The following is a 63,761-nucleotide window of genomic DNA, read 5'->3' as shown; positions in this document are numbered from 1 at the left end:
ATGAGTGCAATTGTGTGGTAGTATCATGACCTTTGGCAAGTCAATTTCTCTTAGCTAGTATTCTCACCTGAGGAAAAAAAAAGGAAAAGTAGAATTGAGGCAAGCGTGCATGCTCAGTCCCTCAGTCATGTCCAACTCTTTACAACCCAGTGGACTGTAGCCTGTCAGGCTCCTCTGTCCATGAAGAATACTGGAGTGGGTTGCCATGCCCTACTCTAGGGGATTTTCCCCACCTAGGTATTGAACCCCGTCTCATGTCTCCTGCATTGGCAGGCAGGTTCTTTACCACTAGCACTACCTGGGAAGCCCTTTCTGAGCCACAAGCTTTTGTTTCAGACTGTACAGCTATAGATCTCAGCAATAGAATCCGTATTCAGCATTCTATGTACCCCCTTGGTGAACCTTATCTGAGCTGGGATGAGAACAGAGTGGCTTTCTCTAGCAGCTGGGGATACATTCTAGTTGCGGCATGGCTTATAGGCTGTATCATGGTTCGTATCAGTCCTGTCCAACTCTTTGCAACACCACATGGACTGTTTTGTCTGTCCATGGGATTTTCCAGGCAAGAATACTGGAGTGGATTGCCATTTCCTACTCCAGGGGATCTTCCCGACCCAGGTGTTGAACCTGAGTCTCCTGTGTCTCCTGTATTAGCAAGCAGATTCTTTACCACTGAGCCACTGGGAAGCCCTCTCCTGGGAAGCCCAAGAAGCATAATTCTTGGGGCCTTTCTAGTACTAAACTAGGATTCTAGCTAACTTTGCTAACTTGCATAATTAGAAAAATAACTATACACAGAAGTTAGGCTTTTGTTAAGAAAAATACTGATTTAAATTGTATTGGTATTATAAGTTGTTTTGTTGTTTACCACCTGTATAAACATCCAAGAGAAAACATTCACAAAAATCTCAAAATGATTACATAAGATTCTTAAGTTGACCTATTTAACTGAATTGTCCAGGTAAAGTAAATATGGCATCCCTCATTGTCTGACTCTAATTGGTTTCTGAAATCTGGTTGGATAGTGAAATTTTGGATAGAAATATCTTTTATTCCATTTTTACATAATGGGAAAATATTCCAGTCCATCAAAAACCCCACTTTCCCCAAATATTATTAAATACTTGACCACCTGTGAAAAAATCTGCCAAGGATTTCTGCATAATTTAAAGCAAAGGCCAGTATACTCTTTCTGTAAAGGGTCACACAGTAAATATTTTCAATTTTGTGGGTTATACAGCCTCTGTCATACTTAACTCTGTCACTGTTGCATAAAAGATGCCATAGAAGCACTTGGCTTGTCAGTGCTCCAATAAAACTTTATTTACAAAAATGAGTACCAGGATAGATTTGGCCTATGGGTCATAGTGTGCAAACCTCTGATATAAAGCATTTTAAAACATCAAATGCCTAATAAACATTAAACTCATTAGTGGGACATTTGTGTGTAAGATGCAACAATGTGGAGTTGGATAAAAATTATGTTTGTTTTTTATTCCCCCTCAGCAGTGTTGGATAAAATTTATGGTCTTTTTTCCCCTCATGGCACCAAATGTACGCTATAATGTAAAACAGCAAACAATGAAATAATAGGTTAAAGATACTTGATGAATAGAAATACTTAGCAAAATAAAAAAGCAATTTAAAAAATAGTTTGGTGGTACAATAAAGATGGCCTCCCAACAATTCTTCTCAGGCCTGTACACACATCACAGATGGAGTTTATTTTCCCTCCTCTTGAATTTGAACAATACAGTGTAATGAAACAGTGATCCTAGACTGGTTCCAGACCTAGGTCTTGGGAGACCTAGAAGGTTCTGCTTTCCTCTCTTGGACACCAGGTACCATATAATAAACCAAATTACCCTGCTAAGGAAGGAGACTTAGCCAGATCCTAGCTGTTTGAGCCTCTCACCTGAGGTGCTAGACCCGTGGGCCAGTTGACTTTTAAGTCACAGCCTTGTTCCCAGGTGAATACAGCTGAATGAGCGACCCTAGCCAGTGCAACATCGTGATCCAAAGGGACGCAAATGGAAACTACTTTCATTTTGAGGGAATAAGCAAATATATCCCAGGCCATTTGGACCCCAGAAATTTCAATGAGGTATCAGAACTCTCAATTGTCAGAGTCTAAACCACCCTCCCCATCATCTCCAAATTGTATGTGTTCTTTCCAATTCGTTTTAGTTTTCTTCTGTTGTTTTATCAAACTTAGTGGTTTGAAACAAACTCTTTTATTTGTTCTGAACTTCAGGCAGGGTTCAGCTGGGTGATTTTTTTTGGTCCATGTGGTAATACCTGGGGTCTCTCACTAAGTTTCAACCAGATTGTTGCTGAAGCTGGACTATGCATGATAACTTTATATGTCTAGTGACTTGGTGGGTTCACTTGAGGGGCTAAGACCTCTTCCCCCACTATCTATGTGGCTCCCTATGTGATACCTGTTTTTCCTCATGGCAACTGTATTCCAAGAGTAAGTGTTCCAAGCAACAAAGGCAGAAACAGCAGATCTATGGCCACACAACTTACACAGAGTCTCTTCCACTGCATTTTGTTATCTAAAATATATCAGAGAGTCAGCCCAAATGTGAGGGATTCCACCTCTGAATGAGATAGTGTCAAGGTCCATAGCATCTATGAGAGACAATTTACTACACAAGGCATCTAAGGTATGTGCTATTTCTTGATCATCAGGTCCTGTCAGCACAATATCATAAATAGAGTAGACAAAAGTGATGTCCCATAAGGTGATAAAATCATCATGGTTCCTGCACACTAAATTATGAGAGGGAGTAAAAGAATTATCAAAGCCTTACATAGATAAATTCTCCCTCATTCTCTCACTTCCAAATGAAACTGAATAGTTTCAGTTGTTCCATGCATATTAGGATGAGTAAAAGACATTTGTTAGAGTGATATCTGCATATGAGGTGCTAGGAATTGCATCTAATTCCTAGGAATTGCTAGGAATCAACATTTTAGACAACCCATTCATCTTCTACACAGGCCAAATGGCAGATTAAATGGGAGTGTGGTCAGAATCACCACCCTGCATTTTTTGAGTCTTTGCTGTTGGCACTAATCATTAGAATTTCCCCAGGAATATAGTATTGCTTTTGCTTTACTCTTTCTGTAGAAAAAGGCAGTTCCAAAGCTTCCAACTGGGCTTCCTATTTTAATAGCCATGAGTTAAGGAGCCGATGATAAGATATTGTAAATCTCCATTAAGGTGATGAAGTTTAGGTCTCTCTTCATCATATCTATCAATTTTTCATTATCATATAGATTGCCCATCCATTTCACTGTAGGGACACCATGATCAATTATCTATAGCTAAAGATGCCTCTTAGTCAAATGACTATGATTACTGCCCAGGCCCTCCTACCTATCACCATAACCACAACTACCTCATCCCTGATGGTTAAGTGTGGTCATTTGATCTCTACATTTTTGGATTCTACTATGTCTGTTAGGGAATTGGGGATCCCATTAAACGGCATAATCTCCTAATTTCATCAAAGCACATGCAATGGAATAAGAATGATTAGCTCTCTCTTTTTTTAAAGACTTAATTTTACCTGTGGCGGATTCATTTTGATATTTGGCAAAACTAATACAGTTATGTAAAGTTTAAAAATAAAATAAAATTAAAAAAAAATTTTTCTTAGAGCATTTTTGGGTCCACAGTTAAAATTAAGAGGAAGGAACAGAGATATACTATATATTTTTCTGCCCCACACATGCATAGGCTTCTCTGTCAGCAACACCTCTCACCAGAGGGAACATTTGTGATGACTGATGAACCTCAACTAATACATCATGATGACCCAAAGTCCATAGCTTAAATTAGGTTTTACTCTTGGTGTTGTGCATCCTATGGGTTTTGACAAATATATGGCATGTACTCACCTTTATAGTACCATACAGAGTATTTTCACTGCCCTAAAAATCCCTTGTGCTCTGCCTATCATTTCCTACCCCCAAAACCCTTAACAACCACTGATCTTTTCACTGTTCCCACAGTTTGGACTTTAATATATTTGGAATCATACAATATGTGGCCTTTTCAGATTGGTTTCTTTCACTTGGTAATATCCATCTAAGTTTCCTCTGCATTTTTTTCATGGTTTGATAGCTCATTTCTTTTTAATGATGAATAATATCCCATTGTCTGGATGTACCATAGATTATTTATACATTCACCTACTGAAGAACATCTCAATTGCTTCCAAATTTGGGCAGTTAGGAATAAAGCTACTCTAAACATCCATGTGCAGGTTTTTATGTGGACATATATTTTGAAATCCTTTGGGTAAATACTAAGGAGTGAGACTGCTGGATCTGATTATCAGTTTTCACCCAGATACCGTCCACAGAAGTTGGCATCTTCAGACATGAACTTTCTTAATAAACAGAAGCAATTTAAATCTACTGGTATAAAGATGCTGTGTGGTAACAGAGAGTACAGACATTGTTTTATTGTTCTATCACTTCAAAATCTATCTACTAATATAATTAGAAATTAGGAGAGTTAGTTAACTATCTCAAGAACTCAAAAAATAATGGACCTCCAGGTGTCAAATATGAAGAAAAATACTCATAAGAAGATAGTATGTGGTCTTTGGAGGCAGAAGATTAGTAACTCAGGGATACAAATATGAAATTGGCATAGTTAGTATCTTATGGTTAGTATATGCTTTAAGAATCGCTTAAGAAAACTAAAAGATTAACTTTGTTTTTTTAAAATTAGTTTATTTTTGGCTTGTCTGGGTGGGCATTTTTATGGATGGGCATTTTTTAAAACAGATCTTTTCCCTGCTAGCTTATTGAAATCAACATGATCCTTTTATACAGAAAAGAAAATTACTTGGACAAAATTTTTTCAAGGAAATGAAAATGATATTAATTTGTTTGTCAGAATATCATACATTTACTTATTAAACCAGTTACTGTACACGTTTTCAAACATCGACTCGCACTTTTTAGAAATGCCTTGGAAAAAGCATCAGACACCACTTTCGACCTGTGGTGTTGGAGAGTCCCTTGGACAATAAGGAGATCAAATCTATCAATCCTAAAGGAAATCAACCCTGAATATTTATTGGAAGGACTGATACTGAAGCTGAACCTCCAATACTTTGGCCACCTGATTTGAAGAGCCAACTCATTGGAAAAGACCCTGATGCTGGGAAAGATTGAAGGCAGGAGGAAAAGGGGATAACAGAGGACAAGATGGTTGGATGACATCACCAACTCAATGGACATGAGTTTGAACAAACTCTGGGAGATGGTGAAGGATACGGAAGCCTGGTGTGCTGCAGACCATGGGGTCGTAAAGAGTCAAACATGACTGAGTGACTGAACAACAACAATGCTATTTTCTGGAGAACATTTATCAGTTGCAAGATTTTTGGTGGGAAGTAGTTGGATACCTAGCTAATGATGGCTTGAAGAATCAGAGCTTACTTTACACAGTAAGAAGTCTGGAGTTTGGCACTCCGTGGTTGGCTCAGCTGTCACCAGTGTCCTCAGTGACATAGGCTCTTTCTACCTTTCAGCTCTGCTACATTTCACTTTTTGGCTGCCCTCTTCACCTAATGACCACAGAGACTTTCCCAGCCTCTGTCCCTTACAGGAAAGAAGGGTAGGCTTTTTGAAGACATTTCCCTTTTTCAGGGAGGAAAATCTTTCCTGTGAATAATCCCAACACCACCTCTTCCTTCTCCCTCATCTCTCTCCTGCTAGGAGACTACTACTTAGATTATTAGCTGGGACCAGGTTACACAGTGCCCCAGTACGAGGGAGCCTTGGGCAAAGAAGCATCAGATATTTCTGACTTCTGTTCTGCCAGCAAGAAAGAGAAGGAGGCTGACTATTGGAAAGGCAACTAATAGTGTCCAAGCAGTAACCACACACCAGAGGAAGGCCATAATTAATATGGATTAATATTTACTAAACTCTTACTCTGACCTAGACACAGTTTTAATCATTACATGTACAATTTAAATTTTACTGATGTAGAAACTGAGGCATGGAGATGTTTAATAGCTTACCGAAGGAAATGCAATCCACTCCAGTATCCTTGTTTAGAGAATACTACAATCCATGGGGTCACAAAAAATCAGACACAGCTGAGCGACTAACACACAAGGCCATTCAGCCAGTAGAAAGCAAAGCTGGGATTTCAATTAGGAAGCCTAACTTCAAAGCCCAATCACTTAACCATGTAACCACTGCTTCTACATAATTAATACAGTACAGGATTAAAGATAAATGCCAATAAAAATTTATAATTGAAAACAGAAGTGGTAGAAAATTTCAACATATCCTTAGACTCTGGGATTTTAATATTTTGGCTTGATCCACTGCTTAATAAGCAATCTACAGTGTGTCACTTACCACTGTAGTTGATATTATGATAACTCATCCTCAGGGAGATAAAACATGTATGTGATATAATAACATTTAAGATAAATTATGACACTGGAAAAATTCTTTTTTCTTTGTTAAGAAGATAAAGTGCTTCCTGAAAAGTTTCTTGTAAAACATTTGTCAGGTTTTCATAACCATTGTTTTAAAAATGCTCTTAATATTTTTATAATATGAGAATTTGATCTTAGCTAAAAATGTATCATTCATTGCACATTTTCTCCTTAAAATTATTGTGCTTTAATAACCAATTATAGGATCATATTAAAGAACTTATTGATTTTTTCCTTTTTCCTAGTTATATGACTCTAAAGAATCCCTACTCAAAAGACCCCCATTACTTTTTAATAGAAAAAAATTAAAACAGCTATGTAATAAAATATATATACTAATAATTCTTTTTAAAAAAATTACTCCCTAGCATTTTAGGAGAACATAAAAAAGGAGAGAAGAAAATAGTCATAATGGAGACCTAAAAAGGATTGATAAGTAATAAGGAATAAAGGGAGCTTCCCTGGTGGGTCAGACAGTAAAGAATCTGCCCGCAATGTGGGAGACCCAGGTTCGATCCGTGGGTTAGGAAGGTCTCTTGGAGAAGGAAATGGCAATCCACTCCAGTATTCTTGCCTGGAAAATTCCAAGGACAGAGGAGCCTGGTAGGCTATAGTCCCTGGGGTTGCAAAGAGTCAGACATGACTGAGCAACTAACACTTCACTTCAAGGAATAAAGAAAGGAGATCTCAGTTTAAGCAGGGCCTTCACTGGAATTTTCAAGCAAGCTGCAGCCCAAACTCTTGAACTCTTATGATGGGAGGTTGTTCAAGAAAACTTGGCTCAAGGTAGGTTGCTAGGAATTGTGGGATGGGGGATGAACTCTGAGACCTTAGCTTTGCCCAGCTAGTTAAAGAGAAAAGAGCAACTTTAGGAAATAGAAATGACATGTCACAGGAAAAGTAATGGTAAAAGAATAAGTGCTTTGACTGAATTTAGAGAAGATGGAGAGATGATTTGGAGTGGCTTTTGAAACTATCCAGAAAGACAAGTGCCTGAGCCAGAATGGTGTTTAAAAGCTCTCATTGGCCTGAATCCCTCATGGGGAGAAGACTATGTATGTCTGTGGTTAAAGAGGAGCCCTTCTAATCCTCTGCCGTGCCTGGTCTCTGAATGGTGCCAAGGATTCAGAGGAGCAGGGCAATGGCTCTGTATGAGGCCAGGCAGGGATTTTTGTTGTAGCTGATAGGTTGGTTTTCCTTTAGAAAGTAAGGAAAAGAGAGAAAGGACAAGAGATGAAGATCCCTCAGAATAGAAAGAAGCTAAGGCAACTTGGGCACCAGGCTGCTTCATGGTTGTAAAAAATTATTTTTAAAATGCTGATGCCTTCCTTCAGTGATGTAAAAGCTTTATTTTTTTTCTGTGACATAAATACCTCCTTAGCTTCCCCTATGAACTCTTCAATAAAATTTAAATTGCTCACAAACACAGTATGTACATAGTTCTTTGGAAACTCAAGAACACTACATTTGAACAATGTGAAGAACAGAAGCAACATGTATGGATCTAGGAAAAAGGAGTTTCAAGATCAAGTGTCCAAGCAGTTGCAGAAGTCTTAGTCTTCCACAAGCCATTGAATTGACAGAGATAAAAGCAAGTTACATGTAGGTCTCTTAAGAGCAAGAGAATTCCAGCCGACAATAACTGATAATTATATTGATAATAATAACTATAGCTACCATTTATAGCACACTTATGGATAAGACATAAAGAATCACAGCCTTATGTTACAAACATGGAGTATATTTTTATGTCATTTAAATACAGGTAACTACAGATCTTGGGTTGTTTACACGTCATTGTTTCCCAGTTCATCTCTTCTGTTGTCAGTCAGCATCATGCTAGGCACTTTTGGGCAAAGAAGTATTCCTTGATACCTCTCTTGATAAGCATACCAACTGAAAGGCTTTTATTTCAACTTCATAGTAAAATACTCAACGGAGAGGGGAAAGGCTAAAAGAACACAGCCAAAACTGTTGTCTGAGCTCTGTCCTTTTCAACTGCATTCAGCAAGAACTTTGCTGGCCCCTGCTTATACCTTTGCCTACTCACAAAAAGTCTTAACAGTCAGATCATGTCACTCCTCCACATTCACCGTTTCCTATTTCATGGGTAAAGTCTAGTCTTTCCCACAAGCTCAGCTGAATGAAAACAAATAGATTGCCAGGTATTTCTCCAGCAAAAATGGGTTGATTTGGGATTGACAGAGAACTGCAATTTGGGATCTGTAATGATGATGAATAACGTGCCAGTCCCTCACAGTTGGGTAAGGAGAGACTTTGTAGAGAAGAAAAGGAATTTGGGAAGGCTAGAATAAACCCAGAATCCGTGGCTTTTTGTTGGCTGAGTCCTTGGCAAGAAAGGAGCAGTCTTCTTTTTCCTGCTGGGCTCAGCTGTTGTCTCAGGGCGTGAGAGCCACCCCCCAGCCCCAACCCACCACCTCCCCGGCCCAACCCCAACCATTTCTGGTCTCCCAACTTTATTTAACTGAGATTTCTATTTATTAAATTTTACAGCTGCAAGCTTTATGTGATCTGTGTTCTAGACACAGTTCCCTCCAGTTCATAGTGTCTCCCACTGCTCTCTTCAGGGTGCATTTCACTCCAAGCACTCCCCTGCCTCAGGGTCTTCCTTCTTACCCTTCTATCAGCCTGCACAACTTGTCTCTCATGTGGTCAAATGGTTCCTTCCCCCACTCCTGACAGTCTTACCTGTGAGGCCTTGCCCAACCACATGATACGAAATAGCAAACCTCTCTCATTGGCCTCCTCCCCATTACTTGACTTCTTACTGTTCATATCATTTTCACTAGATATCCCATCATATGTGTTTCCTTAGTCTCTCTCTCTCTCTCCACTACTGTTAACTCTCTGAGGACAGACTTGGTCCGTTTCATTTCACATCCAACATTTAGAATAGTGCCTGACATCTAGCAGAAACATAGTTTCAAATTTCCAAAAGATTTACTGAGGTACATTTGATACAATTTTATTTTTGAGTGAGTAAATGAATGAATGAATAAATAAGTGAAAAAAGAAAAAATTAAGGAAGCAGTTCCTTGTTTAAATAAGGTATATCCTTAGAAATTACTTGCTTGAGGCTACATGCAGAGATCAATAAAACAATCTTATTATGGCTCACATAATGATTAAAAAGAAAACAGATGGAATTTGAGGCAAGAGCTTTAATAATAGATGATTGTGGCTTTTGAAAGCCTAAAACCTGAAAGAGTTAAAGCTTAGGCAGGCAGTCCAAGGCACTTAAGGAGGAGGTGAACATTCTCACTCATGCTTTCCTTAAGCCTTGTACAACAATGTATCTCACCCAAGAACTGGCCTTTCCTTAGGTCTGGAACTAATGATCACACAGTACAATGTCTTACAGAAATGCTTTTCTTAGACTCTACGTTAATGCTTATAATTGTAACAAATCTTGCCTGGGAACCTATTTCTCAAGACTTGTACCCCTGGTTACACAGCAGCAATATTATCTTGCCCAGAGACCTTGCCTGGAACCCATTCTCCCTGGTTAATCTTGTGCCAGTTATCTCAGGACGATGCCTTGGGAAAAGGTCTGGTGGAATTCTTACAACCTTGAGGTATTCTTTTTATCTATTTCATCAGCTAGTTGGAAAGTATATAAGGTCCTACTTAACTAGTGAGGTGGCTACTCTCCTGCCCCCTTCTGATGTCTGTGTCAGAAGCTTTTTCTGTCACTTTCACTTTAAATAAAATCTACACAAAGCTCTGAGTTACTGAGTTAAATTTTCTCCTTTGAAGACCATGAATCTGGTGGCACCGTTCACTGCTTACCACATAAGCTATCATCTTGGGGGCTTTCCCAGTATCTTCAAGACAAGGTAAGAATACTCAGAGCTGAGACTCTTTTGCTCTTTTGCTGTAAAGTCTCTACTAACTCAGAAGCATATGGACCAAACTTCTTTTGCTGGTCAGCTTTTTCTGGTCTCTGACCATTTCACAACTGCTTGGGGGAATTAAAGCTACTAACCTAGTGTGCAGACTGTAGGCTTTCAGGGGACTTGCAATCCATGCTGTTATTGTGTTTTTCTAGCCAAACCCCCATTCCAAATTTTACGGGACACTGCAGGCAGGAATGCATTAGGGGGCTATCTGGAGCTCTAGCTCCAGGCACATCTCTCAGACTGGAAATCACCATCCTGACCCCAGAGACCCAGAGGCAAGTTCTTATCATGGCCATGCCTCCAGACTATATGGATGGAGGCATTGCTGGTAAGCATGAGATTCCTGAGGACACAGTTTGAGGAACCCCAGATTTGGGCAGATTGGAAATGGAGCAGGCTTCTTCCCTTAGTAGTGCTAGCTCTTAGAGGACCAGAGAAAGCCCTCCGGTGGCTCTCGTCTCAATTCCTTAGATATTCTTTTTGTACAGTCTGCTGGTCAGGAATAGAAATGTTGACCTTGACACACCATGAACATGAAAGATTAATTTTTTCCCTCTAGGGCCAGCTCTCCATCACCTCCTTTGTTATCACATAGACTGGTGTGATGACACTCAGAAGGGACATCTTGGGTTTTGGATCATCCCTTCATGACTTACCACTTCTACTGCGGAATATGCTCAGGAATGTGCTCAGGAATATGCTCAGGAATATGCTCAGGAATGTGCACAGGCATACAGAAGAAGGATGTTTCCCCCTAGCAGTCTTAGCTTGGGAGACATTCTGGAAGGTTACTCTGCTCCACCCCAGGTGGCACCAGAGAAAAAGGGGAAATGAAGCCAAAGTCTTAATGGTGAGGGACTGGACATCAGTCTGGGATGCCAGCAGGTCTACACCTGGTGCACCGCTACCCCTCTTTGGCGGTAGAACGAGGAGGGACGGCAGTAGGCCACCTGCGTCGGTAAGAGAAGGGTTAAATCTGGCCAGGGAAGGAAGCTTAGGTGGAATGCCTGTCCCTGCCCCCATCTAGAGCAGGGAGGGATGCCTCCAGTAGAAAAAAGCCACAGCACTCTGTGCTGCTTTTTTCTCTCTTACGGATGGGAGCTAGCAGTCCCAGAGCCACCCCCTTTGAATTGTATATTGAAACACTAGGATATGTTTGATCCCCAGAGCCTAAAAAGGCCCTTACATACAGGCTGTCTTTGCTTTAAGAGAGAACCTTACCTTCCCAGAGAGACCATCCCTGCTGGGACAACACCTTATCAGTCAGTCCACCCCTGTCATCAGAGCAAATTTGAACACACTCTGGTTTAACTTTTAGCTATGAAACTATGACTACAAAAAGGAGAGATGACATTTCTGACACTAAATAGCCATAATATTCTTTAGACTCTGGAGAAAACTGGTTAAAATGAAATCTTTTTGAAATTGCAAGATTATTTCTTTTTGCATGTGCAGTTAGGAAAAAGCTGACTTGTTAAAATACTTTTTTTGGAGTTCCATTCCTGCCTGAGAAACAAAAACATGCCTGGGAAAAACCCTGAAGCTAACTCTTAACATGTCCTTGAGATTCACAGCCCACTCTGTCTGAGATTCCAGCCATGAGCAAATCAGTAGAATTTCAAGCCAAGGGGGCAGGGGGAGGAGGCGGGGAATAGGGCAAAGAAACATTTTAAATTTCAAGCATCTATTGAGATAATCATATGGCTTTTATTTTTCAATTTGTTAATGTGGTGTATTACATTGATTGATTTGCAGATATTGATGAATCCTTGCACCCCTTAATAAGTCGTGCTGGGAAAACTGGTCAACCACTTGTAAAAGAACGAAACTAGAAGACTTTCTAAAGTCTTCTTACCATACATAAAAATAAACATAAACCATACATACATAAACCATACAAAAATACATAAACCATACATAAAAATAAACTCAAAATGGATTAAAGATCTAAACGTTAAGACCAGAAACTATAAAACTCCTAGAGGAGAACATAGGCAAAACACTGTCCGACATATATCACAGCAGGATCCTCTATGACCCATCTCCCAGAATACTGGAAATAAAAGCAAAAATAAACAAATGGGACCTAATTAAAATTAAAGGCTTCTGCACAACAAAGGAAACTATAAGCAAGGTGAAAAGACAGCCTTCAGAATGGGAGAAAATAATAGCAAATGAAGCAACTGACAAACAACTAATCTCAAAAATATACAAGCAACTCCTACAGCTCAATTCCAGAAAAACAAACAACCCAATCAAAAAAAATGGGCCAAAGAACTAAATAGACATCTCTCCAAAGAAGACATACAGATGGCTAACAAACACATGAAAAAATGCTCAACATCACTCATTATCAGAGAAATGCAAATCAAAGCTACAATGAGACCATTTCACACCAGTCAGAATGGCTGCGATCCAAAAGTCTACAAGCAATAAATGCTGGAGAGGGTGTGGAGAAAAGGGAACCCTCCTACACTGTTGTTGGGAATGCAAACTAGTACAGCCACTATTGAGAACAATGTGGAGATTCCTTAAAAAACTGGAAATAGAACTGCCTTACAACCCTGCAATCCCACTTCTCGGGCATTACACAAAGGAAACCAGAATTGAAAGAGACACGTGTACCCCAATGTTCATCGCAGCACTGTTTATAATAGCCAGGACATGGAAGCAACCTAGATGCCCATCAGCAGACGAATGGATAAGAAAGCTGTGGTTCATATACACAATGGAGTATTACTCAGCCATTAAAAAGAATACATTTGAATCAGTTCTAATGAGGTGGATGAAACTGGAGCCAATTATAGAGTGAAGTAAGCCAGAAAGAAAAACACCCATACAGTATACTAACGCATATATATGGAATTTAGAAAGATGGTAATGATAACCATGTATGTGAGACAGCAAAAGAGACACAGATGTACAGAACAGTCTTTTGGACTCTGTGGGAGAGGGAGAGGGTGGGATGATTTGGGAGAATGGCATTGAAACATGTATAATATCATATAAGAAACGAATCACCAGTGCAGGTTCTATGTAGGATACAGGATGCTTGGGGCTAGTGCACTGGGATGATCCAGAGGGATGGTACGGGAAGGGAGGTGGGAGGGGGGTTCAGGATGGGGAACACGTGTATACCCGTGGCGGATTCATGTTAATGTATGGCAAAACCAATACAATATTGTAAAGTAATTAGCCTCCAATTAAAAAAAATAAATTTAAATTAAAAAAATAAATAAATTTCAAGCAGAAAACTGTGAGGTCTCTGTCCAGATGTATATGTATCTCAGTGTGTGTCTTCATCTTTGGGCAATGTTGCTGAAGGTTAATTGGCCTAAAGAGAAGTAAGCATTTACAAATCAAATAATTCTAGATTCAAGAAAATTAGACTAAATGAATTTCAGGCTTGTGTGAACTGGGACATATTTACTAATTGAATTGGTACCTGATATTAATGTTTATTTATTGACTTTGTGAAAATACTTTTGTAAATGACATAGCTTTGGGTGATTTATGTTTACCAATCTACAGAATGATGATATAAAGTACAGTTCATGGTTGCTGAAGGAAAGTAGGACGTATGTTTTCGATAAAAAGTTCTAACAAATAGAATTACATTCTGTTAAGGGAAAAGGAAGTAAATCTGAACTTATAGGTAGCTGTTCTCTGAGTGGGCAAATACAAAATATAAAAAGGTTTGTGACAAATAAAAAAGGTTTGTGGCAGGTAGAGGTGAGTTTTGTGCATGATCCAAATTTCTTAAGTCATTAAACTGCCTTTTATTGATACTTTGAATAACTATTGTTTCACCGTGAATGTAAAGTGGTACCAAACTAGAATTTGTTTTTCTCTCCCCTTTAAAAAAACAAAGTCTTCTTGGAATATGGCTTTTGATAACAGACTATACAAATTTCTTTGTCTTAAGTGATTCATACTTGCTTTTAAAATCTTTTGTTACTTTGATGAAATGAATGTTATTTCATAATGATCTATGGAGACTATGGCACACATAGACAAAGCTCATACTGCTTCTACAAAGTTAACCCTTCATCAGGGAACTTAAAATGGATAAACAATGGCTATAAACCAAACAGTCAGGACTATGGGAAGTTTAAGCTCCCTGACAAACCCCCACTTTTAAGCCTTTCCTGGCTTCAGGGTTAATATCTCACAAGAGAGAAAAAAAATGGTTAAAATGTATTTTCTGCAATTTCCAGTGATTGGGACACCCACTTTTCTGGACAGGTCACACAGACATTGGCATAAAAAACTTCACGAGCTTCTTAGAGACTATCATTTTCACAGACATCCTTAGTCGTCAGGCAAAGACGGCAGAACAAAGGGATCGGTTACATGGGATTGAATAAACTGCTAAATATGATTACAATTTTCGTAACTTTTTGTCTGACATATTACTGGCTTCTAATCTTTGTTTACAGATACAAAGAAACTCTTCTCCTCAAGTTACTAATGGTTTAAAACAATTTAGTGATTTACACCAGTGAGTAAAATTATAACTTTTTTCTCTCTGCCTCATCTCTCCAGAAATTGGAGGTTTATCAGGTATAAACCTCAAAATACACTGAGGAGCTCTAAAAGAAAAATCCACCCAACTGATGTCAGGCCTGTGGCATCTATTATGTTTCACTGAATATTAAGTTCTAGTTTTGTTAATTAAGGTCTGTATATACTAAGATTCACTTCTGAGACAGTTCCTTGTGGTTATGTTATATTGGTAAGAGGTTTAATTAAGTTATTACAAAAGGCACTCTGAGTTTTTTTCTAAAGCTTATCTCAGTAACCCCTCTTTGAATAAAGATCAGATGCTCAGAGAAGGCACTGGCGACCCACTCCAGTACTCTTGCCTGGAAACTCCCGTGGATGGAGGAGCCTGGTGGGCTGCAGTTCATGGGGTCGCTAAGAGTCGGACATGACTGAGCGACTTCACTTTCACTTTTCCCTTTCATGCATTGGAGAAGGAAATGGCAACCCACTCCAGTGTTCTTGCCTGGAGAATCCTAGGCCGTCTATGGGGTCGCACAGAGTCTGACACGACTGATGTGACTTAGCAGAAGCAGCAGCAGCAGATGCTCCAGAATCTACAACCAGGGGATTAACAACAGGCCAGAGTCATTTAACAAACTAAGTCAGATGACCTGGAGATGTCACTGGGCTATACCTAATGGAAGTTCTTGACTTAAGCTCTTACTTATGATTTTACTATTCAGTTCAGTTCAGTCGCTCAGTCATGTCTGACTCTTTGCAACCCCATGAACCACAGCATGCCAGGCCTCCCTGTCCATCACCAACTCCTGGAGTCCACCCAAACCCATGTCCACTGAGTCAATGATGCCATCCAACCATCTCATCTTCTGTCATCCCCTTCTCTTCATGCCCTCAATCTTTCCCAGCATCAGGGTCTTTTCCAATGAGTCAGCTCTTTGCATCAGGTGGCCAAAGTATCAGAGTTGCAGCTTCAACATCAGTCCTTCCAATGAACACCTAGGATTGATCTCCTTTAGGATGGACTGGTTGGATCTCCTTGCAGTCCAAGGGACTCTCAAGAGTCCTCTCCAACACCACAGTTCAAAAACATCAATTCTTCTGCACTCAGCTTTCTTTATAATCCAACTCTCATCCATATATGACCACTGGAAAAACCATAGCCTTGAATATTACTACTAACTATATTGTTTGCTATACTGCTTGTTGCAAAAGTGTTGTCCCTTACATTATCAAGTGTGTGACTGAGCCATTGATATAATGATGGTGTACTGTTCCGTATGAAATTCATAATTATAATGGTGTGACTCTGTGTATGAGAAGAAACAACAAGAGGGAATATTTTCCTGGACCAACAGACTAGTGAGATAGGTGTGGTCCAGAGAGTTTTGCTACTCACAGGGCCTAGTCGAGTAACAGCATACTGAGTGACCTATCAGTGAAATCTTCAACAGACCTGGGAATGAGCCTTCCCAGCACTGTGGGACAAGATGGTCAGGAAATGCCCTCCGAACCACGGGCAAACTCATGGCCATAAAGGGGCCCTGTGACTGGAAACTGGCACTTGCCATCTGCCTCTACAAAGATTAAATCATGGACACTACAGCCACTGACCTTCAACATCCCCTGAATGGAATTCAGGGTGAAAATCAGAAATTAGACACTCACTCTGTGCTCTGAAAAAAATGGACAAAACAGGCCTTCCGATAGTTAGATATTTTCAGGTAAAGATTTCTTGAGCCCAAATTCTTGCAGCTTCTCATACCTAGAAAAGCACTGAAATTGTCATGGTGACAACTACTTTGGCTAATATGTTAATAATAAGAGGCTAAAGCCTACTTGCACAAACTTAGACAACTGGCTACTTGGCTATAAGTCTCCCTAAAACAGCTGTCTACATTGGGGTTCAGACTCTTTCTTCTAAAACAAAATGGTAAGATTTACTTTGTTTGTACTTAGTAGTTGTTTCTTTACAAAGAGAAAACAATGGTGTTACCACAAAAATCCATAGTTAATGCAATATGTTTTTCCTGAGTTCTGAAGAAAACACAGGCCTTTCCCATAAGAATATATATATATATATATATATATATATATATATATATATATATAAAGACTACACAGACTACCTCTTTCTAGTGTAAGGAGTGTAATCACAAAGTGTGGCCCAAGGACCAGCAGCCTCAGCATCACCTGGGAGCTGAATAAAAGTGCAGACTATAGACCTTACCTTGACCTCCAGAGTTGGAATCTGCATTTGAACAGGTAATTCTCAGGAGTATTTAAATTTGAAAAGCTCTATGCCAAGTATCTTTTGGTCTACTCTAGAAGGTCTGTGCAGGCTAATTTTGTTTGCTGAGAGTTTTGCCTGGGGATTCAGAGCCGCAGGTACCTATACTCCAAAAACAGAAGGCAGAGCCCTAATCCCCATTTGCAGATCTGGTTAAAGTTGATTCCTGTTCTTTGTCTGTCTGGGGGGGTTAAATGGAGTAGCCGGAGCAGCATAAGGAGAGAAGGAAAACAGAAAATTTTACTGCCCCCTGTTGGTGGGAATGGGGGAAGTCAAGGAATCTGGCAGAGCCCGGGGCTTCTCAGAGGTATTGAGGACAGAATTAGACCAGGAAGAAAACAAAAAGGGAAACTAGGGAAGAACGGGAGAAGGCAATGGCACCCCACTCCGGTGCTCTTGCCTGGTGAATCCCATGGACGGAGGAGTCTGGTGGCCTGCAGTCCATGGGGTCGCGAAGAGTCGGACACGACTGAGTGACTTCACTTTCACTTTTCACTTGCATGCATTGGAGAAGGCAATGGCACCCCACTCTGGTGCTCTTGCCTGGAGAATCCCATGGACGGAGGAGCCTGGTGGCCTGCAGTCCATGGGGTCGCACAGAGTCGGACACGACTGAAGCGACTTAGCAGCAGCAGCAGCAGCAGGGAAGAACAGAGTCAAGATTTTATACTTCTACTTCTGCTTTTTGTTCTGAGTCTCTCTGGTTATTTTTCATCTTTTAAAATAATTTCCCCTACATCTTTGCTTTCTCTTTTTTCTTCTCTGAAAAAATGGTAGTAATATCTTATACATAGCATGATACTATACACTATCTGAAACTCCAGTACTTTGGCCACCTCATGTGAAGAGTTGACTCATTGGAAAAGACTCTGATGCTGGGAGGGATTGGGGGCAGGAGGAGAAGGGGACGACAGAGGATGAGATGGCTGGATGGCATCACTGACTCGATGGACGTGAGTCTGAGTGAACTCCGGGAGTTGGTGATGGACAGGGAGGCCTGGCAAGCTGCGATTCATGGAGTTGCAACGAGTCGGACACGACTGAGCCACTGAACTGAATTGAACTGATACACTATCTGGTACATAATAGATAGAACAATATTTTATGGAAAGCAACTTTATAGAATTTTTTGCAAATGAAAAATATTCCATACCTTTCTCACATTTTCTTTATTATGCTGTGTGCGCAGTCACTCAGTCGTGACCAACTCTTCGTGAACCTATGGATTATAGCCTGCCACACTCCTCTGTCCATGAGATTCTCTAGGCAAGAATACTGGAGTGGGTTGCCATGTACTCCTCCAGGGGATCTCCCCAACCCAGGGATCGAACCCACGTCTATTAGTCTTTTGCATTGGCAGGCAGATTCTTTATCACTAGCTTGGATTATCATTAAAAGTAATTCTTGTTTCCATTCATTTGGGCAAATTTTGGAGGGTTTTCTTGTGCACAAAATCATCTTCATTATTGCCACCATGAGGGTGGAGTTATTGTTGTTCAGTTTCTCAGCTGTGTCCGACTCTTTGTGACCCCATAGACTGCAGCACACCAGGCTTTCCAGTCCTTCACCATCTCCAGAGTTTATTCAAACTCATGTCCATTGAGTTGGTGATGCCATCCAATCATCTCATCCTCTGTCGCCCCCTTTTCCTCCTGCCTTCAATCTTTCCCAGCATCAGGATCTTTTCCAATATCCTTTTCCAAGATCCAAGATGCAAAAGCCAGCTTTTTGCATCAGATAGCCAAAGTATTGTAGCTTCAGCTTAAGCATCAGTCCTTCCAATGAGTATTCACAATTGACTTCCTTTAGGATTGACTGGTTTGATCTCCTTGCTGTCCATAGTTCAAAAGCATCAATTCTTTAGTGCTCAGCCTTCTCTATAGCCCAACTCTCACATCTGTGCATTACTACTGAGAAAACCATACCTTTGACTATACAGACCTTGTCAGCAAAGGATTTCTCTGCTTTTTAATAATCTGTCTAGGTTTGTCATAACTTTTCTTCCAAAGAGCAAGCATCTTATAATTCCATGGCTGCAGTCACTATCCACCATGATTTTGGAGCCCAAGGAAATAAAGTCTGCCACTGTTTCTATTGTTTCCCCATTTATTTGCCATGAAATGATGGGACCAGATGCCATGATCTTAGTTTTTTGTTGCAAAATCCCAGAGGTGAAAGACTGCATGGGGAGAATTCAAGAAATGAGAAATGAAGTGTAAGCTCTCTGTGCTTTGGCAAAGTGGTGACTCAATAAACACAAATGACTTCCCAGACCCTATTTGCACCATCCACTGCACTCCTTTGCCTTGAAAATGAGTGTAACTGTAAAGAAAATAGGGTAAGGCATGCGTCCAATGTGCCATCTTAGTCCTTAGCAAGGTCTATGTTTTATTCAAACTCTGCTCAATACTATGGAGCAACTTAATTGGGAAAATAACTTGAAAAAGAATAGATACATGCACATATGCACGATCGAATCACTTTGTTGTACACTTGGAACTAACAAAATATTGTTCATCAACTATACTCCAATATGAAGTAAAAAGTTAAAACAAATTTAGTCTACAACTGTTTTTACCTTGTGTTTTGATTTAGTTCAAAAACACTGCAAAACTGAAGTGGCCCATAAGCTTTGTAGCCAAGACACACAGAGGATGATATTTTCCTCTTCTCAGTGGGATTGCTGACAAGCTGAAACAAAAGCCTGAGAGAAAATTATTCAAAGTTTTTGGGGACTCCTCAAGATGTCAGATCTCCTGATTCTCTGACCCCAACTGCATGTTTAACTCACTTTGATTATGGGTATCTACCTGCAGATTCCATGAAAAAACAGAGAGGCCTTCTGGGATCAGCCTGAACTGTAGATTTAGATAATGAACAAAAATGTGCTTTAGATTCTTCAGTTACTGAAACTGACTAACTCTTATTTTCTTGAAAACAGATAAAAACAGTAGAATCTTAAAATTTATATAACATTGAAATAAATGCTTGAACACTGCATTCCCATTTTTCTTCACTTCAGGTTTGTTTCAGTTCTCAGATATCATAAAATCTATAGGAGCAGATTTTTTTTGAATGAAAGGATAATGTGGGGTTTTGTTGTTGTTGACAAGGTCTCACACTTTATAGGACGTGGACACTGCTCAGGAATGACTTTAAGTCACTTAGTCAAGTCAGGATTTGACAGCTTTTTCGTTTTGTCTCCTGTAGGGTCAGCGTGGTCAGAAGAGAAGGTAGGAAGAAGAGATACTCAGCCAGCCCAGCCCCTGGTCTGGTTTCTGAGAGCAGAAAGTGTTCTTAGGTAGGTCAGAAGAGAGGCGATGGGAAAGGGCTTTCAGGAGTGAATATGACTCCCAAGACACAGTTAAAAAAAAAAAAAGGCGGGGGCGTGGTGGGCCAGGGACTAGGAATCTGAAGAGGCAGGTGATGAGAGTGGAATCCTGCCAAGCAGCCAGACCTAGGGATTAGGTTCTAGAACCAAGGAATCAAAAAGCAGATAGACAAGAATGGATGTCATACTTGGACTCTCAGCCCAAGGTGAGCAAAATCTGCCTGTGTTTTTCAGGTTTTAAACCAGATGAAGTTGGATACAACTGTTCACTTAATGATTGTTCTTTATAAAGCATTGCATGTACTCTGTAGCCAACATTCTCCACCCCTACATTCTAAAGGAGCCTTTGTAACTATTGACAAGAACGAGTAAGTAGAGAAAGAGCTGGATGTCGGCCCTCAGCTCCCCCCTTAGCCACTGAAAAACTTACATAAGTGTGCACAGTGGTAAGAAGAAACTTCCCTGATTGTGGCAAAAAAGCTATTGTCATGATGTGGCTTACGCATTTAATTTTTTAGTATATTGCTTTGCTGATGGGAATAATGTTTTTCTTGAAAGCATAAGAGATTAGTAAAAGAAAATTAAATGCCAAGGAAAGCTGAAAATAAAGTGCATTGTTGCAATCAATGAGTCACAGTTCCAGGGAAAGCCTTTGAAGTTGCCACACCTGGTAGCTTCCACTCAGACACAGCATGAGTGAGAGGAAAAAAACATGGCTGTGAATCAGCCCCAGAAGACAAGACAGCTCAACTGACCTCTGAGCTATAGCATGAGCAACTCTGGTAGCCACGTGGTGACTAGTGACATTCGTTCTCCAGCACCCCCGAGAGAGCACCAAAACCCAAGCAACTTCTTTTAAGAGGAATCAAGAGGGAAGCAGTTCCAGAGCAGAAGAGCAGTATCTCTTCTAGAAGAGATACTTTTCAAATTGGGGAGATTATTTTCACACTATAATCCAGAGCTGCTTCTTATTCTGCTTTACTTTACTTCTCTGACTCTGTTCATTTATTCAACAAATATTTATTGGGTATTTACTGAATTAGGTACTAAGGAGGTAGTGAGAAAAACAGGCAGGGTCCCTCTGTCATAAGCCCCTCCGCGGGAAGCAGGCAGCCGGTAACACAATATGAATGTGACACTGTAGCCATGATCATGCTTCAAAGGGGACGTACCTGATGCACTGACAGAGTGAAAGAGAGGATTCTAGGTGGTAGAGAGCTCAGCTCAGGCTCCCAGGACAGTAAAGGAATCTGTAGGAAAAGCAGGCGAGAAGCAGTGGGAGGGAAGTTTACAAACAGAAGGACAGTAAAAGACAAATTCCCTTCAATATCCCTCAACATTTCAGCTCTTAACACTTCATTTCTAGTTTCTTGAGAACATAGAGACATGGTTCAGTAGAAAATGGAACCTGGAACCTAGAGTCAGTTGGTCTCATTCTAACCCTGTAATAATACTCACACAGCTTTGAACAAGTTACTTAGATTTTCTGAATCTCAGTTTTGTTACCAATGAGATAGAAATGATAAAACCCAGCACACGATAAAAGTTAGCTCCCTTCCCCATTGGCTAATTTTCATAATCTGTCTGAGACCCAATGTCTTCGTTGAAAAATAGTAGTAAAAATTATACCTGTTCTAGGGAATTGAAATTTAAGTGGGTTCGCTTGTAAACTCTAAAGGATTATATAATTATCAGGTAACATTAATCACTTATAAAATATTTGTGAGGCCAACTATCCTCCAGATCCTGTGAGAGCTATCGGAGAAATGGAAGGTTGACTGAGGCACAGCCTTGCTCTCAGGAGAGAGTTGCTAAAAGAGAAATCCATTCTTTTCCTTGATCCAGAGAGAAAAGGCAGCAAGGACAGAAGGAACGGCCTCTGTGACCTGCACAGGCATGCGATTCCTGGCACTTGGCCCTCCCTGGGGGATACCCGATACCTTCCCTCCAGTCATCAGCTGACCTAAGGGCCCCAGGGAGAGGGTTGCAGGATGGATTTTTGAATCTTTAAAATAAGCAGACAAAGGAATCTTCCATCAAACAAAAAATTACCTGAGAGCCATAGGGAAGTAGTAGCTCTGACTGATGGAGGAGGTTTTCAAAGATGAAGAGAGAAAAATAGATCTCTGTGTGTCTAGTAAAAGTGGATGGAAAAGCCAGATTCTCTAATTCCCAGCCCAGCCAGCCAGCCCTCCTTTGAAGCTCCTTTTGCCTTATTTTCCTATTCCTTTTGAGAAGACATAAAATAAGTAAGGGGTGGAAGATTTCTTGCCCAACCATGATTCAGGAGGAAGCCCAGCCACAGAACAGGCAAGTGTGGCATCGCCTAGAGAAAAAGGACTTGCAGAGACAGGTCTCATTTAGATCCACCCTAGATTTTGCAAAGAAGGCACCTCCTTCATCACAGACTCTAAGCCCTTCCAAGTTCAGGAAGAAATTATCTGCTCCGCCATTAACAACTTGGCACAATGTACCTGGCAGGACCAGTGTGACTGAATCGGAGGTTTTTCTCAACATGACCCACAGGAACAGTGAAGGTCCTGTTTGCAGCCTGAAATTTGTGACCCTCCTGGTGGCCTTCAGTCCAGAATTCCTCTTTCTGGGAGCTGGACTGCAGCTTCGAGACAATGGGTACGATGGATTACTTGTTGCAGTCAATCCTCAGGTATCCGAGGATCAGAACCTCATCCCAAACATTAAGGTGAGTGGTGTATATGAAATTGAAACCATCATCTTATTCATATAGACCTTTAGCCTTCTGTATGAAATTAACAACACTGCCTAGTTTGTATTTGAGCAGCAGAGAAAGGGGTGTTTCTCAAAGATAGCAACAAAAATTATAATTAAAGCCACGCCAATTCATTCACCTAATTCTGTGTAGTCTCAACTTACATACTGTTTACCTAGCCCCATTTTATCTGTTGTTGGTTACTACTAACTTTAGCTTTTGTGTTTAATGACTTGACTGTTTTGGGGGCAGAAACTCCAAAAATAACCCATTGTGGCAACAAAGACCAGATGTGTGGCTGATGAAGAAGCATGATTGTGCTTATTAAAATCATGTTGCTGAATTCCATCCTGAGGGTGGGAATTCTCAGATAGAAAGAGAGTCTGGATGGAGCACCAAAGAGCAACATTCTTTTCACCTGAATGTCCTGTGAAGTAACTTGACTATTTTCCCCTTAGTATGATAAGGTAGGCTCACAGCTCCATTACTTGAGTCTCCCTTCGGAATTGCATTAATGAAATTAGTATTGTCATAAGGTGTGGTCTTGGGCACGCCCACAGGTATGACATAAAAAGATTTGTTCAGTGAAAGCTTAGAAAGCTTTGTGAAAGCTTTTCTTTTACAAAATTGGGAAAATTATATGGGCAAGCCGAGACACACCGTTAGTGTCCTAAATTCTCAGATAAGCATTTGAAGTTTATTTATTTTGCTTCTACGTTTTCCCCAAATCTAATGCTGTCACTAAAAGAAATGGGCTCCTTCAAAATATTTTCATTATTTTTGTTACTACTTATTCAAGTATAACTAGAAAACCAAAACATTAAGAATTCACAGTGATAATATAAACTTTTCTTTGGTTATAGGAAATGATAACTGAAGCTTCTTTTTACCTATTCAATGCTACCAAGAGAAGAGTGTTTTTCAGAAATGTAAAGATTTTAATACCTGCCACATGGAAAGCTAGTAATTACAGCGAAGTAAAGCAAGAATCATACGAAAAGGTAAGAATTCAGGATTTCATTAAATGAATTCAACTGAAGAAGAAAATACAATATAATGTGTTCAAACTTTAGGCAATAACAAATCATTGATATTAATACACAAATAATATTATTGAAAAGATTGTTATGCACAAAATGTATGAAAAAACATACATGTAATAAGTGAAAATTGTGAAGTAAAAAATAAGCAAAATGCCATTGCCCAAGCAGCCTCGCAGACGATCTCTTTCACTTTCTAACTTACGGAGTCCTTCCTTTCTGAAATTCTTGGTTAAGGACCAAGAACTAGTTTTACTGAGTATGAGATGTAAAGGGAACAATTCCAATTATGAGTATCCTCATTTCCCACCCTTTCAGGGGCAATAAACATGCGTGTCCACATGGAAGCCTAAGCCACTCACACATAAAAATTTGACTTTCCTATCCCACCAGAGTGCAAATTCGTAGAATTTCACATTAGCCCAAGTCCAGGTCACTGTTTTTGAGAAGTATGTTGAGAGAAGCAAGGAAGAAAGCAGCGTAAGAGGCATGGCTAACTTTTCTTTCCCAACCAAAAAATAAAGAAAAAAAAACTTAAGCTTCAAGGACTCTCGTAAGCTGAAAATTATTAACATCCATGGTCATGTCTGGCACATACTGGGAACAAGCTACAAATAAATGTTAAATAAATTTGGCAAATGACTATTTGAGATTACTGTGAAAAGAGTCCTAGCAGCTACCAGAAAGGGCAGGAGCAGAGTCATTGAGGACACAGCTCAGGGCGTCAGCAATGGGGTGGGTTCAAGATCTGTAATGACAGCTCAAATAGAAGGGCTGGATTATGGTAATTTCCCCTTTTCCTTATTTGTGTCACTTGGCATGAATTCTCCTAAGGCTGTTTTAATTCTTGGCTCTTTTTTGAAGTTTTTTCCTCAGTAACTGAATGATATATTAATAGCAATCTTTATAGGCATTCCAGTGTCCTAAAAAAGTTAAAGGGGCTCTTAAAACTATTTGATGTATAACCAAATGAAAGCATTTGATGCTCGGACATGGAGATAAGAGAGACAGAGGCACTGGGATAAACTAAGAAGAGAGATACTGTTTATTAAACTTCAATTAAATGCCAGAAATTCTACATATATATGTAATTATTACAATATTAATATTATATTATTATATTGTTGTGTATTATTATATTATTGTGTCTCAGCTGGTAAAGAATCTATCTGCAATGCGGGAGACCTGGGTTCGATCCCTGGGTTGGGAAGATGCCCTGGAGAAGAGAACAGCTACCCACTCCAGTATTCTGGCCTGGAGAATTCCATGGACTGTAAATTCCATGGAATCGCAAACAGTCGGACATGACTGAGCAATTTTCACTTCACTTCACTTCAAATGCCAGATATTATATATATATATAGTTATTACAATATTAACATTATATTATTATATTGTTTGTGTATTATTATATTATATAGTATATATTCCTACATATTCCATATAACTGCTTAATTGCTTAATATATATATTGCTTAGTTCTCAGTCACACCTAAAATTGTTGCTGTTAGTTGCTGTTATCGAAAATTAGGAAAATGAGGCTCAAATATAGTAAGGATTTTATCCCAAGTCAAAAAGCTGGCAAATTAAGGAGCAGTTTGAATTCATGCCTATTTGATTCCAAAACCTGTGCTTTTTGCTCTAAGCTATGCTGTCACCAGTTATCTTACACAGATGTTGTGTATCTGTGTAAGATATCACTTTGGCCTTTAGTGGAACAAAAAAGTATTGGCATTAACCAACAACAAAATCAGGTGGTACTTCTTATCCTAATGGAGAAGACAAATAAATAACTAAAGCAAAGATGACTGAACAGAAAGAGTAAAGGAAAGAATCACTGAATCGTATACCTGCTAGATACCAATTCTTTTAATCTCATAATGTTAACCAAGCAAGCACTTAGTGAATAATCGTTATATACAGGAGCCATGTGAGGCATGACAGAGGACACAAGGAAAAGCAGTATAGTTCCTGTCCTTGTGAATCTACAGTCTAGTGTAGGTAGGAAGCAGAGGGCGGGGAAAGGGTTAGGAAAAGTAGGTAAAAACTTACTATGGCCTATAAGTAGAATATAACCCCAAAGAGCCTGAGTATTCCATTCAATGCAGAGCACTCTTTCCTTGTTGCTTCAGGACAACTTTCCAGACATAGAAATGAGGTTTTATCCTCGTGAAGACTCTTCTAGGGCAAGACTGTAGCTCTTTCACAGGTGTTGCCTTGAAAAGTCCTTGGCCTGAATTCTTACCTTTCTAAAAATAAATGTTAATTATTATAAAAATAATTCATGCTTATTGCAAAAAACAATGTAGAAATATGGAAAATGAAAACATTACCTTCCATTATTCCTCAGTGGTGTGTACATAGACACACACACACACCAGTACACATGTAGTACTTTTATAGTGATCATTACATATATATATAGACATATATATATATCCACACATTTATGAAAGTGAAAGCCACTCAGTTGTGTCTGACTGTCTGCCACCCCATGGACTATACAGTCCATGGAATTCTCCTGTCCAGAATACTAGTGGGTAGCCGTTCCCTTCTCCAGGGGATCTTCCCAACCCAGGTCTCCCACATTGCAGGTGGATTCTTTACCAGCTGAGCCACAAAGGAAGCCCATATACTTATAGGGTTATATTAAATCTATTGCTCCAAAATCAGCTTTAAAGAAATTAACCAGATACTCAACTTCTAAGAAAAAGTCTCCAGACAACCTCTAAGAGCAAGTCTTGAGACAATATATTATCTTTCTTCCTAAAAACAATGTTGTATATAAATCTGTGTTCTCTAGATGGTTATTGGAATAGATATTTATTTTTGTTTCCAACTTAAAATAATGTGTTTTATAAATAGTAATTGAAATGGTCAGGGTACAATATGAAATATAACTTCAACATAAAAATTGTTTTGTTGATCTGATTGGTTATGGGAATAAAAGGACAAGGGATCAACCTACAGAAAGTTGTTCACAAAAGGCTATACCACTTCACAGTACAGCTCTAAATGATGTGTAAATGCTCTTAAAATTTCTTTGAATATTTAAATTACATTTTACAGTGTATATAATGTCAGAATTTTACCGTGTTGACTTTTGAGAAAATTTTAATCTGGAAAATGGGTACATCAAATGACAGTAATGAAGTTCCATGGAACTCTGTTAAGTTTTTAAAATGTACACATTTTTGAAAGTGACAGATATTGGTGTTGACATTTAGTTGTGAATTCATTCTAAACTCCATCTAAAGGCATATGTTTTTAAAAATCTGTTTTTAAATTGGGATATAAACCACACAGGAAAAATGCACATATCTTAAACGTACAGTTCAATGTGTTTTAACAAATGTAGATATTAGTATCACCAATATCACTGCCAAGACACATGGTATTACCAGGCATTTCTTTTAATTTAGGCAAATGTCATAGTAACTGACTGGTATGGGGCACATGGTAATGATCCATACACCTTGCAATACAGAGGATGTGGAAAAGAGGGAAAATATATTCATTTTACATCTGAATTTCTACTAAATGATGGCTTAACAGCTGGCTATGGATCACGAGGTAAGTATGATCAATCAAGAAATAGACAATGGACAGCACTATTTATAATATTGCGCTCAGTACTGAAAGGGATTCAGAGAACCTGAAACCTGTTGGGGACTTACCATTTGGATGAGAAGATAGGCCACATGCCCATAAAAAAGATAAGAATCAAAGTGAGCCAGAAAGGGTTAAGCACCAGATTAGTGGCCCAGACAGGGAGCTCTTTAATAATGCAGCAAAGAGAGAAAGCATTTTGAGCATTTGAGCTAGAGATCCTCTCACAAGAGGATCTTCAAGGTTGAATATCATTTTGATGAGTGGAAAGGAGGGGGAGAAGAGTGGGAAGAGTATGAATAAAACTGTGGCAGCAGAAGAACCCAGGGCATATTTGAGAGAAGGAAGCAACAGACCCCACTGATGGTGCAGAGAGATTACGGGCAGTGAATAGTGGGAGAAAATGCTGAAATCCACATGGGATAGGTAATGGAGAGCCTCAAATGCCCAGATTAAGGAATCACCACTGCAGGCTTGCAAGCATAGGAATGAAACCATCCAAGCAGGGTTTTCAGAAGCTGAATGTGGCTGTGTGGATAATCTGGCTTCCTCAGATCAGTGAGGAAGAAACTGGATTAGCGAGAAAATAACTAGAAGGCCAAGCATGAGGCCATGAGACTTGAGTAAGATTGGAAGCAGGGAAATGGGAAGGACAAGAAAGATAGTAATGAAAACAAGAAAATTTTCTCTGTGCCAAGTGCTGGGCTATTTGCTTTTTAAGTGTTGTTTTATTTAATCCTAAAAACTCTAAGCAAGGATAGTCCAGAGAGTGGAAAAATATGAAATAGAGATCAGAACTGCTTCAGAGTGAAAGGCAACGGGTGTGTGTGTGGGCAGCAGCATTAAGGAATACATTAGGTTTTTGTCAGAAGTAAAAGACAGCAGTTTAAAGGGGAAATCCACAAGTCTGAGTTTAGGTGATTGAGTGTGAGGAACAGTGGACTGTGCTTGGAAAGGCCTGGACTGTGGCTGGAGAAGGATGACTGGAGTGTGACAGAGAAGTCAGTGTCATAGGTTTGGAGACCAGCATTTAGTGGATGAGATCTGAGAAAGAAACTTTGGTGAGAAAAAATCAGCAAGTCGAGGGCTAACTTTTCAATTCTTAATTTTTTGCGTTTGATTAATGTACAGTCGGAGAAGGCAATGGCAACCGATTCCAGTACTCCTGCCTGGAAAATCCCATGGATGGAGGGGCCTAGTAGGCTACAGTCCATGGGGTCGCAAAGAGTTGGACATGACTAAGCAACTTCACTTTCACTTTTCACTCTCATGCATTGGAGAAGGAAATGGCAACCCACTCCAGTGTTCTTGCCTGGAGAATCCCAGGGATGGCAGAGCCTGGTGGGCTGTCGTCTATGGGGTCGCACAGAGTCAGACACGACTGACGCTACTTAGCAGCAGTAGCAATGTACAGTAGTGCCATTCAAATGTTGCTTTTACTTTTACCCCCATTTAAATCCAAACAGATTTTATTATCCTCTGTATAACTAGCAGGAAGTAGAGCCACGCACCCCATAAAACACACTTTATAAAACACCTTATAAAAAAGGTCTTTTTTTTCCTGGTAACTATGAGGTACTGATAATCTCTGTACAAATATATGACTTCACCAGCACTTCTAAATTCCATGAGTAGGCAGACACTTTTCCTTAACACTTTCAGCTTTAGACTGTTCCCCTCCCTTCATTTGTCCCAAGGTCCCAAAATTGCACAATAGGTCACAGCCTGAGTCAACTCAGCAAACATTTCCTGCCTTCACAGATCTTAAAAGTATTCAGTAAAGAAAGTGTACTTTGGGAGGGGAGTTAATCTAGAAAATTCTAAAGAAGTCAGTTTTTTGCTGAACATTGAAAGAAATGCAAGATTTAGAGAGGTAGAGAGGAACTTATAAAGGACTTGATGCTGACAATGAGGATTTTCATGAGTAAGAGTTGGAGATAAACATGGAGAATCAGGGATATAATGAAAGAGAAAGGACCATCCAACCTGGTGAGGAGGTTCTATGATTCTTTTGGCTCCTTCCTCCCTCCCTGGCCCCAGGGTTTTAATTTTTGCTCCAGACAGAATTATCTATAGGAAAAAAAAAAAAAAAAAAGCAGCAGGCATGCCTGCATAAAACAGACTGAAAAACAGGAAAGCTTTATTTGCTTGTTTGGTGTCTTAGTCCATTTTGGTTGCTATAACAAAATATCATAGACTGAGAGGCTTACTCACAGCAGAAATTTCTCATGGTTCTGGAGACTGGAAGTCCAAGATCAAGGCACCAGCAGAACTGGTGTCTATGATGGCCCACTTCCTGGTTCACAGACAGCCATCTTCTCTCTGTGTCCTCTCGTGGCAGAAAGAAGAAGGGAACTCTCTAGGGTCTTTTGATAAGAGCACTCATCCCATTTATTAGGGCTCCAACCTCATGATCTAATAATTACTCCCAAAGGCCTTACCTTTTAACACTTTCACATTTGGGGTCAGGATTTTGACATATGAATTTGGGAGGGACATAAAAATTCAGTCCATTGAATTAAAACATTCAGTCCATTGTTTTTTTTTTTCCCCCAGAATCCTGAACTTATAGGCATGTATAAAGCTAAATAGAAATCTGTTAGGCAGCTTCATTAGGGAAATGAGAGGATATGAGATTCCTCACTACTTTCTAACAGGTGTGCAACAGGTAAATCACTGGTTTACACTTACAGCACTAAACATATTTTTATGCTCCCTGTTTTGTGGTGGTGGGAATAAAGCAGGAGATGGGAGTGGGGTGGGGAAGAGGAAAGTGGAAGGAAGAATTGCACTTCAACCATTCAGAACGAGTACATATAGTCAGCTGATGCTATATCGTCAATGATTAGCAAGGTCCATTGCTGAAATTTTAGGAACTCAAAACAAAAATTCTCCCTTCCACAGGCAGAGTGTTTGTTCATGAATGGGCCCATTTCCGTTGGGGTGTGTTTGATGAATATAACAATGAGAAACCCTTCTACATAAATGGGCAAAGTCAAATTGAAGTAACAAGGTTAGTGATTTTTCACATGTTTAAAATTCCTTGTTTATTTTTTGATTCTAAAACAGTTTATAATGGCAGCTAAAACTTAACTGACAATTTTGAAATGTTATTGTATTTTTAAAAATTTGTAAATATTTATGTGGTCAAATATCAAAACAATAGAAAAAGTTATACTCTTATATATCATGCTCCCACCACTCTCTTCACCCTATTCTCTTTCATCCCCTCTAGGTCACCCACCTTATTTGTGTTTTTTTAGGAAAATTGAAATAAATAGTAACACATAGTTTTCTTCACTTTTTTCTGTTAATTGCATAGTGTTCCACTGTATGATATACCATAATTTTTCAACCAGTCCCTTATTGTTAAACAAATGAGTTGTTCATAATGTCTGTTATTATTACAGATTGTAATTTTATATATATATGCATGACCTTCCCTGGTGACTCAGATGGTAAAGAGTCTGCCTGCAATGCAGGAGACCTGGGTTCAATCCCTGGGTCAGGAAGATCCTCTGGAGAAGGAAATGGCAACCCATTCCAGTATTCTTGCCTGGAAAATGCCATAAACAGAGGAGCCAGACAGGTTACTGTCTGTGGGATCGCAAAGAGTTGAACACAACTGAGCGACTTAACTTCACAATATTTGTTATTACTACAGGTCATAATGATATATATATTATATATATTATTTTCATTTTATACAGGCAGATCTGTGTATGTATTGAGCAGCTTCTAACAATTACCAGGTCATAGGGTAATTTCAGTTGTAACTTTGGTAGATACTGATTCTTCTCCTGAAAGTTATAGGTTTTTCATCCCATGGAAAGTATTGAGACTGTTAAATTAAGAAGGAATCCTTTATCATCATTACATGTTCACCCTCTTCTTCCTCTGATGTCCAATGGCAATGAGCTCAAAGAAGCCCTGCTTCAGGATATCACCACTCATGCTTTCCTAGGGCCTCCAAAAGTTCATGGGGATTTCCTAGTAGCTTTTGCTTCGACCTTGTTTAGCTGGGAAAGCCCTTGGCAAAACAGAGCTTCTCATCAGAATCAAATGCTTGAAAATAAAGTGGAGTGCATTTATAAATTAATGACCTTTCTTAATAGTTTTAAAAATGTTTTATGTGTATCTAGCAATCTACAATCCTTAAAACAAATTATTTTATGAGCCAATGAAAAGGAAACATAAGTTTTTATAAAACAAACCAATTTCTCTTACTACTTTAGGTGTTCATCTGACATCGCAGGCATTTTTGTGTGTGAGAAAGGTCCCTGCCCCCAAGAAAACTGTATCATTAGCAAGATTTTCCAAGAAGGATGCATGTTTATATACAATAGCACCCAAAATGCAACTTCATCGATAATGTTCATGCAAAGTTTATCTTCTGTAAGTATGATCTTAGAATGACAAACTCCTACAAGACCCCACCTTTTCCCAAGATAGACTGATATGTTTTAAGTATTTAAACAACAAGGTAATTAAGATTCACTACATTTTAAATCTTGGGGAACCTTAGGATTAATCTAGTTTTTATTTTACAGATTAAAAAAAACACCTCAGCATCCCCCTCACCCCACACACACAATCCAAGGTGATCAGTAAAAACAGATTCCTTTATAAAAGTGATTATTCACTCTCCAGGGAAGACGGTTTAACAAGGAGAATCCTGGAGTCTTCAAAATTTTCTTGTACAGTGGTTCTCCTGTATCCTTTTATGGGAAAGTATACCAGGGGTTAATGGCAGAGATGTAATTTATGATTATATTTCTCACATTTGAGATAGAAAACCATTTTTATTTATATGGAATTCCCTAATTCTCTTTCCCTCATTTTGCATATTCTAGAACTTGAAAAGTCTATTGTTACCAAGGGAAGTCAACTAACCCTTAGCTTTACAGGTTCAAAAACTCAATCTTGTCAGCATTCCCCACTAATTGACAAGAAACTTGTGTGGGAATCCAGAACACATTTTTAATATTATTATTTAAAAAGAATACTCTGTCATGGAGATCTGACATTTGCATCTTCTAGTCAGTTCATTTTCTATTTGAAGGAACCATCATGGAATAGCCAAATTCCACCCAGAGGCCTGCTTTGACTTTGAGAGTGTGAAATCAGAAAGGAGGGAGTTAGGAGATTCAGAGATTTAGTTCCATCAGCCTTCATAACCTGATACATTTTCCCAACTTCATCATCTCTGTGAGTCACTTCCTCTCCAACAGGCTGGGAACACTATGGGCAGTGTTCTGGTGAAGTTTTCTGTCTCTGTGGCTGACCCAATGTTCCTTGGATTGACACATTCATTTTTTCAGATAGATTTTTTTTTTCTTTTTTCCCCTTCAGTCCAATTTTAGTCAAGGCTAAGAGTCATTCTGTAACTTTAAGGTGACTTTTCATATTTCTTATCCAATTCATTATAGTTTTAATTTACAGTTTCAATATCTGAAGCCAAGCTAATTCCATGTTATTTAATGCACATTGTTTGTGGTTAGTATTCTCTTTGTGATCATTTGAAAGCCCTACTCATTAATATCATCAGAAAAGTTTCACCATCTCCTAACCATAGTCATGAAATTTAAAGAGTTAAAAATTAACAACAACAAAGGTTCTATCTTTCTTCCCATCCTACTAAGAAACTCGTGTCTTTACGCAATTGTTAACTTTTTTAAACTTAAGCTCATTTTCCAAACTCTTAGACTCAAGATTAGAGAGTCTATAAGATTTCTAATTTTAAATTCCATATATATGCATTAGTATCCTGTATTGGTGTTTTTCTTTCTGGCTTACTTCACTCTGTACAATAGGCTCCAGTTTCATCCACTCATTCAAACTGACTCAAATGTATTCTTTTTAATGGCTGAGTAATACTTGTGTATATGTACCACAGCTTTCTTATCCATTCATCTGCTGATGGACATCTAGGTTGCTTCCATGTCCTGGCTATTATAAACAGGGCTGCGATGAACATTGGGGTACACGTTGTCTCTTTCAATTCTGGTTTCCTCAGTGTGTATGCCCAGCAGTGGGATTGCTGGACCATAAGGCAGATCTATCTCCAGTTTTTTAAGGAATCTCCACACTGTTCTCCATAGTGGCTGTACTAGTTTGCATTCCCACCAACAGTGGAAGAGGGTTCCCTTTTCTCCACACCCTCTCCAGCATTTATTGCTTGTAGACTTTTGGATCGCAGCCATTCTGACTGGCGTGAAATGGTACCTCATAGTAGTTTTGATTTGCATTTCTCTGATAATGAGTGATGTTGATGTATAGAACAGTCTTTTGGACTCTGTGGGAGAGGGAGAGAGTGGGATGATTTGGGAGAATGGCATTGAAACATGTATAATATCATATATGAAATGAGTCGCCAGTCCAGGTTCGATGCATGATACCGGATGCTTGGGGCTGGGGCACTGGGACGACCCAGAGGGATGGTATGGGGAGGGAGGAGGGAGGAGGGTTCAGGATGGGGAACACATGTATACCTGTGGCGGATTCATGTTGATATATGGCAAAACCAATACAATATTGTAAAGTTAAAAAATAAAATAAAACATAAAAATGAACAAACAAAAAAAAAGATTTCTAATTTTAGCTCTAAGCTTCCATGGCTCTATTTGCAGGACGCATCTACTCTTCATAGGAATATAGCCACTGGGAAGTCGATAACACATTACTTTGGAATGCAAATCATGCCTTTAAAAGGAGTACTGCCATAGGTTTAGTATTTTTACATGAATTATGGCCATATCTCCAAATGAGGGGAAGATCAGGAAATAGATTTCAGTTGCTTTTCTCATTATCTTATTCTTACATAGATCAGTATTTGAACTAGCTTAATATATGTTGACTGATCAATAGATAGGGATACAGTGGTTTAAATATGATTTCAAGGAATAGCTGACCAAGATAACATCTCCTGGGGTGTTTTCTTTAACACATTATCATGCTAAGGAATGAGAATTGGGTTTTATTTTTTTTAAGACTAAGTTATTTATACATGGTCTACTCTCTCTGTTATCTAAGGGCAAGTAAAATTTAATAGAGATTGACCACAATACCTCAAGGGTGCTAGTGTTTGAAGCAAAGGGTGTCAAGGTTTATTTTTGAAATGGCATCTTGAAGTAAGATGGACATTGCTGTAGCACTTCTAATTTCTCGTGTTTCAGCTCACCTTTCCTTTTACTTTAAGTTGTCTGAGAATGAGAAGTATGTCTAGTATGAGATGAGTATTTTTATTTTCTAAGTACTTTTATTTTGTTCTTTTTCTAGGTGGTTGAATTCTGTAATGCAAGTACCCACAACCAAGAAGCTCCAAACATGCAGAACCAAATGTGCAGCCTCAGAAGTGTCTGGGATGTAATCACAGACTCTGACGACTTTGTAAACAGTCTTCCCATGAACGGGATGGAGCTTCCACCTCCTCCCACTTTCTCTCTTGTACAGGCTGGTGACAGAGTGGTTTGTTTAGTGCTGGATGTGTCCAGCAAGATGGCAGAGGTAACAGCTGAACCAAAATGGTTATAAACCATTCATCCCTTTTTTCTATCAGTTTCTAATTTCTTTTCTTTTCAGAGGGTAAGGGAAAGGAAAGGTGAGGGCAAACGTTTGGAATATTTATGGGCATCATCTCTTCTTGCGCATGAGAAAAGCAGATTCAGAATGTGGCCCAGAAATTGAGATAATGCAGATAAATAAAATGCACAAGTAATTTCCAGCCCTTATATTTGCTATTAATTGCAATCTTTTCCAACAAAAACCCTCTATAAAACTCTGACATGTAACTGAAGGCTTCTTTGTGACCACATTCCACTCACTGGTAAACACCCTTCCTGAGGCAATAGACTGAGTTTTCAGTTAAATGTGCATATCCACTACATGTATATTTTCTATGTCATTGTGTACAGAGAACTATATCTCAGTCATCTCTAACCTAGCAGCCTTCCAGAAACCCACTCTCCAAAGCTCCATAATTCCTAGGCAGTATTAGACATTTCAAAGTGAAAGTCGCTCAGTCGTGTCCGACTCTTTGCAGCCCCATGGACTATACAGTCCATGGAATTCTCCAGGCCAGAATACTGCAGTGGGTAGCCTTTCCCTTCTCCAGGGCACTTCCCAACCCAGGGATCGAACCCAGGGTTCCCACATTGCAGGTGGATTCTTTACCAGCTAAGCCACAAGGGAAGCCCAAGAATACTGGAATGGGTAGCCTATCCCTTCTCCAGTGGATCTTTCTGACCCAGGAATCAAACTGGGGTCTCCTGCATTGCAGGCAGATTCTTTACCAACTGAGCTATCAGGGAAGCCCATTAGAGGTTTTGTCTTTGGAATCAGGCAGATGTGCTTTGAGTCCTGGCTCCTTCACTTACTGTCTGTGTAATCAAGAGCAAATAACCTCTCTGGAAGCTCAGTTTTCTCAACTGGTAAAACAGAGACAACAATACCTATTTCATTGTTGGGACAGAGCCAGTTCATACTGACTCACAGGAGTCAACTGTTAAATTTTTAGGAAATTTGCAAGTTGTAAATGCAGCCATTATTAAAAATTAAACTATGTAGACTTATAATGAAATAAAATATTGAAATAAGCATAATAAATGCTCAAAATTCAATAGTTCCTAATTATTTTTCTACTATTTTTACTGCTTTGCATTGCCTGCAAATTGAAAATTATATGAAATTCAAATTTTAGCATCCATAGTAAAATTTTATTGGATGAGAGCAACACTCATTTGTTTACATATTATCCATGGCTGCTTTAGTACTAAAATAGCAGAGTTGAGTAGTTGCTGAAGGTAATATATGTCCCACCCAGCCTAAAATGTTTATTATCAGATCCTTTATAGAAAATGTCTGCTGATCCCAGATACAGGCTCTTGAGGTTCTTTCTGGTCTATACTATCTCTATGTCTGCTCTTGCATATCTCTTCCCAACTGTGCACTCAGTGACATCAGGTTGACAACTTAAACCAGTCACAGTGGGGATATTTTACCCCACAGAAACTGCAACAAACCCAGGATTTCCCCCTTCTCTCTTTTGACCAGAAAGCCATTTTTTAGCATTTACCAGAACACTACTACTTCATAGGATTGTTGAGAGGATAATGAGATAGTTGATATGAAGTTTTTGGTTTATAAGTGGCAACTGTTATTTTATTATAGTATTGAATACTTTAAGGAAGAGTTTATCCTCTTGCATTTTCTGAATCAGTTGTTTTGGAAATCTGGGTTCGATCCCTGGGCTGGGAAGATCCCCTGGAGAAAGGAATGGCTACCCACTCAGATATGGAGGCTGGTAACACAAGAGTAATTAAAGAGAGCTTCAAGTTTCTGGCTTCACTAGTTATAAGTAGAGGTCATGACTATGATATTAGCAATAGCTACTATTTACTGAATGCTTACTATGTATCCATTTTGCAGATAAGAAAACTGCAGCTAAAAAGGATAAGTAATTTCTCTATGGTCACACTATTAGTAAAAGTCGAAGGCATATTCAGAGTCCTTGTTTTATCCACTCCACCAGTTTACCTCTCAATATTGAAAGAAACAATATTTGGGAAGGAGGGTAATGAATTCAACGTGTATAGATTCTGAAACGCCTATGGCATGTTAAATTAGTGCTATTTCCTAAGCAGTGTGAAAAGCAGGTCCAGATGTTAAGGGAGATGTGTAGTTTGGAGACAGAGACCAGAATCATAACTGAACAGTTGGTCTCTGAGCTCGGCTTGTTGCTCCTGCAGCCTCCAAGACAAGTGACCCTAGTGAATTTATCACTAGTATCACCTGCCCAAACGCAGTCAGTAATATTAGTATTACTTTATACTTAGTATTTCAAGGTGTAACTATTGTCATATACATACCTCAGTTGATCCTCATGGTAATTCTACTTTAATAAGTAAGAAAGAATATTATTCCTCCAATTTACAGATGGGATGCCCAGTCTAAGATAAACATGGTAACAGAGGGTAGTGCTGGAACAGATGCCTGACTGCTGTTCCTTTCTGCCGTAAGGTCTTTGCAATGTTTCCTCTTACTCAGGATGAATTTTCAAAGAAGAAATTACAAACCAAGTCTCTATTGGTTCTACAGATCTTTGAATTCGGATAGGAGAAAAACAGTGGATATAAGTGTTCTTAGGGAATGGTAAAGTATGAACAGCATCTTGGAGGCAAAGTTCCAAATCACACCACCCTCCCTGAAAAGCATTCATTTTTGAGCCTGCAATATCAAACAATATTCTAGCATCATATCAATCTTTACAGCTCAAAAATCATAATCTGACATCTCTAAAAAAATTAGCAGAGATATTTGCTAATTGAATTACTAAGTTATACTTTTGTCTACCAACCAAATGTAATTATCTGTCTTTTTTCCTTTTTGAAACATAGGCTGACAGACTCCTTCAACTTCAACAAGCAGCAGAATTTTACTTGATGCAGATTGTTGAGATTCATACCTTTGTGGGCATTGCCAGTTTTCATAGCAAAGGGGAGATCAGAGCCCAGCTACACCAAATTAACAATGATGATGACCGAAAGTTGCTGGTTTCATATCTGCCTGTCGCCGTGTCAGCTGAAGCAGAAACCAGTGTTTGCTCAGGGCTGAAGAAAGGATTTGAGGTACAGTAGAGCACCCTAAGCCTCGGATCACCATCACTTTCCTTTCTCTCACTTCATATCTGAGATTGCTTCTGATTTGGGGAAATCTGTTGCAATGTCATCACAGTGTCAAATATAGGAAAATAATAATGGATTACCTTCAAGATCAGGAACCACAACTTTCTCATCACTTAATCCCCTGCACCTAGTAAAAGGCATATAACATTAAATAGTTGCTTCAGAAATGTTTGCTGAAACAATGAGTAAATAAATGAATACAATGGTCAAGGTTGGGACATCAGCATCATCTGAATAATTTCTAACACTGTCCCTATCTATTCTGGGACTGTGGCCATTGTTATCCTTGGATTTTCCAAACAAAATCAGCATGTCTGGCTCATGCCTACAGTCATACTAGAACTTAAGCATATGAATATCAATTAAAGTCAGAGGTATGTTTCAAGAATAACAGAGTTCATCTAAATCACCATAAGTTTGGATTTGACACTGAGGATACAACCATTTGTTAAACATCTAGTAGCAAGCAGAACAAAATTGCAATTGTTGCTGCTCACAGGTAAGTGTTTCTCCACCTTGGCCTCCCATCAAAATCACCTGGGGATACAAAACTTCTGATATCTTGGTCTCACTCCGAGAGATTCTGTTTTAATTTGTTTTGGGTATGATCAGGCCATTAAAAATTTTAAAGTTCTCATCTTATTTTAATGTATAGCCACTGCTCTAGGTCCTTTTATTGGCCACTTATTGGATCTCAGAAGCAAAGATCTCACATTATAATGTTCTCCCATATCCTCTACGATGGACACCGTTCTAAACTAGGGCATCTCATAGTGATTTGAACAGGAAGAAGCCCTATCCATGAGTAAGCTGACAATGGTGTGTAGGGTGGCAGGGGCTCTGATGGGGTGAGGTAAGGACTGAGCACAGATGGGCATGGAGAGTGCAGGGAGCTGTGGAGGACCTGGAAGAGGAAGAAGCCCCACTTATGGGGAATTTGCAATGAAAGTGAATTCTTCTGCCTAGTAAGGCAATCTGAATTACATCTCCTCCTAAATGACTGATACCCTGTGTTCAGGTGGTTGAAAAACTGAATGGAAAAGCCTTTGGCTCTGTGATGATATTAGTGACTAGTGGAGATGATGAGCGTATCAGCAACTGCTTCCTCACTGCTCTCAGCAGTGGCTCAACTATCCACACCATTGCCCTGGGTTCATCTACGGTCAAAAACCTGGAGGAACTGTCACATCTTACAGGTAAGTAAATCCCTGGGAACATATGCTAGAGAACTTCCTTTCAACTTGAATATTCCAAGAACAGCCATGAAATGCATATAATGTGAACAAAATACAGGGCTTAATTGAAAGAAAAAAATATAAAGAGTTTTCTTACAAAAAAACACAATTCAGTGCTAAATTCTGTCAAAAATTTGCTGACTTTTTTGTACTTTCCTTAGAAACTGCCAATTATATACATCTAATGAAAATATTATTACTACTTCTTTGTTAAACCAACCTGAGTATGTATAATCATGGGGCTAAAAGTATGTTTGAATGTACTAACTTCTATGATAAGATCACATGCAGTATTAAACATACATCTTTTTGTTTTAAATGAGGCATAAGATAATTTTATCATATATTCAATAAAAAAGGAGTATGCTAACTTGAAAATTAGGTTTTATTGAATTATGTTTGAAAATAATGTTTTCAGAATGTAAATGTAAACATATAGTGATATAAATAGATAGCAATTAACCTAGATTGTTTATGAATTATATTCATTAAATATTTATTGAATTCAATAAATATTTATTGAGTTTTTATTGCATATTGGATAGAGCTCTAGACCCTACAATTGCAGCCATTAATAGAAGAGACAAAGCCACCTGCCTCAGCCATCCACTCACCACATGATTGTACAGGATACCTTGTATAGAAAGCCAAACACAGCTCCTGTTTTCCCCAAACTCACCCTCTTAAGCAAAGGAAGTTTGTTAGGAAAGGCCTATCAGTTTATCTTTTGTATTACTTTACATTTTAACAGCTAACATCCCACTTGTGTGTTTCAGGAGGTTTAAGGTTCTTTGTTCCAGATAAATCCAATTCCAATAGCATGATTGATGCTTTCAGTAGAATTTCCTCAGGAACCGGAGACATTTTTCAACAACACATTCAGGTCAGAATTTCCTCAGTATTTTATTTACAGATGGGTGGAAGAGGAGCAAGAAAAATAGATGAATTGTGCTGACTGCCTCACTAACCTTATTTGAATATGTAACAGTCCTTGTTAAATTAAAAGAAGGCTTTTAATGAGCTTCTTGACATCACTAGAGCCAGCCTCCATCTTTATCTGATGTCTATACTCCTCAGACCTACAAGTCATCTCACAGATGGTGAATGAACCTCTCAAGTCAATGGCTTGATGGGAGCAATGAAGTCAGTAAAATATTCTAAGAAAACATTTAACATGAAGATTATGTGTACACAGTAAAAGCAATGATCACAATTCTATCATTAGATGTGGAAAAAGATGAATTTTAAATGACAATATATATTTTAGATTAGGGTACAATTTGCTCTCCTGAATAATCTTTCTACCTTTGATTTTCTCTTTAACAATATGAAATAAAAACAAATATTCAAGAAAGTAAAAGAAAAAAATTAACAAAACATTGTTCATATGACTCAAATTAGTTTCCAGACTTGGCCACCTCTCCCCCATTCTTTACATGTCATTAGCCCCATTAGACTATGGGCAGAAACTATATCTAATCCCTTTCAACAGTACAGCATGCAGCACAGAGTGTGTTTGGCACAGGAGTCAGCAACCAGGTACACTTGTGAAATTGGTTTGGACACATAACCTAAAATGTCTTTGCTGTTCAGATCAGATCAGTCACTCAACGTGTCCGACTCTTTGCGACCCCATGAATCGCAGCACTCCAGGCCTCCCTGTCCATCACCAACTCCCAGAGTTCACTCAGACTTATGTCCATCGAGTCAGTGATGCCATCCAGCCATCTCATCCTCTGTCGTCCCCTTCTCCTCTTGCCCCCAATCCCTCCCAGCATCAAAGTCTTTTCCAATGAGTCAACTCTTCCCATGAGGTGGCCAAAGAACTGGAGTTTCAGCTTTAGCATCATTCCATCCAAAGAAATCCCAGGGCTCATCTCCTTCAGAATGGACTGGTTGGATCTCCTTGCAGTCCAAGGGACTCTCAAGAGTCTTCTCCAACACCACAGTTCAAAAGCATCAATTCTTCAGCGCTCAGCCTTCTTCACAGTCCAACTCTCACATCCATACATGACCACAGGAAAAACCATAGCCTTGACTAGACGAAACTTTGTTGGCAAAGTAATGTCTCTGCTTTTGAATATGGTATCTAGGTTGGTCATAACTTTCCTTCCAAGGAGTAAGTGTCTTTTAATTTCATGGCTGCAGTCACCATCTGTAGTGATTTTGGAGCCCAGAAAAATAAAGTCTAACACTGTTTCCACTGTTTACCCATCTATTTCCCATGAAGTGATAAGACCGGATGCCATGATCTTCATTTTCTGAACGTTGAGCTTTAAGCCAACTTTTTCACTCTCCTCTTTCACTTTCATCAAGAGGCTTTTTAGTTCCTCTTCACTTTCTGCCATAAGGGTGGTGTCATCTGCATATCTGAGGTTATTGATATTTCTCCCGGCAATCTTGATGCCAGCTTGTGTTTCTTCCAGTCCAGCGTTTCTCATGAGGTACTCTGCATATAAGTTAAATAAGCAGGGTGACAATATACAGCCTTGATGTACTCCTTTTCCTATTAGGAACCAGTCTGTTGTTCCATGTCCAGTTCTAACTGTTGCTTCCTGACCTGCATACAAATTTCTCAAGAGGCAGATCAGGTGGTCTGGTATTCCCATCTCTTTCAGAATTTTCCACAGTTTATTGTGATCCACACAGTCAAAGGCTTTGGCATAGTCAATAACGTAGAAATAGATGTTTTTCTGGAGCTCTCTTGCTTTTTCCATGATCCATCGGATGTTGGCAATTTGATCTCTGGTTCCTCTGCCTTTTCTAAAACCAGCTTGAACATCAGGAAGTTCACAGTTCACATATTGCTGAAGCCTGGCTTGGAGAATTTTGAGCATTACTTTAATAGCGTGTGAGATGAGTGCAATTGTGCGGTAGTTTGAGCATTCTTTGGCATTGCCTTTCTTTGGGATTGGAATGAAAACTGACCTTTTCCAGTCCTGTGGCCACTGCTGAGTTGTCCACATTTGCTGGCATATTGAGTGCAGCACTTTCACAGCATCATCTTTCAGGATTTGGAATAGCTCAACAGGAATTCCATCACCTCCACTAGCTTTGTTCGTAGTGATGCTTTCTAAGGCCCACTTGACTTCACATTCCAGGAAGCCTGGCTCTAGGTCAGTGATCACACCATCGTGATTATCTGGGTCGTGAAGATCTTTTTTGTACAGTTCTTCTGTGTATTCTTGCCATTTCTTCTTAATATCTTCTGCTTCTGTTAGGACCATACCATTTCTGTCCTTTATGGAGCCCATCTTTGCATGAAATGTTCCTTTGGTATCTCTGATTTTCTTGAAGAGATCCCTAGTCTTTCCCATTCTGTTGTTTTCCTCTATTTCTTGGCATTGATCACTGAAGAAGGCTTTCTTATCTCTTCTTGCTATTCTTTGGAACTCTGCATTCAGAGTTCAGTTCTTTTTTCCTTTGAGTTTCACTTCTCTTTTCACAGCTATTTGTAAGGCCTCCCCAGACAGCCATTTTGCTTTTTTGCATTTCTTTTCCATGGGGATGGTCTTGATCCCTGTCTCCTGTACAGTGTCATGAACATCATTCCATAGATCATCAGGCACTCTATCTATCAGATCTGGGCCCTTAAATCTATTTCTCACTTACACTGTATAATCATAAGGGATTTGATTTAGGTCATACCTGAATAGTCTAGTGGTTTTCCCTACTTTCTTCAATTTAAGTCTGAATTTGGCAATAAGGAGTTCATGGTGTGAGCCACAGTCAGCTCCTGGTCTTGTTTTTGCTGAATGTATAGAGCTTCTCCATCTTTGGCTGCAAAGAATATAATCAATCTGATTTCAGTGTTGACCATCTGGTGATGTCCATGTATAGAGTCTTCTCTTGTGTTGTTGGAAGAGGGTGTTTGTTACGTCCAGTGCATTTTCTTGGCAAAACGCTATTAGTCTTTGCCCTGCTTCATTCTGTATTCCAAGGCCAAATTTGCCTGTTACTGCAGGTGTTTCTTGACTTCCTACTTTTGCATTCCAGTCCCCTATAATGAAAAGGACATCTTTTTTGGGTGTTAGTTCTAAAAGGTCTTGTAGGTCTTCATAGAACTGTTCAAGTCTTTGCTGTTATTCACCAATAAAATTTTATGCTCTTCACAAGTCTGAGCAACTTTACAGTGTTGCTAATGTATTTATTTATAAATATAATTTTTCAAAGTTATGTATAGATTTGTATCCTTTGTGAATGCACAGCAATGAAATGAAGAGGATCTGGTGTCAGCCAGCCTGGGCTCTATGCATGTTTCACCTCCTTGCTGTGTGGCAGCTTCATTCCCTGTCTCAATGATTTCATCTATGAAATGTGAGTGAGAACAGCACTCATCTCAGAGGGCTTGTTATGCCCTCTGAGGACAATGTGAACAATATGAACACATGAACAATGTTTTGTTAAATTTTTGCATTTACTTTTTAAAGCATTTTTTAAATTTCATATTATTAAAGAGAAAATCAAAGTTAGGAAGATTTTTTTCAGGAAAATCAAATGTAGGAAGATTTTTTTCAGGATGAGCCTCTTATCCTCTTACATCAGAGGGCAGACAGAATGAAAACCACAATCACGGAAAACTAACCAAACTGATCACATGGACCACAGCCTTGTGTAACTCAATGAAACTATAAGCCATCCATGTAGGGCCACCCAAGACAGACGGGTCATGGTAGAGAGTTCTGACAAAACGTGGTCCACTGGAGAAGGGAATGGCAAACCACTTAAGCGTTCTTGCCTTAAGAACCCCATGAATAGTATGAAAAGGCAAAAAGATAGGAGGACACTCAAAGATGAACTCCTCAGGTCAGTAGGTGCCCGATGTGCTACTGGAGAACTGCAGAGAAATAACTCCAGAAGGAATGAAGGTGCTGAGCCAAAGTGGAAACAACTCCCAGTTGTGGATGTGACTGGTGATGGAAGTAAAGTCCAATGCTGTAAAGAGCAATATTGCAAATGAACCTGGAATGTTAAGTCCATGAATAAAGGTAAATTGAAAGTGGTCAAACAGTATATGGTAAGAGTGAACATTGACAGTTTAGTAATCAGTGAACTAAAACAGACCAGAATGGGCAAATTTAACTCAGCTGACCATTATAGCTACTACTATGGGCAAGAATCCCTTAGGAAAAGTGAAGTACCTGTCATAGTCAACAAAAGAGTCCAAAATGCAGCACTTGGATGCAATCTCAAAAACGATAGAATGATTTCTGTTCATTTCCAAGGTAAACTATTCAAAATCACAATAATCCAAGTCTATGCCTAACCACTACTGCCTAAGTAACTGAAGTTGAACTATGCTATGAGGACCTACAAGACCTTATAGAACTAACACCAAAAAGAGATGTCCTTTTCATCATAGGGGAGTGGAAGGGAAAAGTAGGAAGTCAAGAGATACCCGGAGTAACTGGCAAGTTCGGCCTTGGATTAAAAAATGAAGTAGGGCAAAGGCTAACAGAGTTTTGCCAAGAGAATGCACTGGCCATAGCAAACACCCTCTTCCAACAACACAAGAGACAACTCTACACATAGACATCACCAGATGGTCAACACCGAAATCAGATTGATTATATTCTTTGCAGCCAAAGATGGAGAAGCTCTATACAGTCAGCAAAACAATACCAGGAGCTGACTGTGACTCAGATCATGAACTCCTATTGCCAAACTCAGACTGAAATTGAAGAAAGTAGGGAAAATACCTAGACCATTCATGTATGACCTAAATCAAATCCCTTACATTTATACAGTGGAAGTGAGAAATAGATTTAAGGGACTAGATCTTATAGACAGAGTGCCTGAAGAAATAAGGATGGAGTTTCATGACATTGTAAAGGAGGCAGTGATCAAAACCATCCCCAAGAAAAAGAAATGAAAAAGGCAAAATGGTTGTCTGAGGAGGCCTTACAAACAGCTAAGAAAAGAAGAGAAGCAAAAGGCAAAAGAGAAAAGAAAAGATACACACATCTGAAAGCAGAGTTCCAAAGAATAGCAAGGCGAGATAAGAAAGCCTTCCTCAGTTATCAATGCAAAGAAATAGAGGAAAACAATAGAATAGGAAAGACTAAGACAAAAGACTAAAACAGTAGAATGGGAAGACAAAGATCTCTTCAAAAAAATTAGAGATACCAAGGGAACATTTCATGCAAAGATGGGGACAATAAAGGACAGAAATGGTATGGACCTAACAGAAGCAGAAGATATTAAGAAGAGGTGGCAACAATACACAGAAGAACTGTACAAAAAAAATCTTAATGACTCAGATAACCACGATGGTGTGATCACTCACCTAGAGCCAGACATCCTGGAATGTGAAGTCAAGTGGGCCTTAGAAAGCATCACTACGAACAAAGCTAGTGGACGTGATGAAATTCCTGCTGGGCTATTTCAAATCCTAAAAGATGATGCTGTGAAAGTGCTGTGCACAATATGCCAGCAAATATGGAAAACTCAGCAGTGGCAACAGGACTGGAAAAAGTCAGTCAGTTTTCATTCCAATCCCAAAGAAAGGTAATGCCAAAGAATGTTCAAACTACCACACAATTACACTCATTTCACATGCTAGCAAAGTAATGCTCAAAATTCTCCAACGTAGGCTTCAACAGTATGTGAACCAAGAAGTTCCAGATGTTTAAGGTGGATTTAGAAAAGGCAGAGGAATCAGAGATCAAACTGCCAACATCTGTTGGATCACAGAAAAAAAAAAAACACGCACACACACATAGAGTGTTTCAGAAAAACATCTGCTTTATTGACTACGTTAAAGCCTTTGACTGTGTGGATCACAACAAACTGTGGAAAATTCTTCAAGAGATAGGAATACCAGACCACCTGACCTGCCTCCTGAGAAATCTGTATGCAGGTCAGGAAGCAACAGAATTGGACATGGAACAACAGGCTATTTCCACATTGAGAAAGCAGTACATCAAGGCTTATATTGCCACCCTGTTTATTTAACTTACATGCAGAGTACATCATGCGAAATTCTGGGCTGGATGAAGCACAAGCTGGAATCAAGGTTTCAGGGAGAAAGCTCAATAACCCCAGATATGCAAATGACACCACCCTTATGGTGAAAATAAAGAGAAAGTAAAGAGCCTTGATGAAAGTGAAAAAGGAGAGTGAAAAAGCTGGCTTAAAACTCAACATTCAGAAAACTAAGATCATGGCATCTAGTCCCATCACTTCATGGCAAATAGATGGGGAAACAATGGAAACAGTGACAGACTTTATTTTCTTGGGCTCCAAAATCACTGCAGATGGTGACTGCAGCCATGAAATTCAAAGATGCTTGCTCCCTGGGAGAAAAGCTATGACAAACCTAGAAAGCATATTAAAAAGCAGAGACATTACTTTGCCCACAAAGATCTGTCTAGTCAAAACTGTAGTTTTTCCAATAGTCATGTATGGATGTGAGTGTTGGTTCATAAAGAAGGCTGAGTCCTAAAGAATTGATGCTTTTGAATTGTGGTGTTGAAGACTCAATCTTGAGAGTCCCTCAGCAAGGAGATCAAACCAGTTAGTCCTAAAGGAAATCAACCCTGAATATTCACTGAAGGACTGATGCTGAAGCTGAAGCTCCAGTACTTTGGCCACCTAATATGAAGAGGCAGCTCATTGGAGAAGACTCTGATGCTGGGAAGGATTGAACGCAGGAAGAGAAGGGGAGGACAGAGAACAAGATGGTTGAATGGCATCACTGGCTCAATGGACATAGTTTGCTCCAGGAGATGGTGAAGGACAGGGAAGCCTGGCCTTCTGCAGTCCATGTAGTCGCAAAGAGTCGGACAGGACTAGTAACTGAACAACAAGAGAGGACTTTCATAAGGATTGTGTAAGATAATATATGTAAAGCATTTAGCACAGTGCCTGTCATCTGTATGCAGTTTACATATGTTACACACACACACAAGTCACAATTGCACACACAGTGTAAGTACATACAGCTTAAATCATGACTAAATGATTTTTTTTAATGTACAAAACCCAGCTGAAACCCATGTCTGATTTCTTATCAAAATACATAATGGTATGTGGACAGATTATATACAAATTAATTAGAGCATAGTCACAAACAAAAGTAAAAAGAAGCTTGTTTTAACTGCTACTCTGCAGCTAATGTTGATACGGATAAGAGGCGAATATGAGAACACCTAAAATCTCTTGATAAAAATTAATCAAGTGACACGTGTACTAGCTACAAAAATATTTTATATCTACTGTACTTATAATACTTTGCTGAAGCAAATATTTTTATATGAAAAATAATTTATATACTTAGGACATGTTAGAATCAAATGGTTTTTATTTCTGCCAATTCAGTTTTGTCATAAAAACAAAGAAAATATGGAATGATTATGCATATGCTGGAAACTGTCACTTATATATTCTTTTGAACAGCTTGAAAGTACAGGTGAAAATGTTAAACCTCAGCATCAGCTGAAAAACACTGTTACTGTGGATGACAGTGTGGGCAATGACACTACCTTTCTAGTTACCTGGCAGACCAGTGGTCCCCCTGAGATTGTATTATTTGATCCTAATGGAAGAAAATACAACATGGATGATTTTATCATCAATCTAGCTTTTCGGACTGCTCGCCTCTGGATTCCAGGAACAGCTAAGGTAGGTGTTGTAATGACAACGTTTAGTCAAGCACATGACTTTCGAATGAATCACAGAGCTAAATGCATTGTGTAAAGGAAATCAATTCTGATATACCAAAATTCTACTTTAAATTTATGAGGGAATTTTGTGAATGTTCAAAATTTAAAAGGAACGACTAAGGTGTGTTCAAAACTTTAAAATGGATATTAAAGCCTTCTCTCCCTTCAACAGTGAAAATTAGTACTTATGCAGTGCAAATAAGTTTTTGCTTACTTCCTTCTTTACAAAGTCTATATAGAATACTGTACACTTAGGAAAAAAAAAAACCCTCTACTTAGAATTTATAATATAAACACATGCAGTATATATGTTTTGGAACACCTCCTATGTGCCAGGTCTTGTTCTAGGTGCTTTACAATAAAATGCCATAATAGGAATAAGAACAGGGTACTCAGAACCCAAGAAGGCATATGCAGGCAGTAGGGGAAGGAGAATGCTTCCTGAAAGTGAAGACATCCAAATGGAAATATGGAGGACTGAGGAGCGAGAGGTGTAAATGACATTCTCGGCAGAGGAAACAGCACATAGAAAGGCTAATAGAAAAAGAATATGGCTTTTCATAGAACTATAAGTACTAGTTTGATGTGGATGAAATACAGAATAGCATAGAAAGTGGAGATTTAGGGGAAGAAGAGGAGGGTGTGATGGGGCTAGATGGATATACAGGAGTCAATGAGAGGAACAGTTAAAGGGAACCACTAAAGGTTGTGAGCAAGGTGGTAAATTCGTTAGATCCACTCTTGCATTGCCTGAACGCGGTCCCTCTTCAGGTCTGTTGGCCTTCACCTCCCCTTCACATGACTGTTGATAGCCTCTGCTAGGTCTTCCAGCCTCTGCACAGCATCCTTCCTTTCAAGCACCTTTATTAGAGTGATCATTCTGAAGCACAAATCTTATCAAATCTGTGTCCTACTCAAAACTTTTTGATGGTCTCAGAATAAAATACATGTGGTTATTATTATATAACAAGCCTATTACTTTCTGGCTTCTGCCTAAACTTATCTCTTTTTTAAAATTAATTTTTAATTTAAAATTTTTAATATAATGTTAAAGGCTACTTTCCATTTACAGTTATTACAAGAGATTGGCTATATTCCCCAGGTTGCACAATATATCACTGAGCCTCTCTTATATACTATTTGTACCTCCCACTCCCCGACCCCAAGCTTATCTCTTAACCTTTCTCCCAAATACATTATGCTCTGCCCCTACTTTTCTCCACACTCATCATGTTCTTTTCACACCTGTACACAAGGACCAGAACTCTTTACCTACTTCTTGCTGCTTTTGCCTGACCCCTTTGTCTGGATTAGGTGCCCTGTATTAAAACACTTATTATGCCCACAGAGAAGTTTTCCATGTGGAGTTTCCACCATGTGCCTGTTACTAATGTTATGAGTACAAAAGCCAAAAAATATAAAAAACAGAAAAAAAGAGATAAATAATCTTGTTGTTTGAATTGTGACTTCACTGTAAAATGGTAAAGCATTGTTTCCCAATGAAGAAGGCTGGGTAGGGCATTCAGGCATCTTAATGTTATAGTCAAACCTTAACCCATTGTTCTCTCCTCTTCCTCCTGCTCCACTGTGTTCCTCCTGCTACTTCCAGGGTTTAAGAAGGAGAAAAGGCAGGAATGAGGAAAAAAGGGAATACTTATGGACAATTTTATCAAAAGAACAAATTTCTGCTACATTGTAGTTTAAGTTTTTTCTTCTAGATATTCTTTTGCAGGTTTCCCTCAGGCAGCCCAGGCAGATAAAGAGAATGGCATCTAGCAATATTTCTATAATTCAACATAGACATTATGAAATCCTGATCTATTAAAAAATAGTATTCCTTTTCTTGATCCCTTATAGTGCCTGTGGATTTTGTTGCTTGAGATTTCTGGGTCTGGGAATTTTGAAGGAAGTAGAGGGAAGGAAGGTACTATTGCCTTTTAGTCCAGGTTATCCACATAAATCATAATTGTCCACTTTATTTGCCCTAATTTTTTCCATTATATAAAAGGAATAAAAACACTGAACCTCCTTTTGCGTGAAGGAGCTCAGATTAATGTTTGCCAAGTACTTTGAAGCTGGACACTTATTATTCTCTAAAAATGTGAATCAAGTTGTGTCCTTCCCCAAAAACAAATTCAGGGTGTAATTCCCTAAAGAGAAAGTGGGTTGTACAGTGAAAGTCATGTAAATACTGAATTTAGTTATCTCTTAACCAATATTAGTCTTCCTGACATTCTTTAGTATTATTTTAGAAAATGCAGTATCAACAAAACAAGAACAATAAACCCTTGGAGGTTAGGCTTGCACTTTAAAATAAGGGTTGATTTTCTTCTTGACAAACAAAGTCTTTGTTTTGCAGCCTGGGCTATGGACTTACACACTGAACAATACCCACCACTCTCCTCAAGCCTTGAAAGTGACAGTGACCTCTCGCGCCTCCCGCTCAGCCATGCCCCCTGCCACTGTGGAAGCCTTTGTAGAAAGAGACAGCACCCATTTTCCCCATCCTTTGATGATTTATGCGATTGTGAGAAAGGGGTTTTATCCCATTCTCAATGCCACTGTAACTGCTACAATTGAACCAGAGACTGCAGATCCAGTGATGTTGAAACTTTTTGATGATGGAGCAGGTAACAAGGAATTCCATGTCATTTTTCACATTCTTAATAGCTGTTCTGATGCCACAATATCAATATGAAGTTATTTTTTTAATTCTCTAAATTTATATTTTTTCTCCCCTAACCTTATGAGATTCTCAAATTGTCATAGTCATTGACATACCAAGTAGCTACAGGTTTCCATCTGCACAGCAAAAGCAAAAAGTGAAGTTGGGAAAAGAGAGTCCCCTTGAGGCTCCTGAGAGTGGCTGTGTGTGAGCAGCACTGAGGGAGAAAGTCTCCCACCATTCAGGTCTTGGCTTCCCCTTGTCCTGTGGCACTGAGCACATTCAGTAAGGTCACTTGGGAATAGGCATGCCCACATTCCTCTCGGATTCACCAGTTTTACTATGCACTGAAATAATTGGATTAAACAATTAAATAGTAAATGAAAACCCAAAAAGGGAGATGCTTGAACTTGTGAGTCATGAGATGTCATAGACTATTCTTTAGTCAACCAGCTCAGTTGATGAGAGAAAATAGCCAGTGCCTTTTACATGTGTTATTTGATCACAAGAAGACCAGGTCAGCAAGCCTAGTGGAATCAGGATAGAGATTTTTCCATCACTGGAAAAACAAAGCAAATAAAACCAAACTCTGCCTCAAAGCACTCATTCTGCATAGAGTTAAGAATTTCATCATCATACCTCATAGTACAGCATCAAGCTGGGCAAAGAGCAGCAGCTGGGCTCCTTCTGACTAACTTGTGTTAACTTTTAAAAACAAACTCCTTTATTGTTTTATCTTTCCTGTTCTGTTCTTTTCCTAATCTAAATTCTCAGAATTACAATAGACCTCAAAGTTTATGTTGGCAGCCCCAATGTTTGATCTACCAGTAAAATCATATTCCTTCCCTTTGTTGTTTCCAAGGTAAATTTTTTTCAAGAGCCTCATGTTTGACAACTCATTAGTATCTTGACATGGCAATCTTGCGTGATATTTATGAAGCAAAAGTTCTTTTAAAGGATTTTAGTTCAAGTCCACCTCAGACAATACTAGAGAAGTTCTCTTGTTTTGCCTACTGGAATGGATCCAAACAACTTTTCAGACTCTGATGCTTATCTCTGGCCACACCTTTCACTTTTTGTATATACTCCAAAAATACACTTGGGCTGGCCTGAAAAACAGATCCTGCTGTCTTATGCTCAATATGCTCAATAGGCTTTTATATTTATTCCCTGGAACCATTTTATTTATCTGATGTCAAAATTTAAGCTGGATGAAAGAAACAATGAAAAGGCTGTTTAAACATCAAAGTGTAAATTTTTATTTTCCCTCTGTATTTACACACTTGCATATAGTTTTCTAATATTTATTTTTATAATGGAAATAGTATTTATCAGCTAATAAAATGTAAAATAATAAAATTTATACTAATAAAATATCATAATTTAAAATGGACTTTCTTATGCATACTCTCAAGTAATCATCACAATCACCATGTGAGATGTTATGCCCATTTTACAGGAGAGAAAACTGAGGCTCAGAGGGATCAGCTACTAAGTGGCAGATCCAGACCTTAAAAAAGTCCTCTGAGATCCAAGTCAGTGTTCTTTCCCATTTCTTTCTGACTCAGCAATTAAAAGAGGTAACAGTGGTAACCATGGCAGGAAGATATTTGGCTTTATCATTTCTCAACAAAGATAGACCTTTATAAATAATTAGAACAATAAATATCAAGATCTGGTTTCTTTCCAGTACATAAAAATGTTTTCTAAAACTACTATGATCATAAAGTGCTTAGTGTTTTTTGTTTTAATAAAATATACTCCCATTTTTCTCATGTTAAGCAGCAGCCCTGCCTCTCTAGTTGAGATTCTAGAGCCCTTCAGTGCAGGGCTTGGGTGTGTGGTGTGAGAACCGAACTGACTCTAGAACAGGACAAGCTGCTTGCCCCATGTGACCATCTGCACTTGAACAGTGAATGTGATCTCCGGCCTAAGCTACACCTTCTATGGCTGCCCTGGAATCCAGGCCTTGCTGCCATTCAGTCAAGTACTTGGTTTGGAATTGAATGGCTCTCTGAGGAGCAATGCAAATGGAAGAAAGTCTAGCAAGCTTTCAGAATGCCTCCAGAAATAAGGCACATTCTCCTGAAGCAGACAGATCCCAAAGCCTGTCATACTCCAAGTCAGTGAGCCTCTTCAAATTGAGAACAGTTCCATGTATCCTCTAGTGAGGAAATCAAATAATTTCACATTGTTACAACAACTACCAAGGTTTTTTTTTTTTTTTTAATCTGGGCTTCGGGCTATTCATAAACATATTGAATTTGTATGAAAGTGTGTGTTTATGTGCATATATATTTATTCACTGGGAGCAGAAAACTTTTACCTCAAAAGGGTCTGTGACTATAAACCGACTTAAGAATGTATTTGGTTTCTGTGAAAACCTAGTACTATTTTCAGTGATAGAAATGAGAACTCTAAAGGTGATTAAATGCTTTACTAGCACTAAAGCAGGTAGAACTCATTCACTTTTAGAAAACAAATTTTCAGAGGTTAATGAATCACAAGGAGAAATTATAGAGCCAATGGAATTTTTTAACCACCTGATAATGTCAAAAGTAGCTATTAGCATGCCAGCATATGCCAAAAATTGGAAAAATAAAGAGAATAAATCTTATTTTAATAATTTAATTAAATGTTAGTAATCAACTGTGATAAGTACTGACCTTGAGTTTTTTTTCATATATATAAACAGGTGCCGATGTTATAAAAAATGATGGAATTTACTCGAGGTATTTTTTCTCCTTTCCTGAAAATGGTAGATATAGCTTGAAAGTGCATGTCAACCATTCTCCCAGCATAAGCACCCTAGCCCACTCTATTCCAGGAAGTCATGCTATGTACGCACCAGGTTACATAACAAATGGTAAGAATCATAAACACTGATTTGAATAACATCATTTAGTGTGTGTATTTCCAGTGAGTGTGTGTATGTGTATGTATTAGAGAGAGGTGAATTTCAAAACTCGTGCAACTCAGTGATAATTTGTTGACTATCTCTTCAATCCTTAGTGATTTGTGGTAGTGGATAACAGGAAGGCAGTAGGTAATTCCCACAGATTATTTTGACCTCTTTTTGTGACTGTTTTATCAGAATTACTACCAGGCAAGGGGATTAACTGAATTTTCTCAGTTCCAACTCCTATATTTCTCTATAGAGCTTTAGGCAAAAGGAAGAGGCAAAAAGTTGTTAGCAGTTTAAAGAAGGAAGCAAACAGCCCAAACAATCCACACAGGAAACGCGTTCCTGGGAAAATATGAGTGTGGATATTACAGGCAAGTGAGGGCTTCCTGAAGATGTCCTGCCTTAAAGTGCCAAATACATAGACCATACACATCTCTTTTTAACACCATTATTATAGTAGTTCCTGATAGGAAGCAGTGGTTACAGTATACCAAACAGAAATATGCTGTAGTCTTTAAACATAATCTTAAAAAATGCTTGGAAGCATTCTTATTTGCAAAACAGCAGAATCTTTAAGAATACTTACATGTATTTTAGCAGCTATAACCAATCATTTGGACTATACAATAGCATGATTCTGTATTTTTCTACTATATGTACTTTTCAGTAGAAAACAATTAAGATGCTACAGTGGATTTGCATCTCCTGATATTTTTTGTGTTGCTAGAGTATAACTTGCTCTCACCTATATTTAAAATAATTTGGATTACTTCAAAACCAATGTAAATCAATTCGCAAGGTAACTCAACTTTACTACCAAGATATGATTTTGTATCTAGATGTAATACTTCATTTCTAAATAGATATCTTCTCCTTTATATTATGCACCAACATTTTTGAAAGCCTACTAAGTGACAGGCTTAGTCCTAGGAACTTGGGATACCAGGACTTATTGATATCAAATCAGTAAGATTCCTATCAAGGAGCTTGCAGACTACAGACTGGTATCTTTTTTAAAGCCATGAATTTAAAGGATTCAAATATCAATATCTACAGTACACTGAGAATAGAAAAGTCATATTCAACTCTGCTTTTATCTGTGTACTTCATATAGGCCCTTGATAGCACAGAAAGAAAAATTTAGATTTCTCTAAGCATGCCTAGTTCACATAACATTTATTAGCTCATTTTCAGGTGATGACCCTAAACGTGCACAATATGACACAAAATGGCAACCGCTCTGTTTTCACACAACCGAATCTCCAGACACTGCAGCAACTACTGCCTTCCTCTCCTCCCCAGGGCCTCTGCTGAATCTGCTGTAGATTCCACCCAGCCTGCTCATTCAGAGCTTGAGAGCTCTCGCTTGCATGTTCCCACACTACTGATCCCTCTGAAAAGCATTCAAGAATATTAAAAAGAAATTTTGTTGGTCCCCCTTAAGCTACTGTCCACCTCTTTACTCTGTCATCTAGTTCCTTGAAATTAAATCTGTCTGTACATTCTTGCCCCCAGTTTACTATTCAGCTCACTGCAAGCAGACTTCCAGCCACGTGACCATGACTCCACTGGAATTGCTCTGGCTCTGGTTACCGATGACCACCTGCTGTTAAGTCCAAAGGACACATTTCAGTCCTCATTTTTCTTGACACAGCTGACTGATTTCTCCTTTGTCATTTCCTGGTTTCTATGATACCACACTCTCCAAATTACCTCTTATTCTCTGGAATTTTTATTCTTAGGCTCTTTTTCCCCTCCTTTTTTTCTACCAAGCCTCTAAGTGTTGGCAATTATCAGAGCTTAGTCTTAACCTTCTCACTGTTCTATCTGGAGCCACACTGCCTGAGTTTGAAATCTAGCTCCTCTATTCACTAGCTGTGTGACTTTGGGCAAGTCACTTAGACTGTATGCTTAGCTTCGTCATCTATAAACATGGGAGTAATTGTGTTCTCCTCATAGCATTGCTGAAAAAGTTAATAGTTGATACATGGAAGGTACTTTAAAAAGTGCCTGACATATAGCAAGCACTCAGCAAATGCTATTTGTTTTTACAGATGAAATTCTTACTGGGTAATATCAATAACTACATGGCTTTAATAACATCTTTATGCTGATAATTTCCAAATTTGGAGGTTCAAAATTATTAAATGTAGCTAAAACTTCTTCTTTGAGCTTAAAATCTATGTCTAACTGGCTCCTTGACATCATCACTTAGATGATTTACAGGGACCACAAACCTTGAAAATTAAATTTGTCGTCTCTTCTTAGGCTGTTTGTCTTTCCATTTGCTCATTTTAGGAAGGTGGGAGCTATTCTTTTTGTTCACCAACTTTCTTTCCTTTACCATTCCATATTCAAATGCATAACCAGACTGCTGATTTTTATCTCCAAAATGCATCTAAAAATGCCCACTTGCCACCCCTCCACTGCTGTCACCAGCCCAAGCTACCATCTTCTTCTATCTGGACTGTTGCAGAAGCCTCACTGCTCGCTATGCTAGTCCATTCTCCGCTGAGAGCAGCCAGAGTGACCTGTCAGAGAGCAAAGTGACCGTATCACTGCCTTGCTTCCCCACAGCATGTAAGATTAAACTATAAAACTATTATAGTGGCCCACAAGGTCCTGCCTGAACTTTTCTCTCCTGTCTGATCTCAAACTATCTTCCTCCTAGATTTAAATTTTTCTAATGTGCAAAGCTCTTCCATACCTCAGGATTTTTAACTCAGCTTGTTTTCTCTGCCTGGAATGTTCTTAACCTCCACTCTTTACCTCCCTGACTCCTACTCATACTATAGGAAATCTTTAAATGTTACTTCCTTGATACCACTTTAAATTATTTGTTGTTGCTTAGTTTCTAAGTCCTGTATAATTCTTTATGACCCCATGGACTGTAGCCCACCAGGCTCCTCTGTCCATGGGATTTCCCAGACAGGAATACTGGAGTGGGCTGCCATTTCCTTCTCCAGGACATCTTACCGACCCAGGGATGGAACCTGCGGCTCCTGTATTGGCAGGCATAGCACCCTTCCTTTTTTCCTTCCACATTTGCCACAATTATAAAACATGTGTTTATAAACAGGACTTATAAGTTCTGTGAGGACACTGTTTTGTCTATGATTGCTGGCACAGCATATGCCCTCAAAATACTTATTGAATGAATGAATGGTTGAATGAATAAAAGAACTGTTGAATAAACAAACTTATTCTAAAGATGTAGAAAAGGAAATAAGGTCTTAAAATGTCAATAATCTATAAAAACAAGCTATCCGGGAGATTGTAATTTGTTGCTTTGGCTATTCTTTTCTTTGATGTCACAGGTAATATTCAGATGAATGCCCCAAGAAAATCGGTGGGCAGGAGTGAGGAGGAGCAAAAGTGGGGCTTTAGCCGAATAAGCTCAGGGGGCTCCTTTTCTGTGCTGGGTGTTCCAGCTGACCCACATCCTGATGTGTTTCCACCATGCAAAATTATTGACCTGGAAGCTGTAAAAGAGGAAGAAGAGGTGATTTTATCTTGGACAGCACCTGGAGAAGACTTAGACCAGGGCCAGGGTAGGTTTCTTGCTTTCATTATCTATTTTTCTACAAAGAGGCATTTTCAGTAACTATCAGGGGTCAGTTGGGTAAAAATAGCTTTGGAGATTTACAGCTGACAAAGTTGCAGAGGGTTGTCATGAAAAGTTTTGAGTTGCTGATAAGGCCATGTATCCTGGAGTACAGGAAGAGAATGTACCAGCTCCCCCAGGATTGAAGAGGTCCTGGTAGACTTACTGACACTAATGTAGAAACCTCTGTTGGAAACCTAAATATTACATGTAACAGTGATCTAGTCAAAAGAAATGGGTTTTATATGACAGAGCATGGACTTTTAAATACTGGAGGCAATTAGTCTTCTGAAGATTGAATGGTAAATTGTAAATTCAAGGATTTACAATTCAAGTTTAAGGGAATAATTCCTGTAAGTCATGAAGTATTTGGCACACTGTCTTCTACTTCTGGTCATCATTTTTTGTTAGGGAGGCTGGGACCTGTTCTCCAATTTGAGGCTTTCTAACCCTTGCTTGGACATGATGAGTTCCTACTTCTACCCTCTCTTTTTTAATGCTTTTATGCCAGCCTCCAGCTTCCACCTACCTCATTTCTTCATAGCAACTCAACAGACTAAATTTTCTGAAAGAATAAATGTTCCAACATCTTTGCCATTACCAGAACAAGATTATCATTGGTTACACATGAAATGGTTTATTTCCAAAAGCCTCTGATTGAGATTTCTGTAGGAACTAACCTTCTCTCTTGAAAGCCAATTTGTCAATATCAGTGACTAACAGCGGCCACCTTAGGCCTCTGCCAGTCTTGCTTTCAAATTGTATCTTTTTTTTTTCTTGGCTTATAATTCTCTACTACTCTCTCCAGAAAGCATCTTAATTACAAATAATTCTGCACTGCTGAGAAACAGTCAATATTGTAGTTTTGTCTTGAAGAATCTGTTATCACAATCTATCTCTTCTTGCTAGAGAAGAAGGAAGAGAAATATTTTACATTCTAATTTAAGGATTCTCCTAATTTAAAGTTTGGAGATATGAATTGATTGAAACTGTGGGATGGATGCATCATTTGTATAATGGAAACAGCTGTAACTTAACATTAGAGCCAAAAAGTAGTCCCTGCTGTGACTACATGTCCAGCTGTTGTATCTTTGGCAGTTTGCTTAAACTCTATTAGCCTCAGTTGCATATGTGAAAAATAGAACTAAGACTATCTATTTCACAAAGTATTGTGGTGTTGGAGAAGACTCTTGAGAGTCCCTTGGACTGCAAGGAGATCCAACCAGTCCATTCTGAAGGAGATCAGCCCTGGGATTTCTTTGGAGGAAAAGATGCTGAAGCTGAAACTCCAGTACTTTGGCCACCTCATGCAGAGTTGACTCATTGGAAAAGACTGATGCTGGGAGGGATTGGGGGCAGGAGGAGAACAGGACACCAGAGGATGAGATGGCTGGATGGCATCACTGACTCAACGGATGTGAGTTTGAGTGAACTCTGGGAGTTGGTGATGGACAGGGAGGCCTGGCGTGCTGCGATTCATGGGGTCGCAAAGAGTCGGACACTACTGAGCGACTGAACTGAACTGACTGAAGGTGACATATATAATACAAAATGGAGGAGAAAGAGGGCCAAGTTAATTTCCTGGGCTGTTGATTTGTGTTGCTAGAGTTCTCTAGCTTCTTATTTGAAGTAAGTAGCCACCCACACTCACTCCCATCTTTATGTAAAAGAAAGTGTGGTGCCTGCCATCTAGTACTTTTCCTCTTTCCTCACTGCCTCAGAAGCACAGTAGTGTGAAAAGAGACAACCTCAGACTACTGGTAACTGTGTTCCCAGTTCCCAGTGGTTTCAACTATACCACTGAATTAAGAGTACAAAGAAAATGGGTATACAGTATCAGTGATTTTGAATGGCTTGAAAAGAAGAAATACAACTGAATGGGACTTTAGAACTGATATTACAAAGGGCTTTAGAAAGGGAGAGAGGATTTCACACATTCACATAAATGGCCCTGCAGGATGGAGAGGATGACTAGAGCAGGATGACTAAAGCATATCAAGCTTGTTACAATGCGAAATCTCAAATACAAAAGATCAGCAGGTAGGGTGTGGTGAGATGTGTATTAACTTGCTGAGATCACTCAATCATAACTGACTTGATGACCCAGCAATGGCAAAATTGACCAATTAGCCATGAGTATACCAACTAGCAAGTAGGTGCCTGTTTAACTCATACACATGTGCTTTCATCCTCTCTTTTTTTTTCCCACAAATTGTTGTCTAGAAAAGTGTGATATTCACCTCTATCACCAGAGTTAAAAACAATCAGGGTATGTCTCTGGCATTACAATTATGAAAAATTTCACTATTATTAAAAACCTTATTAGCAATAAATGAACAACTCGTATATATCACTGTATATACAGTACCAACTCTTTACCATATACAATACACCATAAAAAGATGACAAAGTATGTGAAACAAGCAAAATATTACCAGATCATTATTATGTTTGGGAATATATGTGGACAAGGTTTTATGGAAATGGATTATTTCCTTACCTCTTCATTAAGAGTGTGGGTTAATAACTGTTAAAACTGAGTTTTTATTATTTACTGTGTGTTAAGTCACTTCAATATGTCCAATTCTTTGTGACCCCATAGACTGTAGCCCACCGGGCTCCTCTGTGCATGGGATTCTCCAGGCAAGAATACTGGAGTGGGTTGTCCTGCTCTTCTCCAGGGGATCTTCCCAACCTAGGGACTGAACCTGCATCTTTTATGTCTCCTGCATTGGCAGGTGGGTTCTTTACCACTAGCACCACCTAAGCCATATTAAGTGCCCAGTACAGTGCTAAATGAAAGTGAAAGTCATTCAGTCATGTCTAACTCTTTGCGACCCCATGAACTATATAGTCCATGGAATTCTCTAGGCCAGAATACTGGAGTGGGTGGCCTTTTCCTTCTCCAGGGGATCTTCTCAACCAGGGATTGAACCCAGGTCTCCTGCATTGCAGATGGATTCTTTACCAGCTGAGCCACAAGGAAAGCCCAAGAATACTGGAGTGGGTAGCCTATCCCTTCTACAGTGGATCTTCCTGACCCAGGAATCGAACCAGGGTCTCCTGCACTGCAGGTGGATTCTTTATCAACTGAGCTGTTCAGTTCAGTCGCTCAATAGTGTCCGACTCTTTGCGACCCCATGAATCGCAGAACGCCAGGCCTCCCTGTCCATCACCAACTCCCAGAGTTCACTCAGACTCACGTCCATCGAGTCAGTGATGCCATCCAGCCATCTCATCCTCTGTCGTCCCCTTCTCCTCCTACCCCCAATCCCTCCCAGCATCAGAGTCTTTTCCAATGAGTCAGCTCTTCGCATGAGGTGGCCAAAGTACTAGAGTTTCAGCTTTAGCATCATTCCTTCCAAAGAAATCCCAGGGCTGATCCCCTTCAGAATGGACTGGTTGGATCTCCTTGCAGTCTAAGGGACTCTCAAGAGTCTTCTCCAACACCACAGTTCAGAAGCATCAATTCTTCGGCGCTCAGCTTTCTTCACAGTCCAACTCTCACATCCATACATGACCACTGGAAAAACCATAGCCTTGACTAGATGGACCTTTGTTGGCAAAATAATGTCTCTGCTTTTCAATATGCTATCTAGGTTGGTCATAACTTTTCTTCCAAGGAGTAAGCGTCTTTTAATTTCATGGCTGCAGTCACCATCTGCAGTGATTTTGGAGCCGCCCAAAATATAAAGTCTGACACTGTTTCCACTGTTTCCCCATCTATTTCCCATGAAGTGATGGGACCAGATGCCATGATCTTTGTTTTCTGAATGTTGAGCTTTAAGCCAACTTTTTCACTCTCCACTTTCACTTTCTTCAAGAGGCTTTTTAGTTCCTCTTCACTTTCTGCCATAAGGGTGGTGTCATCTGCATATCTGAGGTTACTGATATTTCTCCCAGCAATCTTGATTCCAGCTTGTGCTTCTTCCAGCCCAGCGTTTCTCATGATGTACTCTGCATATAAGTTAAATAAGCAGGGTGACAATATACAGCCTTGACATACTCCTTTTCCTCTTTGGAACCAGTCTGTTGTTCCATGTCCAGTTCTAACTGTTGCTTCCTGACCTGCATATAGGTTTCTCAAGAGGCAGGTGAGGTGGTCTGGTATTCCCATCTCTTTCAGAATTTTCCACAGTTTATTCTGATCCACACAGTCAAAGGCTTTGGCATAGTCAATAAAGCAGAAATAGTTGTTTTTCTGGAGCTCTCTTGCTTTTTCGATGATCCAGCGGATGTTGGCAATTTGATCTCTGGTTCCTCTGCCTTTTCTAAAACCGGCTTGAACATCTGGAAGTTCACAGTTCACGTATTGCTGAAGCCTGGCTTGGAGACTTTTGAGCATTACTTTACTAGCATGTGAGATGAGTTCCTGAATATGTCTTGGTCGATTTTTATACGTGAATCTATTCATGCACCTGTACTTCATTGCAGGGTTTTTATATCTGATAAAGTCAGTCCTTCCACTATAAATTTGCTATTTTGTAAATTTATATGGTTAATTTTGAGTATTTAGTTTCTGTTTAAACTTGCAATAAACTTGTTAAAACAGAAACTAGAGGTACTTTTAATAAAATCATGTAAAATTTACAAAATAACTTAGGGAAAAAAATAACATCTTTTATTGTGTTGAATCTTGCTATTGAAAAACATAATAAAACTTTTCTCTTATTCAGGTTTTAGTATGAGTTCTTATGTAGTGTCTTAAAAGTTTTGTTCTGATGCATATTTCTCTCCTTGTTTATTCATAGGTATTTTGATTGTTTTGGTTGCTATTGTCATTAAGCCATTTCTAATGAACTAGAGTTTATTCAAAATCACTTAACTTCCCCATTTGTATTTTTTTTTATTTCAGCTAACAGCTATGAAATAAGAGTGAGTAAAAGTCTGCAGAATATTCAAGATGACTTTAACAATGCCATTTTAGTGAATACATCGAAGTTAAATCCTCAGCAAGCTGGTACCAAGGAGATATTTAAGTTCTCATCAGAGCTTTTCAAAAACGGACCTGAATATCAACCTGATGGAGAGGCACAAAAAAGCCACAGAATTTATATGGCAATACGAGCAGTAGACAGAAACTCCTTAAAGTCTGCTATCTCTAACATTGCCCAGGCATCTCTGTTGATTCTCCCAAATTCTTCTCCTGTACTTGACAGAGATAATCTTATATTGAAAGGAGTTCTGACAGCAATAGGTATTATAGGAATCATTTGCCTCACTATAGTTGTAACACACTGTGTTTTAAACAGGAAAAAGAGAGCAGGTAAGAAAGAGAATGAAACAAAATTACTATGAGCAAATGTACAGAGTACATTCCCTCTTAAATATATTCTAAAAAAATGGCTTTTGCACTTTACAAAAACATACTAATAAAGTCAAATTAACATCAAATTATTAAAAATGCCTTGAGTTTCTGTGCAGTGTAGATCACAATTTTACACGGTAAATAGACCAAAAATCTTTTTTATAGCATTAATTGAGGGGGAGGGGAATGAGAAAACCTTTAGGCTTTGGCTATGGACAAAATAATGGAATTTATTCTCTAAGTTTGGAGAAGGCAATGGCAACCCACTCCAGTACTCTTGCCTGGAAAATCCCATGGACAGAGGAACCTGGTAGGCTGCAGTTCATGGGGTTGCGAAGAGTCGGACATGACTGAGTGACTTCACTTTCAGTTTTCACTTTCATGTACTGGAGAAGGAAATGGCAACCCACTCCAGCGTTCTTGCCTGAAGAATCCCAGGGACAGCAGAGCCTGGTGGGCTGCCGTCTATGGGGTGCAACAGAGTCAGACACGACTGAAGTGACTTAGCAGCAGCAGCAGCATTCTCTAAGTTAATGTGTTTAAAGGCAAAGGCAATAGCAAAATCGAATCAAAGATTCAAAAGCTTACTCTATTGAAGAGGAAAAACAGCCCCAAGTAAAGAGAAGGAGGTTATGCCAGAATGATACAGTATAATTATCTACATGAAGAAATTGTTCAGTTGCTATGATTAATTTTTCATTTCTCCTTATTTGTTCAGAACAGGTTGCTTGTTTATGACTAAAGGTCGAGTTGTATTTTATGTATGAAGCACCTATTGTAAAGTTCTTTTCTTCTT

At 39.0% G+C, this 63,761-nt stretch overlaps 1 protein-coding gene across 1 annotated transcript; it reads left to right on the top strand.

Moving 5' to 3' along the window:
- The first annotated feature begins 22,417 nt into the window (after positions 1-22,417).
- Positions 22,418-63,012, top strand: LOC129656168 (calcium-activated chloride channel regulator 2-like). The gene is made up of 14 exons (XM_055586909.1): positions 22,418-23,227; positions 24,118-24,255; positions 27,717-27,867; positions 30,808-30,916; positions 32,139-32,298; positions 35,182-35,409; positions 38,298-38,528; positions 39,604-39,781; positions 40,597-40,703; positions 48,218-48,442; positions 50,843-51,113; positions 53,844-54,014; positions 57,371-57,604; positions 62,513-63,012. Exons 1-14 carry the CDS (start codon positions 22,805-22,807, stop codon positions 62,953-62,955), a joined length of 3,069 nt encoding a protein of 1,022 aa, XP_055442884.1. The 5' UTR covers positions 22,418-22,804; the 3' UTR covers positions 62,956-63,012.
- Positions 63,013-63,761: the final 749 nt, after the last annotated feature.

The sequence above is a fragment of the Bubalus kerabau genome, chromosome 6 (genome assembly GCF_029407905.1).
Source record: "Bubalus kerabau isolate K-KA32 ecotype Philippines breed swamp buffalo chromosome 6, PCC_UOA_SB_1v2, whole genome shotgun sequence".
NCBI lineage: Eukaryota > Metazoa > Chordata > Mammalia > Artiodactyla > Bovidae > Bubalus > Bubalus kerabau.
Note: the sequence above shows the minus strand (reverse complement) of the source record. Positions and strands in the feature narration are given on the sequence as shown.

Bases quoted from the DNA above. Each gene is read 5' to 3' on its own strand.
- LOC129656168 (XM_055586909.1), top strand. From the start codon at position 22,805: ATGATTCAGGAGGAAGCCCAGCCACAGAACAGGCAAGTGTGGCATCGC. The intron at 24,256-27,716 runs GTAAGAATTCAG...CTTTTAATTTAG, and splicing joins AGCAAGAATCATACGAAAAG to GCAAATGTCATAGTAACTGA. The intron at 48,443-50,842 runs GTAGGTGTTGTA...TTTGTTTTGCAG, and splicing joins GGATTCCAGGAACAGCTAAG to CCTGGGCTATGGACTTACAC.